Source organism: Lampris incognitus, chromosome 1 (assembly GCF_029633865.1).
Source record: "Lampris incognitus isolate fLamInc1 chromosome 1, fLamInc1.hap2, whole genome shotgun sequence".
In the NCBI taxonomy this organism is placed as follows: Eukaryota; Metazoa; Chordata; class Actinopteri; order Lampriformes; family Lampridae; genus Lampris; species Lampris incognitus.
The window spans coordinates 31774699-31846048 of NC_079211.1; the positions used below are offsets into that span (position 1 = coordinate 31774699).

A 71350-nucleotide genomic window follows, 5' to 3' on the forward strand; every position below is an offset into this window, starting at 1 on the left:
AAGTGCGATCCCTATACAACTCAAGATGATGGTCTCACAGTGTCTTATTTACTCCTCTGTCAGCCCCACACTTCGCCCCTTAATGATTGAAAACTTAAAATTTGTCGATAGAACCTGCAATAATCTCTTTATCAGAAACTCGGTGTTGAAGATATGTTATCCTAACCCTTTAAGAAGGAATTATATTTTAGACATGTACTCAAATTTGAATGACTATAAAATTAGAAAAGGATACATTTAATTCCCCATCCCCCCCAAAGCCAAAGAGGTTCACTTCAAGATAATTAATATTTACCCCTCCAGTGAATTTATAAGATTAAAATTAAATGTAGACTGTAATTTCTGTCAATTTTGCAAGACAGACATAAAAACAACAGATCATTTATTATTCCACTGTAACATTACTTATAAGTTTTGGTATAATTTGTATGAATGGATCAAGTCTAGCATTGGTGCTTTACCGCCATTTCTACTACCAAGTGTCAAATTTGGAATGTTTTTGGAAGGTAGAAATATAGAATTCTTGTTGAATAATGTAATTATTTTGGCAAAATATTTTCTACATAAATGTAAATATTGTAAAACGCATCCCTGTTTAGCAGCCTTTAAAACCGAATTAGTAACTTTTTCCAAATCTCTAAAATGTAAGAAAAACAGAAATGCCCAAAAATTATTCTTTGTATTTGAACAACTTAATGTAATTTAACCCCTGGAATATTGTATTGTCCTATTTTATTTTATTTTATTTCATTTTATCTCTTAATTTTCTATTTCTGTTTCCTTGTTTTGTTCTCATTGTCTTTGACATGTTTGATGTACTGTTCTTAGCCTACTCTGTTGTTTTAGAGTATACTGGCTTTGTTTGATGTGTTTGTATATTTGAAGTCTTGAATAAAAAAAAACCCTCTGAACTCGGAAGTGAACTCTGAACTTAATGCTGAACTGCCCTCTAGTGGATGTATTGCTTAACAATCATGCCAACGTAAAACACGGATGGGGAAGTATGTGGGCAGTGACGTTTAGAAAATTTGAAACGGACGTATCTATTTACGTACGTAAAGGGAGCATAAATGAGCCTTAACCAAGTGACCAGTTGAAAACGGGGTCTCCTCCCAATTGGACGTGCCCGGGAAACCTCCAAAGGAAGGCGCCCAGGAGGCATCCTAATTAGATACCCAAACCACCTCAAGTGGCTCCTTACAACGTGAAGGAGCAGTGGTCCTACTCCAAGCTCCCTCCGAATGTCCGAGCTTCTCACCCTATCTCTAAGGCTGAGCCCAGACACCCTACGGAGGAAACTAATTTCAGCCACTTGTATCTGCGATCTCACCCTTTCGATCACTGCCCAAAGCTCATGACCATAGGAGAGGGTTGGACTGAAGATTGACTGGTAAGTTGAGAGCTTTGCCTTCTGGCTCAGCTCCCTCTTCACTAAAACGGTCCGGTACAATGTCCGCATTACTGCTGATGCTGCACCAATCCGCCTCTCAATCTCCCACTCCATCCTACCCTCACTTGTGAACAAGACCCTGAGATACTTGAACTCGTTCACTTGAGGCAACAACTCATCCCCAACCTGGAGGAAGCAATCCACCATTTTCTGGTCGAAAACCATGGCCTCAGACTTGGAGGCGCTGACTCTCATCCCAGACATTTAACACTCGGCTGCAAACTGCTCCAGTGCGTGCTGCAGGTCGCAGTCTGATGAAGCCAACAAAACCACACCATCTGCGACGAGCAGAGATGCAATTCTGAGATTCCCAAAATGGGCACACTCCTCACCTTGGCTGCACCTTGTTGTAGGGGGCAATAGCTCCTGGTAGGGTCTCCCAAGGCAAATTGGTCCCATGGGAGGGGTCAGACCAACAAGCAATTCCCAAGAAACCCGATAAATTTACAACAGCAGAGCCACAGCACCCTGTCCGGAAAAGGGAAACCGGGGCCCCCTCCTGGAGCCAGACCTGGAAAGGGAGCTTGCTGGTGAGCGTCTGGTGGCCGGGCCTTGGCCCATGGGGTCCGGTCGGGCCCAGCCCGAAAAAACAACATGAAGCCACCACCCTGTGGACCCACCACTCACGGGGATGAGCATTGTGGTAGGGTGCAATGCAGGCCGGGCAGCAGGCAAAGGCAGGGTCTGGGGCGTGCGGACTCCCGGCATCGCAGACTGGTTCTCGGGACATGGAATGTCACCCCTCTGGCAGGGAAGGAGCCTGAGCTGATGCAGGAGGTAGAGCAGTATAGTTGGTACTGCTCTGGTACCAGATCCTGGAGAGGGGCTGGAATCTACTTTTCCGGAGTTGGCCAAGGTGACAGGCACTGAGCAGGTGTGGGGATACTCACAAGTCCCCGGTTGAGCACCGCCATGTTTGAGTTCTCCCCGGGGAATGAGAATGTCGCTTCTATACAACTGTGAGTCACACTCGGGTGAAGAGAGGAGCAGAGCTGTCAACTGATCACCACCTGATGGTGCATTGGATCAGATGATGAGGAAAGGCTGCCAGACAGACCTAGCAAATCCAAACGTGTAGTGAGGGTGAACTGGGAATGTCTGTCAGAGGCCCGTGTCCATGAGGTCTTCAACTCCCACCTCTGGAAGAAGTTCTTGTATATCCCGAGGGAGGCTGGGGACATGGGCTCTTGAGTGGGCCATGTTCAAAGCCTCTATTACAGATGCAGCAGGTAGGAGCTGTGGTCATAAGGTCGAAGGTCATTGGTGCCTGTCGAGATGGCAACCTAAAACAGTGAGGGAAGCCGTCAGGCTGAAGAAGGAGGCCTTTAGGGTTTGGTTGGCCCAGGGTTCTCCTGAAGCAACAGACAGGTACCAGAAGCCAGAAGGGCTGTGGCTTCAGCAGTCACAGAAGCAAAATCTTGGGTGTGGGAGGAGTTCGGCGAGGCTATGGAGGAGGATTTTCGGTTGGCCTTAAGGAAGGAAGTTCTGGCAAACCATCTGGCGACTCAGGAAGGGGAAGTAGGGCTTGACTCAGGCTGTGTTCAGCCGGAAAGGGGAACTGCTGATCCGGACTGGGGATGTTGTTGGGCAGTGGAAAGAACACTTTGAGGAGCTCCTGAACCCGGCTAACACGTCCTCAGTGGAGGAGGTAGAGTCTGAAGACTTGGAGGAAGCTCCACCCATATCCCTGGCAGAGGTCTCTGAGATAGTTAAGAAGCTTGCTGACGTGCCTCTTCAGTGTCACCTGGAGGTTGGGGACAGTACCTGTGGATTGACAGATAAAAAAACAAGAAGCAAGAATAAAGCCATTAAAGATAAGAACATAAGAACCATAGGTAAAAGATAAACCCCAGACAATACATAAACACAATAAAATAACATAAAAGGAACAAATCAGTGTCTCATAAGAAGGCAGCTATGCCAGTGCAGTGATCCCACTGCTCGGATTGGTAGCGTGTGGCACTGAATCTTATATTAGTTAAACCCTTGATGTTATATTATCGGAGTCGTTGAGCCGGCAAATAAACTTATACATGAGATTTCTTAGAACAGCTTGAAAGGTATTGATTCCTGCAGCCACAAGCCTTTCACGTGCACTACACCCTCTAGGTCTTTTTAGTAGTATTCTCCTAGCATCATTATAAGCTACTCAAAGCCCCTGTAAGCTTGTTTTTTTTTGTAGTTTGACCACAGGTGTGCAGTATAAAGTGGTGTACAGTATGCTCTGAATAGAGACATCTTCCCACTAACTGAACACATACTAAACTTGCATGACAGAGTGTGTATACATCATTGCCTATAAATATCATCGTCTGTCATTTGTTCAGTAATATAATGTGCAAGATATTTCCCCTTATTACATACCCCAAGATTATGATCAGACAAATTAAAATCAGGAAATTTTAGATAATTGACCTCTTTGGTTTTGCAGATCATGACCGCACTTTTAAGAGCATTGTATTTGATATCATGCTTCACACCATACACAGAACATACATCAAGGAGCTGCTGGAGACCAGCGCTACAGGGACTAAGAATGACAAGATCATCTGCATACATAATATGATTCACCAAGGTATTACCAATCATGCACCCAGTGTTACAGGCTTTCCACTGCTTAGACAAATCATCAATATATAAATTGTAGAGAACTGGAGACAGAATTCCCCCTTGTCTGACATTGCTAACCCCAAATGGGGCTAAAACACTATTACCCCATTTTACTTGCATAGTCTGGTGGGCATACCAATTAGCAAGAATTCTCACAATGTATTTAGGCACCCCTCTTTGACTCAATTTAACAAAGAACTTTCTGTGATTACCACGATCAAAAGCTTTAGAAGCATCAATAAAACACACCGATGAGTTTTGGCCTCTATATTTGTTAACAATTTCCTACACAAGCCTACATCTATCTTAATATTCCGCTCGTCATTTGTTGAGCACTTTCATCAACACCATTGACGGTTTCTGAAAAAAACCCACTATATATATATATATATATATATATAAAATCATGCGATTCAAGTAAATTCGTTATGAGAAAGCTGATTGCTTATAGCATGAAACAGGCTTGTACTGTTTCGTAAAGAATTTACTTGAATCACTGGATTATTTTGCTCCTTATTTGTTGAGCACTTTTCCTACTGTTGAGTGTTTCTTTTAACAGTTATACACACACACACACACACATATATACATATACATACACAGATGCATATTCCGTCAATGGTGTTGTTATAGGTGCTCAGCTAATGAGCGGAATATCAATACAGACAGGAAAAAAATGTGTGTATATATATATATATATATATATATATATATATATATACACGCGCGCGCGCACACACACACACGCACACACACATACACACACATATAAGATGACATTGTGATCTGTAGCGAGAGTAGGGTGCATGTTGAGGAGAGCCTGGAGAGGTGGAGGTATGCACAGGAGAGAAGAGGAATGAAAGTCAGTAGGAGCAAGACGGAATACATATACGTGAATGAGAGGATGCAAGGAGTAGAGGTAATGAAACCATATGAGTTTAAATACTTGGGGTCAACTGTCCAAAGTAACGGGGAATGCAGAAGAGAGATGAAGAAGAGAGTGCAGGCAGGGTGGAGTGGGTGGAGAAGAGTGTCAGGACTGATTTGCAACAGGAGAGTACCAGCAAGAGTTAAAGGGAAGGTGTACAAGATGGTTGTGAGACCAGCTATGCTATATGGTTTGGAGACAGTGGCACTGACAAAAAGACAGGAGGCGGAGCTGGAGGTGGCAGAGTTGAAGATGCTACGATTTTCATTGTTAGTGATGAAGGAGGACAGGGTTAGGAACGATATATTAGAGGAACAGCTCAGGTTGGACGGTTTGGAGACAAAGCAAGAGAGGCAAGATTGAGATGGGTTGGACATGTGTGGGGGAGAGATGCTGGGTATATTGGGAAAAGGATGCTGAATATGGATCTGCCAGGAAAGAGGAAAAAAGGAAGGCCAAAGAGGAGGTTTACGGATGTGGTGAGAGAGGACATGCAGGTGGCTGGTGTGACAGAGGAAGATGCAGAGGACAGAAGAGAGGGAAACAGATGATCTGCTATGGCGACCCCTAACGGGAGCAGCTGAAAGTAGTAGTAGTATATATACATAAGTCAGTGGCATGTTTAGCTTTAAAACCAAACTGGTTATCCGTAGAGTTGATAAACTCATGCATACTATCAAGCAGGATTCTTTCTAGGACTTTTGACAGTATGGTGGCTAAAGCTATAGCCTGTAGTTATCTAGGCTGCATACTTTGCTACGTTTGTCCTTAATGACTGGCGCCAACAGAACAGGCAACATTGACTCTGGTAAGAAGCCATGGATCATAAAGCCAGTAAAACAAATAGCAAGGAGAGGAGCTATTGTTGGACTGGCATATTTAAGGTGTTCAGTAGTAATATGACCTAAACCACTTGCTTTGTTAACAGACAGCTTGTTTGTTGCTTGGTACACCGGCTAAACCCTTCAGCTTTGATAAGGTTGAATTTGTAACGCGATGCTGTATAACAAGGAAATATACCACTTGTGTGAGATCAAATGCTGTTATTGATTATATCACACATATCCTTGTCTCCACTTCCGCCAGCTTCTGCGCCACATTATGTTAATGTGTGCATTTGTGATTTCCTTCATTGATGAGGTGCGTTTGTGTTTGAATTCAGTGAGCAAGTAGGTTTGTGTGTAGTTTCATTGACGAGTCGGATGCGGCCCATAGAGTTTATTGTTCCCCACCAGGGTTTCCTTGCCAAAGACGCCACTGCTATTGTCTATTAAGAAATAATCGATACGAATGAAAGTACGGTGCGTTGGTGAAAAGAAAGAGAATTCTTTACTGTTAGGCTTCCTAAAGCACCAGACAGTGGTATGGGGTATCTTTTTATTGATTTTTATTATAATGTATGAGATTGTATTATGACTGGGTGTTCAAAATACATATTTTCAAGCCCTTTATGGTCGCAACCATTTGTTTTAAAACAAGAGTGGATTATTATTATTATAATTATTATTATTATTATCATCATCATCATCGAGCCTTTTTAAATTAATTAATTTTTATTTAATTGTTTTTTTTGTCTTTAACAATTTTTGAGAAACGATTCATCAGTATAGAACTTTATTTCTAAGTCTGTTTTTGACCAAGTTGGTGGTTTCCCTGTCTTACTGATGTGTAACTATAAGATGGACAAAACTCCAATTAAATTATCAGAATATCACAAACAAGCTTTATTGTCATGGAAAATGATCTACAAGCACAACCCCTCCCCCCCTTAATTTTATTATATTTGGAACAATGGTGACATTTTATACAAAAACAGATTTATCTTTTTAAAGAATTGGTTTGAAAGAAACATTGTTTTGGTGGGTCAGCTGCTCAACTCACAAGTTCATCACATGACTTGGAGTGAATTTATCTCCCATTTTAATTTTCCTATATCAATTAAAAAATATAACCTTGTAATGACAGCAGTGTTATTAGTTCTGTGGCTCTATTTAAAGATGTTTCTCATCTACTAAAATCTCATTACATCACCCTTTTGACACTCTGTGGTAAAATCTGATTTGCACCATCTACAAATAACCTGTACATTCCTTATTTCAGCAAGAGTGTATTTCTATTCCTTATGTCACTTCCTACTGGAATAATTTTGCAAGTGATATTCCATGGCAGAAGGTTTTCCTGTTGCCTCACAAATATCTCATCACCAAGAAGATAAAGGAGGTGTCATTTAAGCTTAAGCCCAGGCCGTCCCAGGATCTTTCTGTGTGGAGTTTGCGTGTTCTCCCCGTTTCTGCTAGGTGCTCTGGTTTCCTCCCACCATCAAAGACAAGCATGTTAGGGTTAATTCTCCTGCCTGTGCCTCTGACCAAGGCAATGGAAAGAAGAACTGGAGTTGATCCCCGGGCGCTGCACAGTGGCTGCCCACTGCTCCTATTGACCCTTTGCATGTGACGTCATGTCCCACTCGCGGGGAATATGAATGCCATGACGGATGGCAGGAAATGATAGACCGGGAAATTCAAAAGCGAGCAACAAAAACAAACAAAATATTGCGACGGATGAGTAGCTATTATAGTTTAAATTTAAGTGATGGCTACCAATAGTCAGAGTAATGTTGTGGAGTTGTCCTGTGAAGTGAGTCACCTTGTAGGACGGCACAAAGAGCAATATGTGGAGAAGCTAGTGATAGCAGGGTTAGCTACCGACCCGTACCTTCTTCCTACCGATGTGTTCACGGATCTAGCAAAATCGTCCAGTCTGCCTGAGTTCAATCCACACGATCTGTACCACTATGTTACCAATGGAGTGTCCCCATACACAGGTGCTGAGCTAAAAGCATACAAAAGTCTGGATGCTTACCAGTTCTTTGTAGCTGGTTGGGTTACAGAATCGCGGTGCTACGCTCACAGCAGGGGGATGTACCTCATAATGGCAAAGGTAAGACATAGCTAGCCAGCTGTGTATGTTTTTAATCTGTTTCCCCTAGGATGCCATCAAAACTCAAATCGACTGTAACCAAAAGCAGCTCATACTTTCCTTGCCATTTCGTAGTAGGTTACACAGTCTTGCCATCTAGCTAGCATTTGGGTCACTCCATAGAAAGTGTTACGTTTGAGTCCACAACATTCAAAGGGGACAAGGAGGCATAATAAAACTGTCAGTAATGTTTTCAGTGTCTGAAGCCACTGATTCAATTTTACTGGTTAGCATGAAGCAAAATACAATTAAATAATAAATATACAATTTGTATATTTTTAGCTGTTTTTGTTAAATTACAATTATTTTCTCATGTCCACTCTGACCATTTCTCACATTCATGTAAGGTAACACTTAAAAAATATCACATAAATCTCAGACTTTTATTGTTCTTATGAGCAAAAATACTTCCCTCTTCATATGAAATGTGTTAATTAAATTAAAAATGCATAATTTTTGGTTAAAATATATATAAATATATATATATATATAATATATATGTATATGCTCATAAGAACAATAAAAGTCTGAGATTTATGTGATATTTTTTAAATGTTACCTTATGAACACATCACTCCCATTCTTGTAATGCTTCACTGCTACCTGTTAGATATAGGATGGATCATAAACTTTTACTAATTACTTTTAAGGCCCTACATGGCCTCGCTCATATATCACTGATTTACTCACACTCCGTCGTTGACTGTGCTCCTCAGGCAGATCCTTTTTAACTGTTCCCTCAGCCAGCCTCAAGGCGACCGGGTGTTTTCTGTAAGAGCCCCACAGATGTGGACCTCCCTACCTGAGAAAATTAGGCTAGCAAACTCACTGCCTTCTTTTAAATCATGTACTTTTACAAGAAGGCTTTTTTTTAAAATAGTAAATCCGTTGTTGCCCAATTTTAATGTATTGTTTTATTTTTGATATTGTTTATATCTTATATTTTCATAATTTTACATGTTTAATTCTTTATATTGGTGGGGCAGTGGTTAGCGCGGTCCCCCACACAGGAAGAAGGTCCTGGGTTCGAGCCCCGGGGTAGTCCAACCTTGGAGGTCGTGTCCTGGGTCGTCCTTTGTGGAGTTTGCATGTTCTCCCCGTGTCTGCGTGGGTTTCCTCCGGGGGCTCCGGTTTCCTCCCACAGCCCAAAGACATGTAGGTCAGGTGAATCGGCCATACTAAATTGTCCCTAGGTATGAATGTGTGTGTGTGTGTGTGTGTGTGTGTGTGTGTGTGTGTGTGTGTGTGTGTGTGTGTGTGTGTGTGTGTGTGTGTGTGTGTGTGTGTGTGTGTGTGTGTGTGTGTGTGTGTGTGTGTGTGTGTCGGCCCTGTGTGATAGTCTGGTGGACTGTCCTGGGTGTCTCCCCGCCTGCCGCCCAGTGACTGCTGAAATAGGCTCCAGCAACCCCGCGACCCTGAGAGCAGGATAAGCGGTTCGGAAAATGGATGGATGGAATTCTTTATATTTTTATATTTTGTTTCATCGCCTTATTTTAATTGGTTTTATCATAATCCTTGTTTTATCGGCTCTAATTCTCTTCGTTTTAATTATCCTCTTGTGACTTTATCCTGACTGTGTTTTACCTTGTTCTGTGGAGCATATCTGGCATTATGTCCTATATTTTTATTGTATGTTGTTGTTTTATCTTGAGTATGCACATAATTTTATCCTGTTGTGTAAGGTACCTTGTACCGTTGTTCAGAAGATATAAACAAAGTTTTTTATTATTGTTATTATCATTATTATTCTGACACCAATGTAGCGAATTCGGGGGGCAGCCTGGAAACCGCCGCAGCCGGGGCGCGAACCCAGGTCTCCTGCACCACGGGCGACAACACTAACCAGTTGACTAAAGGGTCCGACCTTTTATTGACCTATTAATGGGCGGCATGGTGGCGCAGTTAGCGCGGTCGCCTCACAGTAAGAAGGTCCTGGGTTCGAGCCCCGGGGTAGTACCCCTTTGGGGGTCGTCCCGGTTCGTCCTCTGTGTGGAGTTTGCATGTTCTCCCTGTGTTTGCGTGGGTTTCCTCCCACAGTCCAAAGACATGTAGTTCAGGTGAATCGGCCATACTAAATTGTCGCTAGGTGTGTGTGTGTGCGTGCGTGTGTGTGTGTGTGTGTGCGTGTGTGTGTGTGTGTCGGCCTATCCAGGGTGTCTCCCTGCCTGCTGCCCAATGACTGCTGGGATAGGCTCCAGCATCCCAGAGAGCAGGATAAGTGGTCCGGATAATGGATGGAATTGATATTATTTTATTATTAATTAACATATAGGCCTAGGAAATTTGACTGTAATTTTGAGTAAAATGCTCACAGTTGAATAAGGTTCATTGAATCGTGTTTTAGAAAGATGAGGACTTTCTGATTTGTAAGTACCAGTCTTCTGTTGGGTAAAGCTATTTTTTTCCTGAAATTCCTAGGAAATTTAGCTTCCCCATACTTAATGCCCTAGCGCCACCTGTGCATATATTCATTAATATTTTCCATCTGCTGTATAGCAAACGTAGTGAACATCAATGTCCTCATTATGTAACAAAAATAAAAGGAAATCAGTTTTGACAAAAGTTGTAATTTAACTGATCCTGTTCTGTATTACAGTGTCCGATAACAGACGAGGGGGGACAACAGGATGGAGAGACCCCCGACTGTAACACAGGAAGTGAGGAGATGGAGAGCGCAGGGGCATCGAAGTAAGGAGATACCCCCCACTGCATTGCAAGAGGAGAGGAGGAGGAAGATCGTCGATAGTTGGAAGATCTCTTGCAAGCATGCCTGGACAAGACTGCATACCTCCAGAGATGTCTCCAGGAGAGATCTATTTATGAAGAGGAACTCTTTTGTCAGAATAAGATCCTCAAGAGCAACTGTCTCCCGAAATCCAAAGACGCAAAGGCCGCTGTTTCTGCCAAGGAGGCCATGGAGTAAAAAAAAGAAGTTGACTGTATTGCAAGAGCAATTATGAAAAACATAGAAATTTGGTGTGGTTTTCATGAATCTATTTTTATGTATACATTTTTTTCCAAGAATGATGATTGTGTTGATTGCCAGGTCATGCGTCGAGATCTTTTACAGGTATACCAAACAAAACTTTTTTTTTTCTTGTTAGATTAGAGAAATGAACAAATTTAGGCCATAACCAATCATGCAAATGATCAATTGTATGTTTCATTAAGAATTTTAAAGTTAACTTCCTTCACTTTTGGTGCAATAGGAAACTTTAAGAATTTTGATCGCAAATTCTCAGCTTCATTTTCAGAGAAAATTTGTAGAATTGAGTTTTTGTTTGACGAGAATGGATAGAATTATTTGATAAAGGTTTGCCAGATTGTGATATTAGGTAATTTTAGATTAGTGATATTGTGACCACCAAAACGCCCTGTGATGGCCTGGCGGCCTGTCCAGGGTGTCCCCTCCTCTCCCCCCGCCGCCGCCCAATGACTGCTGGAATAGGTTCCAGCATCCCTGCGACCCTGAGAACAGGATAAGCGGTTAAGATAAGGGACGGATGGTGACCACCAAAAGCGAAGGAAGATTCGGGTTTACATTGCTTTGAAAGACGTTATAAGACGTCACAATTATAGATTGGGGGATTGCTTTGATAACATTATTGTACTGTCTTGTGTCATTCAGGATACATTTTGAACAAAAACCCTCAAAGGGTAGAATATTTCCGGTATTATCCAACAGATGCATCACAGAACTTATTCCTTTCATTAGCCAATTTTTGCAAAATATGGATTTATTTCTAATTGAAATATACCTGTAATTCCGTAATGGGGTGTTATGGGGACTGAACTTATGCTTGTAGATTATTTTCCAATATTGTATCTGTTGATGGAAGGCAGATAATTTGATGGGTATGTTATTTAGGTCATAGTCACATCTAAGGAGGAGATTTAATGCCTCCTAACGTCCTAAAAATGTTGTTTGGGATGTGGAACCACCGGATGTTTTCATTTCTCAAAAAGGATCTTAGCCAATTAATTGTAACAGTGCCATTAATACAATCTGTATCATGGGCTTTAAGACCTCCTTCCTCGTATCCTTTAACCATAATTCCTTTCCTGATGTAGTGTGTTTTCGTATTCCAAATATAATTAAATTTAGCCTGGTTTATAGACTTCATTGCATTTTTGGAGAGTGACAATGAATAGGCTGGGTAAATGAAACTTCAAAAGCATTCAATTTTTGTGAGGAAAATTCGGCCAATAATAGAGATGTCCCTTTGAGACCAGAGATTTAAATATGATTTACATTTATCTAAAGTATTCCAAATGTTGAGATTATCTAGAGTGTTATTATCCTTAGTAATGTGTAAGCCTAAGTATTTATCAAGTCAAGTCAAGTCAATTTTATTTGCATAGCCCAATATCCGTTGATTTAATGGGGATATTGTGAATTGTAGCCAGCGGGGAATAATAAATTGGCAACAATTCACATTTTTTAAGGTTTCATTTTAAGCCAGATGCCTTAGAAAAAAAATCAATTGTTTTGAGGACTTTTGGAATTTGGTAACTATTTTCCATGAATATGGGCGTGTCGTCTGCCAGTTGGCTAATTGCCAGCTGCTTGCCTAACACTATCAACATCCCAAAATCTATTTTTTATAAGAATAGAGAGCATTTCCGCTGCTGCGATAAACACCAAGAGAGAAATGGGCAACCCTGTTTAATTCCTTTATTAATTGAGAACCTTGTCCTGTGTACATGTCCTAAGATGTACTATTAGTATCCTTATCAAGTAGTTTAATCACATTAATGAAGTTTTCGCCAAACCAACTAGTTCAAAGGTACTAAAAATACATTTTTGTTCAATTGTGTTGAACTGTTTAAAAAAATCTATGAATAAAATAAAATCTCCTTCAATTAAATGGTTATATTCCAGTAAATCAAGCACAAGCTGGATAATGTTATGACTCGATCATCATTTAAAAAAATGTATCTGAGATAATTTGTGTATACCAGATTTCAGCCTGTTTGCATAAATACGAGTTAAAATTTTCTAATCGTTACTGAGGAAGGTTATAGATCTTAAGATTGTCAATTAATTTTGGATCTTTACCAAGCTTAGTGATGAGTGTTATTATCCCCTTCATAGTAGTTGGAAGAGTGTGGGATTCAGATACTTCTTTCAACATATGGAAAATAAGGTCTTCAAGATATTTCCAGAAATGTCTATAGAAATTGCTATTTGGACCATCTGAACCTGGAGATTTGTCTAATGCCAAGGATTTTATGGATTTTTTTCACCTCATCCATACTGATGTCTGCCTCGTATATGCTTTTGAAACATTCACCCCCTTTGGGGATCCATTCCTTAATATTGTAGCGAATTCGGGGGGGGGGGCAACCACAGGAACTGCCGCGGCTGGGTCGCGAACCCGTATCGCCAGCACCGCGGGAGACATCGCTAACCGCTCGACTATAGGGTCTGACCCTTTAGTCGACTGGTTAACGTTGTCGCTTGCGGAGTGGGAGACACGGGTTCGCGCCCCGGCTGTGGCGACATTCTCCTAGACTGCCCCCTGAATTCGCTACATTGGTGTCAGAAGTGGGATGGTGAGATCGTGAGGTCATTGGAAGCGCGTGCGCCCAGAGGCGTGAGGGAGCTGATATGCTGAAGCGCGGGGACGTGCTTCCGGAAGGGAAGGGAAGGGAAGGGAAGGGAAGGGAAGGGAAGGGAAGGGAAGGGAAGGGAAGGGAAGGGAAGGGAAGGGAAGGGAAGGGGAGGGGCAGTGTAACGTGCATGGATAAGTAGACACTTTGGCTGCTGGCCAACGGTCGGACCCTTTAGTCGAGCGGTTAGCCATGTCTCCTGCGCTGCTGGCGATACGGGTTCGCGCCGCGGCAGTTCCTGTCGTTGCACCCCCCGAATTCGCTACAGTGTGCTCCTTTAGCTTGAGAAATGTAAATGTTATCTAATGATGTTAGAAGACTAGACTAATACTTTATGTCTATGTCTGCGCAGATGAAGTGGATTATTAAACCGTTATAAAGAATCGTATTGACTACCGAACTTCTGCTGGAGGGAAAAATGCAGCCTCCGTTTATTCGGTAGTTATGGGAGAAGAAGAAAATGAACAGCGTCTCAGTGACGTAATCAATCCACGCATGCAAGCGCAACACCGCCCACTTGTGGACAAACAAAGTCGTAAACAAAATAATAGTACACAGTAACACATAGTCATACAAATACACTGGTGTTATATCTCAACACTCCCACTTATGAATCATGAGCTTACTGTATACCTTTTCATATTTATAGAACAAAATAAAAAAAAACTTGGTATAACCCATACCACTCACATTTCACACACCAAACATTGCCTTAGCAAATGTCTTCAGTTTTACCTTGGATGCGGGCTTCGTCATTACATCCGCAACCATTTCGTCTGTAGGGCAATACACCAATGACATCCTCTCCTCTTTATGGTAGACCTTATAAAGTGTTATTTGATATCCACATGTTTGCAGCGTTGCCTACACACCGGGTTCTTCGCTAAAGCTATTGTCCCCTGGTTGTCCCCATAAACCACAGTTCTCTTGTATTCATATGAATCAATACCTCCCAGTAACTGTTCAACATAAATACATTTCTGGATGGCTAAAGCCAGAGCCATATACTCCGCCTCGCACGTAGAAAGTGCCACAGTAGCTTGTTTCTTGGCTTTCCAAGAGATAAGTGCACTTCCCCTGCTCATGCTCACACAGTAACCTGATGTGCTGCGTCTATCCGCAGTATCTGAAGCCCAGTCGGCATCACTATATGCCTGTAAGCCAAGCTTCTCGTCGCTCTTCCTGTAACAGAGCTGTTTGTCTGTGGTGCCCTTAAGGTAACGAAACACATGTTTTACTGTCACCCATTGCTCTTCAGTAGGCTCTGCAAAATGCTGAGATAGCTTGCTCACAACAAAACATAAATCGGGACGTGTACATGTAGCTAAGTATATTAGACTCCCGACCACCTCCCTGTACTTTTTCACATCTAACATTTTTGGTGCATCTTCTGAGTAGTCTCATTTCTGCTCACATGGGGTTTCTCTTACCCTGCACTCCTGCATATCAAAACGCTCCAATATTTTCTCAGAGTACCTTTGTTGTGAAACTGTTACACAGTTGGCGGACTGAGTGAAGTCCATCCCAAGAAAGCACTTTAACCTGCCCAGATCTTTCATCCTGAATTTTGTGGACAGCATCTTTTTCACTTTACTCAGCATCTCTGTGCTGCTTGATGCTATGATAAGATCATCTACCCAGGTTATAATGATCGTTTTCCCTTCCTTTGACTCCTTGGAGTACACACAATGGTCTGATTGGTTTTGTGTAAAACCATCACCTGTCAAACACTCGTGTAACAGTAAATTCCAATTGCGGCCAGACTGCTTGAGGCTGTAGATTGACTTCTCTAGTTTACACACTAGTTTTTCTCCCTTCTCAATATAACCCTCAGGTTGTTCCATGTATATGTCAGTCTATGGGGGCATGAAGATAGGCCGTCTTTACATCCATCTGGTGTAAAATCAAGTCATATTGAGCCGCCTTCTGTAGAAGCACTCGAACACTTGTTAGGTTGGCTGTCGGCGAAAATGTCTCCCCATAATCCATCCCGGCTCTCTGGCTATATCCCTTTGCTACAAATCTAGCCTTGTACTTGTCGTGTCCGTCTATATCTGTCTTTATCGCATACACCCACCTTCCTCCCACTGTTTTCTTGCCCTCTGGCAATTTCGTAAGGGTGAATGTTTTGTTGTCTCTTAGAGACTCCATTTCCTCGTCCATTGCCCTGGACCACTTTTCTGATTCTGGCGATTCCATGGCCTCTTTAAAGGTCAGAGGGACACCGCACACTGCCCTGTATGCATAATCTATAGTAGTGAGTGAGCTGTCATCACTGTCGCCCTGACTATAGTCAATCAGGTATCTCGGAGGGTTGCGTTCCCTTTCGGGGTACCTCCCACTGGCTGAGGCTTGTGACGTCACCCTTGGGTGCTTCTCGTCTAGGGCCTGCTCTGTCAAAGGTCCCACGGGCATTCGCTCTTCCCACAGATCATACTCATCGGCCTGTCCGTTGAATGTGGGCCACCTGCTCTTCTTTCGCTCCATCTCCCTAGGTAGCGTTAGCTTAGCTTAGCATTCCGTTAGCTTCCCGATAGCCTCTCTCGATGCTAACTAGCTTCACACTTGCTAACTTGCTACTCCGTGCTAACCTGCGCGCATCCCGCCATCCGAGGTTATCACACTTCGTGTACTTCTTTTATCAAACTACTAAATAATCCAACGTTATCTGGGCCCATAACCTGTTCGAAGACTAGACTAATACTTTATGTCTATCTCTGCGCAGATGAAGTGGATTATTAAACCGTTATAAAGAATCGTACTGACTACCGAACTTCTGCTGGAGGGAAAAATGCAGCCTCCGTTTATTCGGTAGTTTTGGGAGAAGAAGAAAATGAACAGCGTCTCAGTGACGTAATCAATCCACGCATGCAAGCGCAACACCGCCCACTTGTGGACAAACAAAGTCGTAAACAAAATAATAGTACACAGTAACACATAGTCATACAAATACACTGGTGTTATATCTCAACAAATGAAGATTACAAGGGTATACGTTTTTGTTGGCTATTCTCACTTAGAGAGGGGTTATTACAGATACAGTTAATTTCTTTAATCGTTTCCAGCTCTTTTTCTTATTATCCCTGCTTAAATTGTTGCTATATGAAACAGAAATCTGGGGCGTGCTTTATATTTCAGATGCTCCCATTTATCTCTCTTAGATGTAAAGTTTGAATCTGTAGTTATAGCATTGATCGTTGAAATAATGTCTTGGCAATTGAGTTCACTTTTCAAGGGGTTTGAATTAAATTTCCAATAAACTTTTAAGTCATGTGTTTGTGGACATAAAATTAAGTTTACTCATACAGCGATCAGTTTGAGGTGCAGCAGAAATTGTAGAAGTTGACTCCAGTCCAGTCCTCTTAACTGACACGAACCATAAGTCAATTCTGTATTTGATTGAGCCACCAGGTTTGAACCAGGTGTAGATTTGCTTGCATTGATGCGTGACCGTACCCAAGGTTTTGGTGGGGGTTAGGGTTAGCCAATCAGAGGCAGAGTAGGGGAGGGTCTTTGCGGAATATGACCGGAACGAAACCACGGTGGAGTCACATGTCACCCGGAGCCGGAAGTCACCCGTGTTTACCAAGCGAGCCGTTTGCTAGCTAACGTCAAGTCTTGAAAGTGACGCTCCTTATCTCGCCCGACTGGAAAAGTGAGGTCTGATTAGCAGACAGGCTGGCCAGAGAGAAGGGAAGAAGTGGCGTGTCGTTGACACCGCCATTTAATCACAACGACTTAGGTATGTACTCTTCGTTTTCTCCTATCGCTCATCAGCCTGCGCGTATTTGTAGTTCTGGTTAATGTTCGTCCGTTCGTAACTCGGTAATGTCAACGCTGATGTTAGCAGTTCAGCAGAGCTAACACCTCTTTGGTCTGAAGGTTTAGGGGCAGGGCAGTTACATTGCTCTGGATTCATATAGCTAGCTGTATGCCTTCTTTTTAAAACGTACTAGTGCGCGCGCGCGTGTTAATTGCAGCCAGTCGCTCTATTTTTTTTGTCTTTATGCTTGATTGTAGTCAGTCATTGTACCATGCTTCTTGAAATCAAACAATCATTTGAGAAGCAGCATCCATCCTGTCTCTAAAACAGTTTTTTTGTCTTTATCGTTTAGTGTCTGTAAGCAAACATGTTGTCAGAGGGGAGCTCCTTCATGAAGGGGATGATTATGGGAGGCCTCTTCTGCTTGGTGTTGTCACTTCTTGGCAGCTTCACCCCTGGAACGGAGTCCAACTCTGAGGACCACCACCACCATCATGTCAAGGCCCCCAGTAAAGACGAGCTGAAGCGCTTCACTGATTCCGAAATGGAGGAGATAAGACAACAAGTGCAGGTTTATTGCATCATTATGGTCCAGCCTAAGTTCCTGGTCTACTGGGCCACTGCTAAAGACACATGGAGCAAACATTGTGATCGGGCGGTGTTCTACACTTCCGAGTCATCTAAGGCCCTTGAGGCAGTAGACTTAAATGAAAAAGATGAATGGGCTAGGTTACGCAAAGCTCTCAAACATGCTTATGATAATGCCGGTGACCTGCGCTGGTTCTTCTTGGCGCAACCTACCACATTCGCCATTATTGAAAATCTCAAATACCTTGTTCTGGCTAAGGATCCCAGTGAGCCATTCTACATTGGCCACACCTTGAAGTCAGGGGAACTGGAGTTTGTGGAGTATGAAAGTGGCATAGTTTTAAGCTATGAAGCGCTGAAAAGGCTAGTGCACGTGTTCCGGGATGAGGAGAAGTGTCCAGAACGAGGGCGTTCCTTGTGGAAGCTGAGTGAGGAAAAACAGCTGGCCATATGTCTCAAGTATACCGGAGTGTTTGCAGAGAATGGAGAAGATGCACAAGGAAAGGGCCTGTTCAGCAGCAAGGGTGTGGACAGCCTCATATCCGACAGCATGAAAAACAACCCCACAAATGTAGTGGAAGGTTGCTGCTCTGACGTTGCAGTCACATTCAGTGGGATGTCCCCCAGTCAAATGCAGGTTATGATGTTTGGAGTTTACAGGCTTCGCCCTTATGGGCACAATTTCCATGACTCATTAGTATTTAAACCTCCACAGGATTCAGATAATGACTAGCCACAATCCTTTGGCACATGGACACTTACATGGCATTTTAGAGACTGTTTCAGTGATGGCAAACCTGACTATTGGGTGATGGTTTTCTTAACTCTATAAAAATTGATGAGGTGTGAGGATATTTTATGTATTTTGTAACTTTTGCACTTTTGCATATTCAACATCTCACACTTTTGTGGTGTGGATAAATTAAACAGAGTGCAATGGTTCGATTGAATTGCATTTTGTGCAATGCTTTACTGTTTCTGTGCTTGTCAGTTTGGGTAAATCCCTTTTAAAAATAGGCCTAAACAACTTAATGTGATCATATCTCATAGGGCTAATGGTGGAAGTAAATTGCTAATATCGTATAAATTTCAAGTGAGGTGATTTAACTTTTAAGGTTTACAATTTCTTTTTGGAGTCTAAAAGCCCACTTAATCTAGTCTTTTTCACAAATCTCTAAACAAGTGGCTGTTGACCACAAAAGTGGCTGGTTTTCTCAGTTCCTCAGAGCTTTATTTTTATTCTTACTTGTAATGGGTTTACCCTGCAGCAGCAAATTATTCAAATGATACATACCATTGCAACAAAACCTTGTTATGTTATTGGCTCTGGGAAAAAAATGGTATGTGATAGGAGCCTCTGTAAGTTACTGAAATTGTTATCAGCGTGTCCGCTTTTCTTACCTCTATTTGTTAATGGTTTTGGGAACAAACATGAAAGTGCACCAGGCAAAAGGAGTGATGGTAAAAACAATGCTCAGCCAGATTTGTGAGCTTTTAGTTGAAATGGATGCATAATCTGAGTGGTATTAAAGGTAAAAGTTTTGTACATTTAAGGAAATCATTTTTGTCGAACAATTTTTTAAAGCATCTTGAATGTATAATATTCCAGATTTAATCATGGTATTACTATTATGTGGTATTCTGTCTTGATTACTGGTTGCAATTTTGACCAATGTCATGTCTTCACACATTTAGACTAACATTGAAATATCTGGGACTTGGCTGCCTCAACTGAGGTATAGTACCTATGTTTTCGCTGTCGACAACGAAAATTTCCTCAAAAATTAAGAATTCTTATTCAGTCGTTACAATCCCACAAACCCTTGTAAACCACACATACGGTTTCATAAGCCCCAGAGCCATAAATCCCATCTGTTAAATAAGGACCTTGCAAACATAACTTCAAGAAAGACTAAAGTTTTTTTTAACCTGATCACATTGTTATAAATGAAACTTATAGAGCAATTTTCTAACACTCAAATTCACTTAACTTAGTTCATATTATACATGATAATGTATAATATGAACTGTACATGATAATGTATAATATGAACACACAAATTGGTTTAACAGTTCTAACATTTAGACTGAATACCGTGAAACATGTACGACCACTACCTCTCCCTCAGCCAGTATTGCAATTTCCCTCTACTATGCTGCAAGGCTTGGTGGGCCATTCAAATGTTTCGAGCTACACACAATGAGAATACCTGAAAATCTGATATTGAATTATGGCCTTACCATAAATAAATATCTACAATCCTGTCATGTCTAACTGGATCTTCATCTACCTAATTATCTTAACTGTAGCAATGCAGTTCTTACATAGTGGTGGGAATTCACTTTTGATATTGGGTCTAATCAAATTACGTTGCCCACAAAACAATGTTTTGTATTTCATAAAATCACAGGAAGTGCCAACTGATGTGAAACTGGATCTTCAGGTGAGTACTCATTTTCCAAGCCTGTGTTATGTTAAGGGTTCATCTTTAATCAAACACCAACTGAGAATGGGAATTATGAATTTTTTTTTTATTTGTGCATCATGGTGATTGATTCATAGCCTCCAGCAAGTTACACAGCTAAGTCCTTTGGTGTAAACAATTGACTGGCAGCTCATGCCTCGGTGTCAAGAGCTCCATGCTTTCCACTGGGGTTCTGTGGTTGTTGACATTACTTATACGTCTTCATGTGCCACAATCCATCATTAAGATAGTGAACGTTCTCAATTCCGATTCCCTTGTTGACCTTTTCTCTGTTAACAACATGGAAAAACAGATGAACATTAGATGTCAGAATTTTGCTGGCAGTAACAATAGCTATGGTTCTATGAACTAAACTTACATGCTTTCTGCAGACATCTTCATAACTCCAACACAAAGTGCATGCTGTTTTCCCTCTGCCATTATGGCCTGCCGCAAGTCATTAAAGATTAACTCACAAATTAGCTGTAAACTTATACACAGACATACAACAGTCAGTGCATGTATTTACAACATCAAAGTACTGGCTTTATCTTAAACAGTTGTCTTCTAAAAACATTGTGTGTGTGTGTGTGTTGTGTATGTGCGCGCGCGCATTGGACAGTCAATTAAAATTATCCATGACTCTTAACAATAATACATATATTTTACATCCAAGAAATCGCCATGTACACAGCTCATGTCAACGGCAGACTTAACATTTTAGGTGAAAGGATACAACTACTGTGTCTGTAGCAGCTGGGTAGAGTTTAGCCCCTGGTGATGTCAGCCCAGGGCACATGATATTGGCTCCACTTAAGACAAATTTAATGGCCCCTTTGTCTACTTGCTGGTGTGGAAGTATGAAAGGATCTGCAACATAAAACCAAATGAAGAGAGTTTCACATTAGGTGGCAGAAGAAATGTGTGTATTGATGCAAGCACCAATTCCTCAGCTTTAAGAAAACTTACATTTATGGAGAAGTCTCAAAGTTGGGTAAAATGGTCCTTCTCTCTGCCTAAAGAATAGCAGTTCTCCATTCACCGTCAAGATTTCAATGTGTTCATGGCTGAAGGGACAATAATAGCAAAATAAAGCAAAAGAAGAGAGGCAACCAACTGTATAAAGTGACAATCAATGATCAATCAATGATGGAAAAGTAAATTACTGAATTATACCATCTCACTATTTTCACAGGGTCCTTTTTTGGCATAATGTGGTTTAGCCATGATTCAATGTCAGGAAACTGGTCCAACAGCTGGTTTTTGATTCCTTTGATCACTGATGTCTTCAGCTGAATACAGTTGGAAACGTTTTCCTTCTCATCAAATCTGAAAAAGGACAAGTAGGACCATGCATATGAAGTATAAATCGGCACATTGTGTATGTGCAGACAAAGATGAGGGTACAGTCTTGCATATGTATGACCAAAAGCTAATAAAACCTTTATCAAATGGCTACATGCCACATTGTGGCCTTTAAGGGGACAGATTTCACATTTTGCTTCCTTCCAATTTGGAAAATTCAGCCAAGATTTGTAAAACAGTGACACTGTAAACACCAGAACATTCTTATTAGTGGTGTCAAGAACTTGATACTTTGATAGTGCATGGCAGAAAAGTACTGGCACAATAACATCAAGTCTCAGTTGGCTATAGGATTAGGTTGACTACAACAAGACCATGATGTCTTTATGCATGCTCAATAATCCAGGTAAGAAAATCAAAGAAAGTTGAATCAGTTCATCTGGACACAACATTTATTGAGAGAAACGTTTCATCACTCATCTAAGTGATCTATTCAGTCTAAACTGACTGCAGGTATCCCCACCCTAAAAACGAGGATGTGCACATCCTTGATCAGGAGGAACGCTGGTTTAAATGGGGAGTCAAAGAGACCATAGATCTATGTGAAGAGGGAACGACCATCCCTGAACCGAGGGGTCTAAGAGTATATCTGTCGCCATCTTACAAACATTCCCAAATCCTCCGTGAATAGTACACATAGCTATTGAAACGCTAGTTAATGGTCACGCTTATCTGTGAATGATACTTGATCCTTGGTTTTGGTCGTTATGCCACCGTATTGTTAATAAGGGTGGGGATACCTGCAGTCAGTCGAGACTGAAGAAGTCACTTAGATGAGTGATGAAACGTTTCTCTTCATAAACGTTGTGTCCAGATGAACTGATTCGACGTTCTTTGACCAAGACTAAGAATTCAGTCATTTTCACATTTAGTAAGAACTGGCGTTAATTCTTGAAGACATGACAGTTTGGGTGTTTCTGTGGTTTGTATCATAAAGAGAACGCTGCTCTACGTCACAAATAATGACTGAATTTGCGTAAACACAATATCACATGAGTAACATGTGAATAACAATTTTTAAGAGTTAGCATGACCCTAATTTCGTTGTGCATTTGACGAGTCGAATAAATCCCAGATCTGACAATCTTGCTAAAAAAGAAACAGCCCGAACACGAACATTATAACGCATTATTTTCTATAATCCTAGCTAGCTTGTTTCCATAAACTAATAAAGGATATCCGCAACCAGAAAGACCTTCAGTTAAGGTGTCTTTAGCTAGCCAGCTAATGAAATATGATGTTATGTATGATGTTAACCTGTTAGCTACCGAGCTAATGTGAGGTGCTAGGGAAATACTTTTAATGTTACATACTTTTTAAACATCCTCGTTGGTCGCCTTTGCCGCGTTCTCTCAGTTATGCCAAGGCTTTCCCGCACGTATGATGACCGACAGACTACGGCAAACAGAAATCAATAACAAAATGCGATTCATCTATCATACAATTCACTTGCACTTCCACGCTTGTTTCGCAGTGCTGGAAGGCCACGCTAACGTCACTTTACGACACTTTTATCCGTGACACGGCGAGGGCAAATCCTTACTATCCCATCATCTAACCAGCCAGTTTTTGGTCCCAGCCTAACTAATTTTCATGAAAATGGCAAGGATTATTAAAAGAGGTGAATGATTTTATCTTTCACATGGGCGATTTATCAAATTATTAGTTGTGTAACATTCGTAGGATGTAGTCACTTACTTGGTGGAGTTCAGATCAACTGCATGGTAAACAGCAGAGTGGTGTGCATGATATATCACAATTTCGTTATTTATCAGTGTTATGCTAAGTGGGAATAAAGAATAATAAATTTAGTTGTGAATAAACTGTCTTGCGTGATGTTCGCGCGGCGCCATCTCGTGGCCAAACTGGTGAAGGCAACTGAGGAAAAGGCTCGTGTAAAAAGTACTTTGTACAAAGTACTTCCGGTGGGGTCAACGAATTTCTTTTAAGAGCATTTTATCCCGACTTTACAAGCCGACTTTTAGATAGCACCTAAACTCAGCCTGTATCAAGAGTTCATGTGAAAAGCCTCAGCTTTATCGGTTGCTCTAGTTAAGTAGTAACAGCCTTACAACGTGGTTAGGCAAGCAAGGCCAAAAGAGGAAGCAGTAGCCAACCATCTTTCTTCTGCCAGCAATAACAAGAAGGAGAGAGGGATTCAAGTGAGGCTGTATAGTTTTGCCATTTATTGTCTGTTTTATACTTGGAAAAAGACTGGACAAACACACTGAAATTACACTTGTCAAACGCTTTCGGACACGGATCTCATCCCCGGCATACCTGAAGGTTTGGGATTAGAAGACTGGCTGTAAGAATTTGTATTCCATTTTTTCATGTTTCCAACAGGTTTACCTTCCCCTAATCCCCCACCGCCAACCCAGGAGGCTAGACCAGCAGCTTCTGATGTCAAAAACGAAAGCGGTATCACGTCTTCGAAGAAGAGGAAAATAAACAGTTCTGAGAGGGAAGATATTGACACAATTTCTTCGTCTCCTAAAACCCTAAATTCCTCTCCTTCGTCCTGCTCCTCCACTTCGCAACACATCCAGAAGAAGTTGAGGTTCGAAGATTCCCTGGATTTCATTGGACTGGATGTGAAGATGGCTGAGGAATCTGCCTCCTGCTCTAATAAGAGCAAAAATGTGTTCCTGCCTGGTGGCGTTGGCCACCATGCAAACGGACTGACTAAAACCGCAGGATCCAACACATTTTCCAACAGTAAACCCGGTGCTGCAAAGAAACTAGTCATCAAGAACTTCAAAGGTAGCCCACATGATGGTCACTGCTGATGTGTTGATAGGTGTTGTTGTGATCATTTGTCTAGCCAAATTGATTTTTTTTCTAAATATTGATAAACGGGTCGTTTCTGATCTCAAAGTACTGTAGTGAGTGTATAGAAATGAGTAAAAACAAACGGCAGTGTTTTGTTTTAATTGCTGTACCAGTGGGATGCATATCGGTGCAGTAAGATCCAGTGCTGCACTGACTTCATTCAAGACGTTTTTTTTTTAAAGATTGAATTTGCACTTATGTTTTTCCGCATAGAAAAGCCCAAATTGCCCGAGAATTACACACACGAGACCTGGCAAAAGCTGAAGGAGGCCGTAGAGGCCATTCAGAACAGCACTTCAATCAAGTACAATCTAGAGGAACTTTATCAGGTATGAACTTTATCAGCTTCTCAGAGCAAGCGTGCGGTCTGTTGATGCTTATCTCTCACCATTTTGATGATCCCATTTTTAATTGTTGTTTTTCTTCCGTTTCCTAGGCTGTTGAGAACCTATGCTCCCATAAGATATCTGCCAAGCTCTATAAACAGCTGAGGGCAGTATGTGAGGACCACATAAAGGCTCAAATTGATCAATTCAGGGAATATCCTTTCTATGTTCTGTAGCTCTCTCCTTATGTATCTGAAGTTAGTGATTCATTATTTTTTATAAAGCATAGTATTGTGGCTCACAGAATTGGCTAATAATACTAAGGCTATTTCATGTAAGCCTTCTATTACCTTAACATATTCTACGGATGCCCTGGACAGTGTGCTCTTCCTGAAGAAAATAGACAAATGTTGGCAAGATCACTGTAGACAAATGGTATGTTGTAGAGTTATATTGCCATGTAGTGGCCATGGTGGCCACCTATGATTGCAGCATAATTTAAAATTCCACACAAAGCTATTGATATATTCATGGTATTATATGATTAATTCAAACATGAATCCATCTAAGAAAAATTAATTCTTATATAATTTCTGTTCTTTATCTATTCCAGATCATGATTAGGAGTATATTTCTGTTCTTGGACCGCACCTATGTTTTACAAAATTCAATGCTGCCGTCAATCTGGTGAGTAATTCTGTTTGGGTGCCAGCACAAAAACACAGGTTGGATTTTTTTCTTTGAAAATCAGCATTGAAAGTAGAGTCCATCTTGTCTGCAGGGACATGGGCCTGGACCTCTTTAGGTTCTACATCATCAGTGATCTGAAGGTCCAGAGTAAGACCATTGACGGAATCCTGCTTCTCATCGAGAGGGAGCGCAGCGGGGAAGCAATTGACCGGAGTCTGCTGAGGAGCCTCCTTAGCATGCTCTCTGACCTACAGGTACTGTGATTGGTTTTTCCCTCTAAAACGTTTTTTAATCATACAATAATAACTAAAGGCACTATGATGAAGTAAGACATGTTCATGTGCTATCAACAAAGAATGAAGGAATGTAGAAGGTGGCATGGTGGCCCGGTGGTTAGCACTGTTATCTCATAGCAAGAAGGTCCTGGGTTCGAACCCCAGGCTGTCCCAGGTCCTTTCTTTGTGGAGTTTGCATGTTCTCCCCGTGTCTGCATGGGTTTCCTCCAGGTGCTCGGTTTCCTCCCACCATCAAAAAGACGTGCATGTTAGGGTTAATACTCCTGTCTATGCCCCTGACCAAGGCAGTGGAAAGAAGAACTGGAGTTGGTCCCTGGGCGCTGCAGCTGCCCACTGCTGCTATACAATAGGATGGGTTAAATGCAGAGAACAAATTCATTGTAAAAAATACAATTCACAATTAATACTCCTGTCTGTGCCCCTGACCAAGGCAATGGAAAGAAGAACAGGAGTTGGCCCCGGGCGCTGCAGCTGCCTACTGCTCCTATACAATAGGATGGGTTAAATGCAGAGAACAAATTCATTGTAAAAAACACAATTCGCAATTAATACTCCTGTCTGTGCCCCTGACCAAGGCAATGGAAAGAAGAACTGGAGTTGGTCCCCGGGCGCTGCAGCTGCCCACTGCTCCTATACAATAGGATGGGTTAAATGCAGAGAACAAATTCATTGTAAAAAATACAATTCGTTTTAAGCATACAATGTCGAATAAAGTGGTTTTCATTTCATGTACCATTGGCATTTAAGAGATTTAAGTGGAGAAATATCTCTGGACACTGCTACAGGAATTTCAATGTCCCTGTGGCAATGGAACACACATTTCTGTGGTCCTTTGGTATATTGTATGGTACTTACATGGTACTCTGTTTTGTGTATCTAGTAATGGCTGCACTGCATTAATGTGCCTGTAGTACATTACAACAGAATTCAGTTCCCAGGGATAACTATAGAAGAAGAAGAAAGCCACTTTATTTTGTCATTGTATTGTTAAAACCCCCTCCGAGAATCATCACCTTAATGTGGTGGAGTTCCCAAAAAAAATCATTGAATTTACACCAGCAGAGTCACAGCACCTCAACCGGAAAAGGGAAACCAGGGCCCCCTCCTGGAGCCGGACCTGGGAAGGGAGCTCGCCAGCGAGCATCTGGTGGCCGTGCCTTGGCCATAGGGCCCGGTTGGGCCCAGCCCAAAAAAATAACATGGAGCCATCACCCCATGGACCCACCACACGCAGGGATGAGCATTGGGGTAGGGTGTAATGCAGGCCGGGTGGCAGGCAAAGGCAGGGACCGGCGGGTGCCAACTTCTGGCCTCGCAGATTGGTCCTCGGGTCGTGGAATGTCACCTCTCTGGCAGGGAAGGAGCCTGAGCTGGTGTGGGTGGTGGAGCAGTACCAACTAGATGTAGTTGGGCTCACCGCCACACATAGCATGGGCTCTGGTACCAAGCTCCTGGAGAGGGGCTGGACTCATTACTTCTCTGGAGTTGGCCAAGGTGACAGGCGCCGAGCAGTTTTGGGGATACTCACAAGTCCCTGGTTGAGCACCGCCATGTTGGAGTTTTCCCCAGGGAACGAGAGGGTCGCCTCTATACAACTGCGAGTCACTGGGGGGAAGGCTCTGACTGTTGTGTGTGCTTATGCACCGAATAGCAGTTTGGAGTATTCAGCCTTCTCGGAGTCTCTGGGTGGTGTCCTGGATAGGGCTCCGTCTCGGGACTCTATAGTTCTGCTGAGGGATTTCAACGGTCACAGTGGCAATGATGAGGAAACCTGGAGGGGTGTTATTGGGAGGAAGGGCCTCCCCGATTTGAACCCGAGTGGTGCCTTGTTTATTGGACTTCTATGCGAGTCATGGATTGGCCATAACAAACACCATGTTCAAACATAAGGTAATTCATAAGTGTACTTGGTACCAGAACACCTTAGGCCAAAGATCGATGATAGACTTTGTGGTCGTATCATCAGATCTGCGGCCATATGTTTTGGACACCTGGGTGAAGAGAGGAGCAGAGCTGTCAACCGATCACCACCTGGTGGTGAGTTGGATCACATGGCAGGAAAGGCTGCTGAACAGACCTGGCAAACCCAAACGTGTAGTGAGGGTGAACTGGGATTGTCTGGCAGAGACCCCTGTCCGTGAGGTCTTCAACTCCCACCTCCAGAAGAAGTTCTCATGTATCCCGAGGGAGGCTAGGGACATGGAGTCCGAGTGGGTAGGATGGAGCGGGAGATTAACAGGCGGATTGGTGCAGCATCAGCAGTAATGCAGACATTGTACCGGACCATTGTGGTGAAGAGGGAGCTGAGCCAGAAGGCAACGCTCTCAATTTCCCGTCAATCTTCGTTCCAACCCTCACCTATGGTCATGAGCTTTGGGCTGTGATCGAAAGGGTGAGATTGCGGATACAAGTGGCTGAAATGAGTTTCCTCCGTAGGGTGTCTGGGCTCAGCCTTAGAGATCGGGTGAGGAGATCGGACATTCGGAGGGAGCTCGCAGTAGAGCCGCTGCTCCTTCACGTCGAAAGGAGCCAGTTGAGGTGGTTCGGGCATCTGATTAGGATGCCTCCTGGGCGCCTTCCTTTGGAGGTTTACCAGGCATGGCCATCTGAGCGGAGACCCCGGGGTAGACCCAGAACTCGCTGGAGGGACTACATGTCCAATCTGGCCTGGGAACGCCTTGGGAACCTCCAGGAGGAGCTTGAGGGCGTTGCTAGGGAGAGGGACGTCTGGAGTGCCCTACTTAGCTTGCTGCCACCGTGACCCAACCCCAGAGAAGCGACTGATGATGAATGAAAGAATATTTTTACAACGAATTGTATTTTTACAATGAATTTGTATTCTGCATTTAACCCATCCTATTGTATTCGAGCAGTGGGCAGCTACAGCGCCTGGAGACCAACACCAGTTCTTTTTTCCATTGCCTTAGTCAGGGGCACAGGCAGGAGTATTAAACCTAACATGCATGTCTTTTGATTGTGGGAGGAAACCGGAGCACCCAGAGGAAACCCATGCAGACACAGGGAGAACATACAAACTTCCATACAGAAAGGACCTGGAACGGCCTGAGATTCGAACCCAGGACCTTCTTGCTGTGAGGCAACAGTGCTAACCACTGGGCTACCGTGCCGCATAGTATCATACACACCACAAGAATTTTTCGAAATACAGCAAGAATTTTTGAGGATTGTATCCATTCATCCTAAATGTGTTGCTGATTGAAACTCAGGTGTCACTTTGGGTAATCTTTAGTGATAACAAGCTGTGATGCTGATTTTGGATTTGAAACTGAATTTGCACTTGTTCAAAAAAAAAAAGAAGGCATAATTCCAGTAAGGCTTAAAGCTCAACTCAAAGGTAGTGCCATTTTTGTTTGTATGAATATATGTATTTATCTGTTTTGTTCATCCTGTACCCTTATTCTACTGTCCAGTTGACCATGTTATGTCCTCCATTTGGTATTCTGTATACAGTAGTGTAAAACAAAGTCGGAGCTAATTACTTGGGTGTACGTCACCACTTTCGTTCAGTTCTGAGACTGTTAGAAGCCAAACATTGGTTTTGCAACTGTATTATTTGCAACTATTATCAACTCCTAGGTTTGATTTACTTTCATGACCCACTTGAAAAATGGCTTTAATGACACCAGTGTTCTCTCCAACTGACAGATTTATCAAGACTCTTTTGAGCAACGCTTTTTGGAGGAAACCAATCGGCTGTACGCTGCAGAGGGACAGAGACTCATGCAGGAGAGAGAGGTGATTTATGTTTCTCTTCTCTGTAGCTGCTGCCTAGGACTGCCTGAAATGCCCAGTCCCTGATTCCAGTACTCCCAGTCCCTGATTCCCCCTATTGAGAAACAGTACTTCAATGAGCAGTTTATATTCAGTCAGAATAAGAATCAGAATACTTTATTCATCCCCAAGGGGAAATTGGGTAAATATTGCCAGTTGAATCATGAAAGAAAGGCAAATCAGTTCATCTGGATACAACGTTTAGTGGGAGAAACGTTTCATCACTCATCCAAGTGACCTCGCCAGTCTCAACTGACTGCAGGTATCCTCCAACCTTATAAACAGCGCAGTTGCATAACGACTGAAACGCAACGATTGGTTTCTTATATGCAAATAGGCGTGACCACCAATTAGAGTTTCAATGGCCATGTGTACTATTCACAGAGGATTGGCGAATAGTTGCAATCACAGCATTGGGACAACAGCTGCCTAAGCGTAAACCAGTGGTGATTCCGTATGTGGCGGGAATGTCAGAACAGTTGGGATGCGTATTTTCTCAGTTGCTTTCAAACCCCAAAACATGCTGCACCAGAAATTGGTGCACCCCAAGGATCGGGTCTTCCGGCACAAACAGCAATATAGTGTATGCTGGTAAGTGCCAGGAGGATTGCCATGACTTGTACATCGGGGAAACCAAACAGAGGATGGCACAACACAGAAGAGCTAACATGTCAGCCCAGGGCTCCTCAGTCTACACCTATCTACAGGCCACTGGCCACTCTCAGGGATGAGGATGTGCACATCCTTGATAGGGAGGAATGCTGGTTTGAACGGGGAGTCAAAAGAGGCCATCTATGTGACGAGGGAATGACCATCTGTGAATCGAGGAGGGGGCCTAAGAGTACATCTGTCACCTTCTTACAATGCTGTGATTGTAACTATTCCCCAATCCTCCGTTGGTTTCGGTCATCATGCAACGGCATTGTTTGTAAGGGTGGGGATACCTGCAGTCGGTTGAGACTAACGAGGTCATTTGGATGAGTAATGAAACTTTCCTCCCACTAAACATTGTGTCCAGATGAAGTGATTCACCTTTCTGTGATTTTCTTACCTGGATTATTGCACATGCATAAAAGCAGTTGAATCGTAATTTACTGAATGGGAGACCTTTTTGTTTTATTTGTTTTACACTGAAAGGACTGACAGTTGAACCAGTTTAACAAGGTTTATATGTAGGTTGAAATGTCCAGCAAAGCTGTACTCACAACCATTACTGGGTTTGAGACGCTCTTGATGTGTGTTGTTCTTATTGAAATGGAAAAAGTACTGATTGAAATTTGGTATTAGTCTAGGTAATACTGTTTATATTTTGATAGGTACCGGAATACCTCCATCATGTGAACAAACGTTTGGAGGAGGAAGCGGACAGGGTCATCACATATCTAGACCAGAGTACACAGTGAGTTTTTAGCTTGGGCCCTCAGTTTGGGAATGAATACCAAGAAGCATAGGCATACCAAAACTAGGCATTCTCTTACACTTTTCTTTTGCCTTCAGGAAACCCCTCATTGCTACCGTGGAGAAGCAGTTGCTGGGTGAACATCTCACTGCTACTCTGCAAAAAGGTACTGTCGTTTTACTTTGGCAATAGAAAGAAAAAGTTAAGAGTGTATTTGTGATGTGGAGAAATCTCATTCTTAATTTCCTTAAAATTCTTGTGATCTTTCTCAAATAGCAAAGACCACACCCTCAGTTTTGGTAATACTTAATCACTGCCTGGAGATTTGGCAGTATGCACATGCACAAACCTCTAATAGCACACTGTTTGAAACTCCCAGGGTTGACTCACCTGCTAGATGAGAACAGAATCCAGGATCTGTCTCTTCTTTATCAGCTCTTTAGTCGAGTGCGAGGTGGTGTTCAGGTCCTTCTACAGCACTGGATAGAGTATATCAAGGTAAGCTAGCATGTGAGCGTTGAAACAGTTAAAGGATACCACTGCATGTTAAAGGTGGCTGGCTTATAACAGTTATCCATTAATCAAACAAGGACAATTTATTGCCTTTTTTTTTGGAGGGGGAGACTGTCGGTAAACCAGGACTCTAATAATCTTATCTTGTTTGTTTGTTTTTGTTTTTTTCAGTAAAAGCCTTGGTTTGCCCTCATTCTGCTAAATCTTACAATTTTTTTTACTGAGCATTAGAGTGCTCAAAAATGTCATTTTATCTTTTGGCTCAGCCATAGCGTGCTCGTTTATTTCTTTTCTGAGGTTTTTTTTTCTTCCTTTCCTTTAGTCACATGAATAACATCAGCACACTCCTAATGATTACCTACTTTTTAATTTGGTGGTCTGAGGGTTCAAACATTCTACTTTTCTACTTGGTAGCAGCTCTGATTAAGGGCGTTGACTCAAATAAAAAATGTTTTGCCAGGGGGCGTCCGGGTGGCGTGGCAATCTATTCTGTTGCCCACCAACACAGGGATCGGCGGTTCGAATCCCTGTGTTACCTCCGGCTTGATTGGGAATCCCTACAGACACAATTGACCATGTCTGCGGGTGGGAAGCCGGATGGGGTATGTGTCCTGGTCACTGCACTAGCGCCTCCTCTGGTCAGTTGGGGTGCCTGTTCGCGGGGGAGGGGGAACTGGGGGGAATAGCGTGATTCTCCCACACGCCACGTCCGCCTGGCGAAACTCCTCACTGTCAGGTGAAAAGAAGCGGCTGGCAACTCCACATGTATCGGAGGAGGCATGTGGTAGTTTGCAGCCCTCCCCGGATCGGCAGAAGGGGGGGAGCAGAGAACGGGATGGCTCAAAAGAGTCAGGTAATTGGCCGGATACAATTGGGGAGAAAAGGGGGGGGGGATTTGCCTTTTTTGTTTTGACTTGTAATTAATTACTCTCCAACATATTGATGCTCAACCTCAGGCCTTTGGAAGTACAATTGTCATCAACCCAGAAAAAGACAAGACGATGGTGCAAGAGTTACTGGACTTCAAAGACAAGGTGGATCACATCATTGATGTCTGCTTTATGAGAAATGAGAAGTTTGTCAATGCTATGAAAGAAGCCTTTGAAACATTCATCAACAAAAGGCCAAATAAACCTGCAGAGCTCATAGGTTTGTAACTTAACATTTATTTTCAACTCAGAATTTCTATTTTACAAATAAATCTTGATACAGTCTTAATGTCCATAAAAATAAGATGGACTCTAAGCCTAAATGTGCTCCCTTTTTTTTCTTTACAGCAAAACATGTGGACTCAAAGCTACGAGCAGGAAACAAGGAAGCAACAGATGAAGAACTGGAAAAGATGCTGGATAAGATCATGATCATCTTCAGATTCATCTATGGTATGGTTGTTCATATAGGTGTTTTCTTTTTTTTATCTGTATGTTAAAATATGAGGTGTACTTAAGTCCTTTTATATCTTTATAGGTAAAGATGTATTTGAGGCCTTTTACAAGAAGGATCTGGCCAAGAGGTTACTGGTGGGAAAAAGCGCCTCCGTCGATGCTGAAAAATCAATGTTGTCAAAGCTGAAACATGGTTGGTGTAATCCATCCCTTTGTGACGTGTACACACTCACATGTACAGGCAGCATGAGCAATACCAAAGCTGACATTGAGTGCCTTCATGTTGTTCTCTGACCTTTGCTCTTTTTTTTAGAATGCGGTGCAGCATTCACCAGCAAGCTGGAGGGCATGTTCAAAGACATGGAGCTTTCTAAAGACATAATGGTGCAGTTCAAACAGGTGAAGGCTCTACTTGATTCTTTTGATAGTGAGGTTAGGTATGACAGTACCTGTGTCATTGTAATAACCTATAAAAGGAACTTTGGATTTTAAGATTTGTGTCAGGTGCCAGGTAAGTGGACATGACATGCTTTTCATCTGTTTATCCATTAGTACATGCAGTGCCAAAACATCCCAGGCAACATTGAGCTGACAGTGAATATCCTCACCATGGGGTACTGGCCAACATATATCCCCATGGAAGTGCACCTACCTCCTGAGGTTTGTGCTCAGTAAATGTTGAAATTTTCATACCCTGCCATTTTATATGCTGTGGATTTACAGACTATTAATTTTTAACGTGTGTTATCTATACACAGATGGTACGGTTGCAGGAGATCTTCAAGACTTTCTACCTGGGCAAACACAGCGGCAGAAAGCTCCAGTGGCAATCAACGCTTGGCCATTGTGTCTTAAAAGCAGAATTCAAAGAGGTACACAATAGATTTTTCCTATAAAGCTTTAATGGTTTGTATTCTCTCTGTCATTGAATGTTTAAGTTAAATGTTTGGTTGCCGTCTTTCTTTTTTCATATAACAGGGCAAGAAGGAGCTCCAAGTGTCCCTTTTCCAGACACTAGTGCTACTAATGTTTAACGAAGGAGAGGAATTTACTCTTGAGGAAATCAAGCTGGCTACAGGAATAGGTTTGTATAATCCCACCAAAGGTTTGTGATCAGTAGCACCCCCCCCCCCCACACACACACACAAGAAACAAGTTCTTTCACTTTTAATGTACTGTACATTGGGCCTCATTTATCAACATACTGATAAACAAACATTTTTACGTAATTCCTTTCTATCACTGTTTACATGAAAATCTGGATTCATCAAAGTTTTCAGGAATCCACCTTGTTCAGACGTTTATCTGAAATGTATGAAAACTTGAGAGACCACATGCAAGATGTGTGGAAAATCCACAGTTCTACTTTTATGTTTTTTTTGTGTTTTTTTTTTTTGAGCTGGTGTTACATTCCTTAGAGCCTGACTACTAAGGCTATTACTAAGACTACTATTGAGGCTGTATAGCATCTTAGAAGTGGACTTAACATGCGCCGGCAGCCATACCAACATGTACCCTGGCTCTGCTGAATAACGGAAGTTAAGCAGGTGTGGGCTTGGCTAGTACTTGGATGGGAGACCTCCTGGGAAAACTAAGTTGCTGCTGGAAGTTTGCTGGTGGGCCAGTAGGGAGCAGTCTTCCCTCTGGTCCTAATTTAAAAAAAAAAAAAGCCGAGCGCCCCAGTGTAGTGACAGGGACACTGTGCTGTAGGAGATGCCGTCCTTTGGATGAGATGTTAAACCGAGGTCCTGACTCACTGTGGTCATTAAAGATCCTATAGCACGTATCACAAAGAGTAGGGGTTCCCCCGATGTCCTGGCAAAATTCCCATCCTGGCTCTCTCCATCTGGCCACCTAATCCTCTGCCTGTGTAATTCACTCAATGATTACTCCCTCTCCGCTTCAAGCTGAGGTGTTGTGAGCATTCTGGCACAAAATGGCTGCCGTGCATCACCCAGGTGGGTGTTACACATTGGTGGTGGTTGAGGTGAGTTTCCCCTCTTGAATGTGAAGCACTTTGGGTGTCAAGATAAAGCGCTATATAAATGTAATCCATTATTATTCACAAGGCCTGGACTTCACAAGGCAATATATGCTATCTGTGCATAGATTTTGTGACTGGCACTTCCCAAAGGGAGATCAAGTGACCGCTCAGGAATATCCCAACTCTATACAGGTCACATAGCTTCTGCCCATTGCATTAGATTCTATTGTAGAATAATTAAAATTAATTTTGAATGCTGTAAAAGTATATTAATTTGCCCTATAGTGCCAACTATCTAGCTAGCTTCCCTAATGCAGTCAATGCTTTAAGGAGCACTTATTCACATTAAATCAGCTCTCTCTGCCAACACTTCTGATTCAGAGAAATTGTTTTTTTTTCTTTCTCTCTCTCGCTACTTGATTAACATCATTTATGAAAAATGTCTTTGTTGGTGTTCTGCTGTGTCTGAGGTGAGGCAGTTGGGTGGCATGGTGGCCCAGTGGTTAGCACTGTTGCCTCACAGGTCGTCCCAGGTCCTTTATGTGTGGAGTTGCATGTTCTCCCCGTGTCTGCGTAGGTTTCCTCCGGGTGCTCCGGTTTCCCCCCACCATCAAAAAGACATGCATGTTAGGGTTAATACTCCTATCTGTGCCCCTGAGCAAGGCAATGGAAAGAAGAACTGGAGTTGGTCCCCAGGTGCTGCAGCTGCCCACTGTTCCTATATAATAGGATGGGTTAAATGCAGAGAACAAATTCATTGTAACCAAAACAACTGTACAATAACAAAAATAAAGTGGCTTTCTTTTCTTTCTTATGCTAATTCACAATAAATAAGGTCGTGTGAAAGCGCTTCCAGTTTATGAATGATTGGTATTAATCAAGGTACCCACATAAGTACGATGGAAACCTCAAGCCTCTGAACATTTGATAAATACGGCAGTAGTTCATAAGATTATAAAAGGAAACTTACATATTTATGAACATATGGATTTAATGAGGCCCAATGATCTTAAAGCTGTTACGAGGAATTTGGGATTTTTTTCTACTTTGCGCAACCCTGTGGACAAAAGCAGTAGTGTTTTGTGGAACGGCTTCATTTTGCATAAGGATTGCCTTTTATCACAAAGATCTTCAGTCACTTTCTGGTAGCTCATGCATTTGTTTTGAAGAGAAGGGTAAAAAGAGAAGTAGTGGTATTTTGGAGAAAAAAACGGGTTTCAAGATATACAATGATGAGGTAAAGAATCTCTAGATGTGGTTATGTAACCTGTTTGGGTGTCTAGCCTGGAGGGTTTTTGTGTGTGTGTGCGTGCGTGCGTGCGTGCGTGCGTGCGTGCGTCCCCGTGGCTAATCTCGCAAACTACAGGACCTATCAGCCTATTTTTTTTTTTTGTGCACAGTTATGTGTGTATGGTGAAGAATCTGTCTGTTTTGTGGTGATTCAAAATCTTAGAAAAACGTTTGTTCCCGCTGTAACCGTGCCCTCTCTTCATTCACTCTGGCACAGTCAACGAACGCTGCTCTCTGATGCTGCCTGAGCTAAGTCAGCCATGCGACTCACATCTATGGTTGACTCAGATCTAGGTGTGACATGATCAAAAGTTAGTAAAAGAATTTTTATAATCTAAAAATGTTTAAAGTGATTAAGGAACAACGTCCTCCACATTGCGGTTAAAACAGTAAATGTTGCATATTGTTGTCACTGCCCAATCTGAGTCAACCATTAATGTGAGTCACACTTTGGCAACCGTAAAGGGTTTACCTAGCTTTATTATATTATGAAAATAAAGACAGGGTTAGGGTCAGACCTAAATGGTCATATAGCAAACAATTTCCTTTTGATAAGTACAAGTTCATATTGGTCGCATTCGTGCAAGGGTCCACCTAGGAGGCTACGCATCCACTGACTGACAGGCAAAAACATTTTTATTAGGTAGATTTTTTTTAGCTTGAGCGCTGCATATGAACCCCCCCCCCCATATTTCCCTTCAACTGACGTGGGCACTGCATAAATGTGGTATAATGGCAGGAAAAACACAAGTTTTTCTGTCTGTATTTGTGTGTGTACCTGTCTACTGATAATCTCACATAATTCTGGGTCAGTCAGCCTAATATTTTTTGTGCACAGTTATGACTGTATGATCAAGGACCTCTCGTGGTTGCAGTGACTCCAAACCTTTGTAAAACCTGTTTTGTTTTTCTTACTGCATTTGATTGCCAACTCCTCAGCTGGGTTTTTTTTTTTTTGCCTAATTCTGAGCACTGGAGAAGGGGAGACGTGCAGGCAGTGCCTGCGTATTTTCCCTTCCTCCAGTCGGTGAAAAAAGGGGTGGTTTGTTGCCAAGTCCAAGCACTGGAGAAGGGGAGACATGTCTGGCAGGATTTGCACTCATCTAGTTCCATCAGATTTTGAGGGGAATTTAATCTGGAGCCAAGCATTTGGAATCATTATATGACAATAGCGAATCTTCTCACCAATGGTGTCATTTGCTTATGTCTATCATATGGAGGTGTCAAAATTGAAATTGATGAAGTCAGTGAAATACGTGTTATAGCAGCTTAATAATAATAAAAAAAATCCTATTTTCCAATGTGCTTGCATGCTTACAGAGGACAGTGAGCTGCGGCGGACTCTGCAGTCACTGGCATGCGGGAAGGCCCGTGTTCTCACCAAACTCCCAAAAAGCAAAGATGTTGAGGATGGAGACAAGTTTTCCTGCAATGACGACTTCAAACACAAGCTCTTCAGGATCAAGATAAACCAGATCCAGATGAAAGAAACGGTATTGCTCTTGCCCACATATTAGTCTCCGGTATCTAAGGCATTCATTGTGTTGGTGCTTAAAGTCATTGTTTGCGTTGTTTTTTCCTAGGTGGAAGAGCAAGCCAGCACTACAGAACGGGTCTTTCAGGATCGCCAATATCAGATTGATGCTGCCATTGTCCGGATCATGAAGATGAGGAAAACTCTTAGCCATAACCTATTGGTGTCTGAAGTGTACAACCAGCTCAAGTTTCCTGTCAAGGTGAATATCTAGACTCCTTCCCATTCTTTAAGATTTATGTACATGAAAAAAAATATTGGATTAATGTATGTATATGGAAGAGCTAGGAGCAACGCTATATAATGTAAAATTAAATGTTTGACCAAAGGGATGTTAAAAAAAATTGCTGGTACAGACTTATTTTTTTTGCCCAGTAGCCTTACTGTGGCTAACCTAAGAGTCAGCCATAAGAGTCGTAACCATGTAAATTGTTCCCAATGTAGGGTGTCTGTAAACTTTGGTTTTTGTTTTGCTTTTTCTGTTAAACTCTCTCTGTCCTCCCCTTCAGCCTGCTGACTTGAAGAAGAGAATAGAGTCTCTCATTGACAGAGACTATATGGAGCGTGACAAAGAGAACCCCAACCAGTACAACTATGTGGCTTAGAAAAAGAAAAGGAGTGTTAGTCAGAGAGAGAGAGGCGGGTGGTTGAGTCAAGGCTAAAGGCTTCTGAGTGTTCGGTCTCCGATCCTTTGCTACAGTGGATGTTACCGTTATCCTCTTCAACCCAGTGACCGACAAGTGAATGGAAACTGCTCCACGGGATTTTTGTCAGGGGTCTTGTGATCCTGTGGACTGCATGCCCATTAAAAAGAGAATATCGTCCATGTTTCTCAGTCCCTCTGAGAATCGGACTACCTTGGACAAAAAAAGAAAAAGACAAGCCAATGTTGTTGTTCCATTTGCTCTTTTTTTGTATGGATAGGAGAGAGAAATATTTATTTTCAAACTTCGATTCTACTTTGTCCATCGTTTCTTTGAGGCATTCTGCTCTTGTTACATTACCTTTTTTCCTTTTCCATCCTGTATCCCAAGTAAATTCTCACACACCTAAAAACACACTAACTGTATCACACATTGCAGAGGAGGGAAAAAAATAAAATAAAATGATGCTTGTTGTTTTTTTGTTTTTGTTTTTTGAGACCAGTGAATTGGCATTCACCTGAGATTTGATGTTTGAGTGGTTTCAGTGTCATATGTGCACCTGCAGCACAAGTTTTACAATTTTCAGGGTAATGTAGCTGTCATAACTGTGTGTATGGTCATGAACAAGCAATCTGTGGGATATACTATTAGGTAAATCGCGCCAGACTGACAGTATGTGCCAAAAAGGATCACTTCTTTTGTTATAGGTTTTTTTTTCACGCTGCTAAAAATTTCAGTTTCTCCCTTGCTATAATCACACTTTTTGTACATATTTCACAGTGACATTTTAAAATCTCATTTGACAGGCATCTGCTTTTTAGGTTTCTAACCCTTATAGTATCGACTAAAGCACAACTTCACTCCTTTTTCCCCTCCTCAATTGTTTTAACTACAGTATCACACCCATTATATTCTTTGTAAGTCTCCTTTGTGGAGCTTGCAGGCCTTGCTTTGAGATGGGGTGAATGGGAGTTGGTAGTCTGTCTGACCTGATGGCTGTCAATTGAGAAATCGCGCTTGACTAGACTTAATGCCCTGTGTCTGTATGAGTCCATTACATTCATTGCTTCAGATTAAAACTCTCTAAACCTATTTTCTCTCATTTCTTTGTCTCTTACAGGATATTGTTTTCCTTCCTGATACTATTTAACTTTCTTTTTCTTTTTTTTGGGGGGGGGGCACTTTCCTTGTAGCCAAGACCACAAGAACAAGTCTCAACCAAGTCTTTAGGGGAGAGTCCAACTCAAGATCAGTGGTTCTTAATCCAGTCCTCAAGTACCAGCAATACTAGTGGTTTTCTATCCTGCCAGGTTATTCTCCCATTACATTTATCTGTTGTTCTATGTGAATGTTGGCCGAATAGGAAAAAAAGCAGTACAGCTGGTACCTGAGGACCAGATTGAGAATCACTTCTCAAGAACAGTGGAGCCAAAATTTATGTAAAGGGCTGACACCAGAACAGTCACTGCAGCGGTCTACTGTGGAAATTGCAGGAAAGAAGAGACGGACAATTTCTCTCACTGACTACACGAACGCGTGTGTTTTTTATTTCTCGCTCAAAAACCACAGCCCCAGCATGCCGCTGCCCCGACCAATCATCGTCGTAGCTCACCCTGTTTGCCCGGAAACACTTTCTTAACGCGACCAGAATCGATTATGAGGAATTATGTCCATAGAGTCCGCTACACTACCACCAAAAAATGTTTCAGATTGCAATGTTTCAGACACATACATTCATAATGAAAAGGGCAGATTAGATTACACTTTATTGATCTCTTACTTTAAAAATAAAGTAAAAATATAAGTATTGACCGGACTCGGAATATTATCACGAATCCGTACCATCCCGAGACGGAGTCCGTAATCGGGTACTACTACTACTTTCGGCTGCTCCCGTTAGGGGTCGCCACAGCGGATCATCCGCTTCCATCGCTTCCTGTCCTCTGCATCTTTTAATGGGATCAGTCAATCAGTCAAGTTACATTTTGTATATTTTTAACATTACAAGCTGAGGGAGCTGGGAGCCACGCGTTTCAAAGCTCCCGGGAACCGTATTGTAGTTGCTCAGATTATTATTATTATTATTATTATTATTATTCCATCGGTAAATGTGGTACTGCACCACTATAAAACGTAGTACGTCAAATTTTCAGGGGCGGTATAGATTGGCGCACATACGTCAGACACAAAAAATTACATGTCAACCAACAGGTAGCGCTATAATCAAGATAAGCGCGTTTTAGCCAGGGACCGCGACATTATATGTACATTCAAAAACTTTTACATTCTCGCGTTCCCTGAGCCGAATCTCGAGATATAGGCCAGCCTGTTTCTGCCCATACATTTTTTTTTCAAAAAATTGCGACATATATGCGAAACCTGCTATTTCGAACTCCTAAGTCTGATCTGCACGAAATTTTGTACCTATGGACAATCATGATCAAAATATCCACACACAAAAATGCGAAAGGTATAAAGGAACAACTTCCTCTAGGTTGCAGTCAAAACAGTAAGTGTTGCGTAATCGGCAACAATCAGTCCTATTAACACGAAACTCAGCTCAGTAGTTTCCCATGGCCCACTGGGACTGCACAATTTGGCACCGACCAGCCCCTAGGGTGGCGCTCTAAATTGCAAAATATGCAAAGCCGACCTTTTCAAACTCGATTTACGCTGTAGATCCAATCTACATAAAACCGACCCTTAAAAATCAGCGACAGCTTCACTTTCAAACACCTTGGCCTTATTACTGAAACTTGTACTACACATACATTGTGTGACACTGCAATTCACCCTATCCTTGTACCAATATAAACAATATAGGACAGTCGTACAGGCTTGGACCCCGTTGATACATGCCTGCAGGTTTTTGTTGTTGTTGTTTGGGAGGGGGTCCGCAACCATTATCATAATGTGATATTTCAACAATACGAGTGTGCTGCCACATTGTATAGAAGGGGGAAAACAGCCGTTTTGGCTGTAGTTTGCAGCCCACGCCTCTCGCTGGATGGACACTGGTCGGCCGCTGTCATATGACTTTCCATTTCCTGGCGCTGTCTGTCTGCAGTTCGGCCCGGGGCTTGCTGCTTGTTGACGTCTCTGAATTAGGACGCTTCAGACTACTCCCGGCCATCATGTCCCGCGGTGCACTTTTCCTTTGGTTTTTGGCGCTCGGACTCGGTATGTAACGTTTAACGCGTTTAAGCCGGCGTGGACTCAGTCATGGATCTGTTTGATTTCGAGGTAGCTTTGTTTGATATACGTGATGAAACTTCTGCACACTATGGGCCTGGTGTCGGGCTCAGGCTATGTGCTGTGACAGAGTCGCGGCGGAGATGTGACGTTATCATGGAGCCAGCTGGGGTTGCAGGATATCTCAATTTTGTTTAAATTACCATTGCTGTCGGCTGATGTTGCGTGTTTATACCTCCCGCAGTACAAACGGAGGCTCCAGAAAACGGGTTATATAACGTCAACTATCCGAGCTGTAGTCGTGATGTTTTGCTAGGTGGCTACCTGTTAGCACGGTAACTAGGCCAGCAGCGGTAAGCAGGGTTGAGCCGCATCAACTGTTCAAAACAGCGGCGTCCATTTAAATCGCTTTTAAATCGTCAGCACAAATATTTATCGACGACACGGTTTGATCCAAAGCGTCACCGACCCGACTTTAGGATGTGCGTTACCAGTTGGCGAACATTTGATTTTTTTATTGTTCCAGTCAATCAAACAAACTGTACTTATATATATATATATATAGTTTACACATTATGTGCTTCTAAACTCAATGCTCTTTACACGAAATGAAGTGCACACAAGAAGGAAGGTAGCGTAAATGACAAAAGGCAAATACATTTGTCCAAGTAGATGTTCTCAGTAGCTAGATGTCTCTCATTCGGGATTTGTGACCCTGATCCTATTCTGGCACTAAAACCTAGTTGTTTTCGTTGGGAATCAAACCACCGGTTTTGTGTATTCGGCATTCAAACGCCCCCCTAACACATGGGCTGTGGTGGGCCTTGAACCCGTGGTGGTTTTACTGTTTTCGACTCGATTACAGGACACGGTAACAAAACGCTCTAGCCTGGATAGACAGCTGACCTTCGCCCTTGTTAGCGTTAGCGTTAATTGTGTAATCTATCTCTTCCAGTTGGAAGAGATGAGCTTAGACACTTGCATTATAGAGATATGAATTTCAAAACCGTGGCGGATCTTTATTGATGTCCTTAGTGGTGCCTTATTTTCTTCATAGACTTCCACTAAGAAAATGGTAATTTTCATTGGAGCTGAATCTTCTACCCTATTTTTGTTGCAGAAATCCAGCCGTCCCTTGGTACTGAGGTGTCAGTCAACAACACAGATAAGTTATGCCTTTATGCCAATCTGACAGTCAGCTTCTCGGTCACATATGAAGCTGCTGGAAATAAGGTGCGTGTGTGTGCTCACTGCCATAATAAACTTGTCTCCTCTTATGGCTAAACAGCAGGTTAGAAAGTGGCATTGTAAACGTTGTTGATATGGTAAAGCAGCCACTGTGTTTTATATATCTAAGTGGCTTGATCATTAAGCCTCAGTCTCCCATTGAAAGGCTATGTGATCACAGGAAGAAGAAAAATAAGATAACAGCAAAGATTCTAGCTATTCAGCATTTTACTCCCAGTGAGTTTTCCTTTGGCATATCCTGTAATTGTTCTGTCTCTGTCACCAGTCTTCAGACAAAATGCAGAAAGCTGTTAATCAGAAATTTGTTAAAGCTGCATGAGGGCTTTCTGTTCAATGGTGGATGAAGTGGTGTGCTGTTTTGGCTGACTGCGGTTCCCCAAATTCCGTTTCATGTTGCTTGAATGATGTAAGAAAACAATCATGGATCTCTGACTTATAATTTTTTAATATGTGTATAACCAGCAAAATTAAAGTAATCAATTTCAATTTAAATAGCGTAAATATAACAATACTAGTCTATAAATTTGTAATAAATGTCACTTCGTGCGCGCAGTAAAGATTTCATGGAAAACCACAGGACATTCTCAGGAATTGCAAATTAAGCAAATCTGTTTAACAAAGTTTTTTCTTTTAAATTCGTGCTTAGAGGGATATTTTCAGCACTAATGGCAATTAAAAGGTAATATTTTACCCTTTACAAAAATTCCCTCATGAAGCTTTAACTTTAAAAAAATTACTGCTTGTATTCATTAAATTTCCCAGTCTGTCACTCAGACATTAGCATTGCTCCATGTATTGGCCATTGTAACAAATTTAAGCTTAGAACTTCTCAGCACATGATGAAATTAAGTGAAATCTAAAAAGTCTAGTTAAGTTTACATTGTCCCTCATTTTCTTATGGTGCTGGATGTGTTTGGACAGATCTGTGAACTTAAGTTATGCAGCTCTGTGCTTCTCTGGTACAAAATCATAGCTGGTTGCAAGTAAACTTGTTTACCTATGGCCTGCACAGTTTTATGTGTGTTATCTCAAGTCACATCATACTATGCTTTTACAAAACGGTACATCTTAGCTTTAGTTCTTGGAATCCTACCAGTAATATCACTGGTGATTAATTCTTATTTTGCACCACTGTTAAATTTTCCTTTCAATCTTCAGCAATCATGTTAAAATAAAGCCATGTGTTTGACTCTTCCTCAGAATGAAACGGTTATGTTTGAACTGCCTGAGAAAGTTGAAACAGATGGGAGTATCTGTGATAACACAAGTTCAACACTGAAGCTTAGTTTTGGAAAAGGACACTCCTGGACCGTGTCATTCTCAAAGAATGACAAAACATACCAAGCAGATTCTATCGTCTTTAACTACAGTCTCAATGATTCTACCATCTTTCCTAACGCTACATCAAATGGTGACTACAGTACCACACACTGCAATTTTTATATACAAGTAGCCAATGGGAAATGTTCTATAAATTAAGTAATGGCATCAATTTGTTTTTGTTTTTAGAAACCATGTCTGTGTCTGTGAAGCCTGCGATTACAAATGTAGGAGTGGATACCTGCTACTCTTGTAAGAGTAAAGAGGAATTCACAGATGAAGCAGTTAATCAGACGCTATCAGATGTGCTTATACAGGCATTTGTGAATGGCAGTAAAAGTGACAAACGTAAGTACCAGATTAAGCATCTTACCAGTCCATGCTATAATATATTTCATGTATAAATATTGAGGATCTCTTCTCCTCATTTTTCCCCACAGTTACCTTGTGCACTGCTGATTTACCTGTAACCACTGTTGCACCCACCACCCATGTCATCACTACTACCACTGTAACAAATGTCACCACCACTACTACCACTATACCTACTACCACGATACCTACCACCACCCCAACCCCTGCTCTTCCCACTCCTGCCACTGGGAAGTACATCATCAAGCCAGACGAGAACAGCACAGCCTGCCTGTTGGCCAGCGTTGGCCTGCGGATTGGCTTCAGGCAAGGAGAGGTATGGATGCAAACATAGACTTGTAACAATAGAAGCCTATCGACCTCTTTGTTTTTGATTACATAAGGAATTTCATAAAGGAAAATGTTTATCTCTGCTCTAGAGAAGATGGGGCATGCTTCACACCAATTAAGTTGTCACCCATTTTTTCCCAATAACTTAGAAATATCAGGAGATTAACCTGGAGCCCAATGGGACAACAGTCTCCGGGACTTGTGGCACCAACAGTAGTGAACTTGTGTTGCGCTCCAACACAGTTACCTTCATGTTCACGTTCACTAGTGTAAGTCTCAACAAAACAATAATAACATTTTTCAATACAAATTAAACTGATATGTGTATCTAGTGATGTAATTCCTTTTTAAGTCTTCAGCACTATTATCGTGTATTTACCAGCTTGTATTAACTCAGATGATTAGCTAGTGCATACTTGCTTAGGCCATATTTTAGAGTATTTTCCACTGCAGGAACCTTTTTCCGAAACTCTGAACTTTTCCAGAGACCCTGAATTTTTCCACGTTTTCCCACAGCAGGAACTAGGGCCTATTTTAGATCTTGGAACCATTGTTCCAGAGTCCTTTTTCGTATCTGCTCCGTGGCAGGTACTGTTCTACAGGAACTATTGGGGAGAAGTTTATGCACTGAACAGCGCTGATTGTCCAAACACAAGCATCAGTATGCCACAAGATTGAGTAAGAATGAACAACTGCCATGGCACGGCATGGTGGCCCAGTAGTTAGCACTGTTGCCTCACAGCAAGAAGGTCCTGGGTCTGAACCCCAGGCCATCTCAAGTCCTTCCTGTGTAGTTTGTATGTTCATGGCGTGTCTGCGTGGGTTTCCTCTGGGTGCTCGATTTCCTCCCACCATCAAAAGACATGCATGTTAGGGTTAATACTCCGGAACAAAAATTGATAAATACATATATTCATACAAACAAAAACGGCACTACCTTTTGAGTTGAGCTTTAAGCCTTACTGGAATTATGCCACTTTTTTTTAAGCAAGTGCAAATGTTCTTCTCAATACAGTTTCAAATCCAAAATCAGCATCACAGCTTGTCATCACTTAAGATTACCCAAAGTGATGCCTGAATTTCAATCAGCAGCACATGTAGGATGAATGGATATAGTCCTCAAAAATTCTTGCTGTATTTCAAAAAGCTCTTGTGTGTATGACACTGTGCGGCACGGTGGCCCAGTGGTTGGCATTGTTGCCTCACAGCAAGAAAGTCCTGGGTTCAAACCCCAGGTCGTCCCAGGTCCTTTCTGTGTGGGGTTTGTATGTTCTCCCCGTATCAAAAAGACATGCATGAAGGGTTAATACTCCTACTTGTCCCCCTGACCAGGGCAATGGTAAGAAGAACTGGAGTTGGTCCCCGGGCACTGCAGCTGCCCATGGCTCCTATACGATAGGATGGTTTTAAATGCAAAAGACAAATTTCATTGTAACCAAACAACTACAATGACAAAAATAAAATGGCTTTAAAAACAGGTAGTTTACCAGCAAGTAAACAAGCTGTGGCAGTAAACACTGGCATCTGGCTGTGGAAAATCAGACAAGCACAAATAGACCAACCAGGAGTTGCAATCCTCACTGAGCATTTATTCAGACGTCAACCTCGAACTCCTCTGTGTTACACATGTTGATTGTAATTTTGTGGCATGCCAAAATGATATCTACAAAATGTAGACCTTGCACTTTTTGTGTCATGAACTCGTAATTAACAAAATTTTAACAGTTCTTGCAGTTCCCCTTGTGGATAGTTCCAAACACCTTAATTCTTCAAAAGGTTCCCAAGCCTTGGTGGAAAACCGCTGCTGAAGAAAATCTGAAGAAGAATTTTCAAAGCAGTAACTTAAGTGTTTAAGTGGTTTGTTCAAAATGTGTAGGGAAAGCGGTTAGTGTCTCAGGGTAACTGTTTCCCCGAAGTGAAGGCAGAGGAGAAGTACTTGTAGGCAAAACTAGATGACATGCTGATAAAGGCTTACAGAATGGCAAGATTTTGAGTTGTAAGAATGCTTCCGACATGTAACTCCAGGTGTCGGGCCTGTGGCACCAGCGCACTAGGGACGGAGTACACTAGGCTGTACACACAGCCCTGAAATATTTTCTTCAATACTGCCCAAGGCAGTGCCCTGTTTTTCTTTGTACTTGGTCAGTTCATCATCTTAACCTGTTATGACTTTGTGTATCTATTATAGAGCAATACAATCTGATATTTACCTAAGTACATTAACACAAGGATAGGTTAATAGTATCTGGTATCTGCCAAAGTAATATTGATAATTTGAGAGGTTTATACTGGTGTAAGAGTGATTGGTGTTCAAATGACATTGATTTCAATATAATTTTGCCTTTAACCTCTCTTAACAGGATGCAAAGACAAAGAAATTCCACCTACATGCTCTGAATGTCACTGCAAGTCCAAGTTCAGGTAAACTGATGGATTGTGTCCTCCCCTATGCGCAGGGCCCTACAGTTAGAGCTCCTTACATGGATGTATGCCTTCACCTTTACATCTTCCTTACAGGGGTGGTTTTCACTGAGACAAACAACAACCTGACTCTGTGGGAAGCCACCGTTGGCAGTTCCTACTTGTGTAATAAGGAACAGAACTACAACATCACCAGCTTGCTCACTCTCTACACTTATGAGCTACAAGTACAGCCCTTTGCCATTAACAAGGGTGTTTTCAGCACAGGTAGGCTTGTTTTTAACATGTCCAGAACCCTTGCCCTTCTCCTCTAGGTATAACTCAACTTATTGACAACAAAGGAGTCTCTAAATCTACTTTTGATATGGTGAGTTGTAATGAAAAAAAAGTTAAATGTGTTCTGTTTTGGACTACCAACCTGGAAGAAGCAGTTACCACCTGTGTCACTATTCAATTTAGCCAGTAAGACATGGAATCAGACTAAACTGCTACCGGTTAAATTCAAATATTTTGCCAACTATCAAGTTCTACCTTTCCAATTTAAGACTTGGACAGACCACATGACTTCGAGTATTTAGCCTTGAGTTTGCCACTATCAGTCTTATTTTTCAGGATTTGGCTATTTTCATGTGTGAACTCATTAGATTTTTGGGTGATTAGTCAGCATGTACAATCATGTAGTGGAAAATTGGTTGAGGAATCGATGTCTTGCCTTCTGATTTTAGCTGCAGATAAATTGGTGCTATTGAGAATAATTTAAGCATGATTTATTTTGAAGAATGAATTTGGAAAAAATTGGGCTGGATATGATTTTGTATGAGATGGGCATCAATCTAAACCGCATCAATCCAACTGCAGCTAACTTTGAGGAGGAAAATGCATGAAAAATTAGTGATTGATTAAAAAGTACTGATTCTGCTTTTTATGATTTCTTTTTTCCATGTCAGTCTTGATTTTTATTTTTCAAAAATGGGTATATCACCTCAAAACTCAAATCTGTCATAGATGACTAAGGGTTAGGTTTAAATTCACTAATCGTGACTTTACTTGTTTTTGCAGCTAAGTAAGCTAACTGACTTTTGGCTGTTGTGACCCCTTTAGCCCTCATAAACCTCTTGTGTGTCTCGGGGTTTAGTGGGTTTTATTTGTCCCATCCTTAGCTCATTCTCTTGCCTTCACAATTCTCCAGTAGTATGACAGGAAATTTAAAAGACTGATTGGTTGGGGTTAAATGCCTTCATTTGCTGCAGTTTTTCAATCCTTAAAGTCTTGTAGTCTGTCCCAAGCTCTTGAGTGATATTGAAAATTACTGATATAAAAATCTCTTCCTTAATGTTCTTTCCTCTAGGGGGATCTAATTGTTGTAAAGGAAACCTAAAGTGCTTAGGCTAACACCCTCCTATACACTGCAAAAATTATTCAGAGGTTTCTCAGGGATTTCCCCAAGTGTATTGCCAAGATGCAGAGCGACATGCGTTTTAGCAGGATTGTAGTACAAGTGAATATATTGCTTGTTGATGCTTCACATTGAATTAGTACTGCTGTGGCCTGCACAGTTGATGAACCTCCCAGCTTTTTAGAAGATGGACAAGAGTCTATGAGGCTGTTTAGACCTGATATTAACATGCATCTTGGGTGATCCGATCACAAGTGGACAGCTCTAAGTACATCAGTTCACACATGGCATTAGAATACATCGCCACATGGGACTCGAGTGACCACTTTTTATTTGACCTCACTTCCCCGCTCAATATGCAAATAAATACATACATCATTGTGGTAGGGGGGTGTGGTTTAGTCTCGGCTGCAAGTGGAGAGAGGGGGCGTGGCTTGCGGGAGAGCAGCGCACTAGCGCGTGCGAGTGAATGAATGACATTATTTAAAAAAGCCTGTGTTGATCGCCTTAAACCGTGTCCGCCTTCATCTCAAACCCTCGCCATTGCACGTGGCACAATCGCGTAAATAAACACGTACAGAAACGCAGGGAGAGCAGTCGAAGCAACAGGCATTTAAAAAAATTTGGACATTTTTGCCTCTTTTTTTGGGGGGGCTTTTTCCTCCCCAATTGTATCCAGCCAATTACCCCACTCTTCCGAGCCATCCGGTCGCTACTCCACCCCCTCTGCTGTTCCAGGTTGGGCTGCAGACTACCACATGTCTCCTCTGTTACATGTGGCGTCGCCAGCTGTTTCTTTTCACCTGACAGTGAGAAGTTTCATCAGGGGGACGTAGCACATGGGAGGATCACGCTACCCCCCCCCCCAGTTCCCCCTACCCCCTGAACAGGCGCCCTGACCGACCAGAGGAGGCGCTAGTGCAGCAACCAGGACACATACCCACATCCGGCTTCCCTCCCGCAGACACGGCCAATTGTGTCTGTAGAGGCGCCCGATCAAGCCGGAGGTAACACGGGGATTCAAACCGGAGATCCTTGTGTTGGTAGGCAATGGAATAGACCGCTACGCTATCCGGACGCCCACTCGAGCCTCATTTTAATGTGCTGTCAATTAGTATGACGTATTTCACATCTATAAGTTATTACTGTCAAATTATGTTGTGATACAAAATTTGAAGTACTCTTAAAGAAATAAAATAAATCATCCCACATCCCAAATGCTCTCCTTTTATTTCCATTCTAATTTGTTGTGAAGCACAACAGGTTTTTAAAAAGTGCTGTGTAAATGAACATTATTATTCTGATGATGATGTAGAGCTGTATGAAAGCCTTCTGACCCCTGGCCTTATATATTGTATTTAAGAAATAGTCTATTGTGGGTAAATAGTTTCACATTATTACAATAGCATGGATGCAGCAAATGCATGTTGCACCAGGTAGAGACAAATAATCTGATGAGGAAAATTAAAATGCGTGAATTAGGAGTGTCAGGCTCCGATTGTTTGCTTTCTTTCATTTTGTGCTCAAAATACACAGTAAAAGTTGAAACTCATTCTTAAAACTCATGTGGGAAAATCTAAATGTCTGAACACTAGAGTTTGTAATTCTTGACCCGATCACACTGGTTCAGGCTCAGATTATTTAATTATTCCAGCGGATTTGAGGTTCGGATTCTTGCGCTGCGGTGGATAAATGAACTTGAACCTGAAGTCGAACTTGAATGTGCAAGCAGGCGGGGGCTCTTTCACAGTTGTGGGTGTGATGTGTGTCAGAAATTAGAGATGAGGTAAACAAAAACAAAAAAAACCTAGAGGAGGCTTTGGTGATTGCCCAGATCCTTCGGTGCGGCCTGGTACACATATGCATTTACACTTAAGATGCAATGTGAACAAATGCGTCCCAGGCCACCTCCAAATGTGGCATGAGCGATCGGATCTGAAGATGCCTTGGGTGCATTCACATCTGTACGTCGAGCTGTCCACTTGTGATTGGATCACTCAGGACGCTTGTTAATGCCAGGTGTAAACGACTATATGATTTTAACATTCTGCTTCATTGTTGCTTTCTCAATGTATTGCTAATCAGTAAACTGCTGTTCCACATGTTGATTAATTCTCTCTCTATCTCCAGCCCATGAATGCTCAATGGATGACACCAGCATCTTAATCCCTATCATTGTTGGCGCTGCTCTGGCTGGCTTGATTCTCATTGTAGTGATTGCTTATGTGATCGGTCGCAGAAAAACCTATGTTGGATATCAGACCCTTTAAATCCAGTTCAAAATTGATCCCTAAATGTTACGGGGTTCCCAAGCCTGGTCCTTGGGATTTTGGTGAAATGGTTTAATCGGCCCCTGAGGTAGAATTTTACAATTTTTATTTCACAAATAGGTGGCCACCATTTGGGGGAAATCAGATGTGTACATGTCCTCCTTCGCAAGTAATTGCAGCCACAAAAGGAAATTGTGTCATTATGTTCCTCTTAAACACGAGCAAGCAGCGTAAGATCTTTGCTCAGAAATTGGTTTTGCCTGTGATGCTACAATAATTTGGGGGTTTGATTAACCAGTAACGTTAAGGTAGCAAAGAAAAAAAAATCAAAATCGATCAAGTGTTTAGGAATGAAAACCCTCACTTGCGACCTGATTTCCTCTTATGTAGATTTATTTGCTCTCAGTATTCTCAAGGACCAAACTTGACTGCCCCTATTGTTGTTTTTCTTTTTTCATTGTTTTCTTGACATTTTAATCTTTTTTTTTTCTTTTTACAAGCAAGTGCAAGATCCTTTGAGCTCCTTTTGTTTTGTTTTTGTTTTTGTTTTTTTTGGTGGTGGTTAAATTCTAAATGATTAAATTGAGATTAGACACATAAGACGTCAGACTACTGAGTGTAATTACACCAATAGTATTCCAGTCTTTGCAGACTTGTTTTTATCTTAATGATCTTGGAATATATGCTCCTTGCATAACCAAGATTACATGCATTTTCATCTCAAAGTCCCATACTTGAATTTGTGAGTCAGCATTAAACGTGACAGTTTGGGCTGTGCCTGAGTCACTGCAACATATCCTGCACTTGCTCCACCCCTCACATTCCTTTTAATGTTTTCTTTTTCCCCCCGTTGTTTAACCTTTGTGCTTTTTGTATTTTTATTTCCATCCTTACAATTAGTCAAACCAACATAAGCAAACGAAAAGCATTTCCCTCTCAAATCAAAGAGTCAGTAGATTAGCTTTTCTCCTTTGGTTCTAGAAAAAGTGATGAGGATAAAGGTCTACTATGCACTCCGTTTGTAAATGTGCAATGTTTCAAAGGAAATGATTTGGTCTCTCACACACACACACACACACACACACACACACACACACACACACACACACACACACACACACACACTCATACACACCCCCTACCTGTAGAGCTAATGAAACACAGACTATCTTCTCTGTGGAAGTGGCCTGTTGATGCTCAAATGTCAGCGATTCATCTTGTATGATCATTGGCCTAATTCCATCTTCACAAAGTCGTATTAAAAGATGTTAACTACAAATCCAGAAGGAGAGGTCAATTTGATGTCCTTTGTGAATACATTTTGGCATTAGCTATAGAAAAGGGATAGTTGTCTTGTGTTGTTGCCTTTTTAGTTTAAGTACTGTGCAAATGGGGGAGTTGTATAAATGCACTAAGTCACTCTTGGAAGTCTGGCATATATTGAAATTGTGTTGCATTGTCACACCTGTGTGTGTGAGGGCTTGGCCTTTGCTGCTGCAGCCTGTCCTGAAGGTCTGGCAGTCAGATCAGGGGAGGTTATGGGAACCTGTGCAGGTTGCACTAATATTGTTTTGGGGGGGGCTGTCCACAGAATGAGTATGTATTTTTGTTATGTTAGAAAGTTAGTGAGACACATGGTAGTTGCTGTTTCCTGAACGATCCTCGAAGCCTGCTCCTATAGCCTTGCTCCAAACTAAAGCATTTAGGCTCAAGCGCTGGAGCAAGGCTACTCAGCACTCAACATTGGAAATGAAACTGATTTGCTTTTTTTTAAAGTTACTTATGATCAAATCATTCAATCCATCTCACAAGATGTGTGTGTGTGTGTATGAGTAGTTGCTCAGTATTGAATATGATGTTTGATTTTGTTTGTGATTATGTTGTTTTCTTTATGTAATTGTCGGTAGTTGTGTGGCCTTAATTATTCTCAAGATGGCTTTGCAGCACTAGCATACATGGCTCTCTAAACATATTACTTGTTTAGCCAGTCCTGTTTTCAGTTAAAATAGCAAAAAAAATTGGATCACAACTTTGTGCCTTGCTCTCAGTGTTGCTTTTCTGTTTTGTAGATTCTTTAATCTTTACATGCTGTTACAATTATCTCTGATTAAATGGGTGTGACTTGACACAACGTTTGATTTTCCACTTAGTGGTTTAGCATGTCGCTTACTCTTTTTTTTCTTCGTTTTTTTTTTTTAGCAAAGGGAATTAGTGCTGCAAGTCCATCTTTTAAGATTGACTGTTTTGTGTTGTGTGGCAACAAATGAATCCTGATTTGATTTTCCTTCTCTTAGACTTTTAGCCGTATTAAATGGGATTGAAAACCATGTCAGACTAAAGTGGACCGTTTTAATATTTTAAGATTGTGGAAATAAAAGTATGTTTTTGGTCCCGGATACTGGAGTAAATGTTTCTCATTTTTCAGTTTTTTTTTGTTTTGTTTTTTCCCAGACATCAATCAATACCCAACACATTTGTTGAATGCATTAACCACTAAGAGTTCTTCTCTGTTCAACCCATAAGACATTCTCTTATCTGTTCTCTTCACTCTCGTCTAGCTGAGGAATGCCTGGCTGACGTGGAAAGCTACCTTGTTCCCATAGCTGTTGGAGTTGCCCTGATTGTTCTCATTCTTATTGTTATGCTGGCCTATTTCATTGGAAGAAAGAGAAACATGGCTACCGGCTATGAGTCTTTCTAACTGATTCTGCCATACTCCGATACTCGTGATACTAAGTGTTGTCATTCTGTCGATTAATCACAGTTCAATGTGCTGCCTTTACCTAATTGCGAAAGTCACCTAACGCTCAAATCTGTCCATTGTTCACCCTTGTAGTATTATTATTATTCCAAGTCATATTCCTGTGTCAAATATTTCTGTCAGCTACTCACTGGCTCGCTCTGCCAGAATATAACACTAATAGGTGATTATATCATAAATGCTTGATTGAATGGTTGCACACACGTCTCAGAAATCAACAGCCTTTCGTCACACATTATACTGAGTACTTTACTATTAATTCTTTCCTTACAGCATGGCCTGTTATCCCTTTTTAAAAATCTAGTTATAGATGTGTAGAATCTGATCTGACAATTTGCTGCGTTCCCTCACTAACTCTTTGTGGACTTTGAATCTCATTGCCCCCCCCCCCCACACACACACATACACACACACTGTCTCACTTGCTAACCTGCTCTCTCTCTCTTTCTCTCGTTCTCTTTCTCACCCCCCCCCTTTATTTTTTTCTGTCAGCCGAGGAATGCTTCCTGGACTCTGATTTGAGCTTTTTGGTGCCCATTGCAGTGGGTGTGGCGCTCAGCTTCCTAATCATCCTTGTGCTTATCTCTTACCTGATTGGCCGGAGGAAGAGTCGCACTGGCTACCAGTCTGTATAATCCCACTCAGCTGCTTCTGCCTCCCACCTTCGCATCCCTCACAATGCTTCCAAAATCTGCTTCCTGTAACCCACTCCCACTCCAATCCTCTCTATCCAGCAGCTGCCTGCCCTCTATGTATCAAGGGCATCCCGAATTTCTGCTTTTTTTATTTTTTATTTTTTGCCACAAGGCAATTGCTACCCTGAGGATTTTTGTTGCTGCCTCCGTTTTGACACCAATGACTGAATCAAGTACCAAAACGAGTATTGATTGATATTAGTTTCTTTTCTAGATTGCATGTTATAGATTAATTGCCTCAGTAGCCATCCATTTTCTCCCTAACCAGGTTACCAAGAGGTTGTTTATTTTTCCTGTTTCTCAGTTAATGTGCTGTACAATATCTGTGTAAATTACTATATTGTATAGAATGAATGATGTAACTTTTTGATGATGTGATTTCATAAAGGTAATGCCATGAATGTACAAGCAAGCTAATAGAAATTCAGAACCCCCTATTATCATTATTACCCATTGTTCATAGCACTAAAGCCATTGTTTCCTAATTCACCATTATTCCCGTTATTAATTTGCACATTAAGTGTTTATGTCTGAGTAAAGTACTTTTTGCACATATATCCATTTATTTGTAGCTCACAAATAAAAGGGACACTAACTTAACAAGACACCCACCAATACTTGGAGCAGCTGTGTGTAAATGTGATTTTTAGGTGATTGTTTCTTTCACTAATGCGAAGTCCCCTCTCAGGGAAAGGAGGATGGAGGTGTTTTCTTGGTCCTAGTTCCTTTATCATTCTGTTATGTGAATTTTTCTCAACCAACTTAAGCAAATATTTGAAATTCATTATGTTATGCTCTTCCATATTTAATTCCCATCATAGCCTTTCAATTGTATAAATTATGCACACACTGGCCAAAAGGAAGTTAATTGGGCTATGGTAAATGGGTAGTGGATTTGGCCTTGCATAGATTTACATTGGATACACTTATCACTGCTGGCCTGATGTGCGCTGTAGGAATCCATCTGTTATTACTGATTCAATGATTAAACCCCGGTAAGTTCTCGTCACACTTTACGATTACGTCAATTGCATGTGCTTTTAATGCTATTTCTTGTCCGTCATAGGCCACAATCATGATCTCGTTTTTTTTTTTAAGCCATGCTCTTAGTCCAGTTTGATTATCAGTTCTGCACCACCACATCACCACCTCCCCCTGACAATTGTGTGCCTTTTCGTTGCACTAATATCCTGCTTGCCTGAAGCTTGTGTCCATCTGAAGAAGAATGTCATGTGATAAGATCGTTGATCTGAAGTGGGGAACAAATTAAATAAAGTTGCATTCTTGTTTTGTACTACTTTTCTGTTTGTTTTTTTACGGCTTTGTCCTCCATTTTTATTGTGGAGTTGCAAAACTCAAGGTCAAGAGTCTTGTGACAGCAAGATTGCAACATTTCAGAGTAAGCAGTTGTAAAGCAAGCGTTTTCACTGACAAGTTTATTCGGTGTCCAGACTTACCCATGTGCTGAACAATACGATACATTCTTTTTTAAACCCAGTCGCCAGAATAAAATGTTGGCATTTTACATTTTTGCAGACATGGATATGTTAAAATCTGAGAAGTATCTGTCTGGACTGCAAGACAGGGGCATAACATATTGGGGCTTAACTTGTAGCAGGACTACCATCACTTATGTTTCAGCTGCAGTAAATATGTGATATATTCTGTAAATATTTATATATATATATATATATATATATATATATATATATATGAGACCCTGTTTACAAAGCTATTTTGCAAACCGTAAAAACGACAACTATGGTGTTTATTTGTATTAAGCTGTGTGGCATGGCTCAAGGGAATTGTAGTTTTTAAAAATGGTGCGTTTCCTAAAACTGGACGCTGTAAATACTGAATTGAGAGTACACTGAGGGGTTAAAGGGGATGGGAAAAACATTTGTGTGATCAGATTTTACATATCTAATTGTTAAATGGGTGAAATTAATGTTGAATGTAGGAGTAAGGTCTATGTGCAGACGTCTTGACACATGCTCAATATATCACTCGAGTGATGAAACGCATCTGTCAATAAACGTATCCAGATGAATTGGTTCAACCTTCTTTGATTAGTGTACAGACCTTACTCCTTCATTATGGTTTTGCAATTTTTGTCTTGCACCTTAATAATATTTTCTGGATGTGCGCATGCTTTGTTCCCCTTCTGAAAATTAATTTCGACCATATTTGATATCTAGCCCCTTCTGTCCTGAATGACAGCCTTCCAGCATGCACTGAGGTCAAGGTTCAGAGGTCAATATTTCAGAGCAGGAGACAGACTGACATGTTGAGTTTACGTGCTGAGTGCAGGCAGGGTGGAGTGGGTGGAGAAGAGTGTCAGGAGTGATTTGCGACAGAAGGGTACCAGCAAGACTTAAAGGGAAGGTTTACAAGATGATTGTGAGACCAGCTATGTTATATGGTTTGGAGACAGTGGCACTGACGAAAAGACAGGAGGCGGAGCTGGAGATGGCAGAGCTGAAGATGCTAAGATTTTCACTGGGAGTGACAAAGAAGGACAGGATTAGGAACGAGTATATAAGAGGGACCGCTCAAGTTGGACGGTTTGGAGACAAAGTCAGAGAGGCAAGATTGAGATGGCTTGGACATGTGTGGAGAAGAGATGCTGGGTATATTGGGAGAAGGATGCTGAATATGGAGCTGCCAGGGAAGAGGAAAGGAGAAAGGCCAAAGAGGAGGTTTATGGATGTGGTGAAAGAGGACATGCAGGTGGCTGGTGTGACAGAGGAAGATGCAGAGGACAGGAAGAGATGGAAACGGATGATCCACTGTGGCGACCCTTAACGGGAGCAGCCGAAAGTAGTAGTAGTAGTGTGGACAGACTGACATGTTACTCTACTGGTCGAGACCTTTCCAGCCGAAACATAAATTACACTGCATTCAGATGGTTTATTTGAAAGAAAAGAAAAAAGCATACAAATGTTATTTAGGATATTTTAGCAAGTATTGTAGAAAGGTCCCTAGGTGTCCCTTGGTGTGACTGTGTCGGCCCTGTGATGGCCTGGCGGCCTGTCCAGGGTGTCTCTCCTCCTGCCGCCCAGTGACAGCTGGGACAGGCTCCAGCATCCCGCGACCCGACTTCGGATAAACGGCTTGGATAATGGATGGATGTAGAAAGGCGTTTTGGGGTTGTGTTCAATGTCGGAAACGTTGCGTTCCGACAATTTTCTCGCGAAACCTGAAAAGCTAACCATCATATACGTTCACTGAACGAATATTATGAGAATAAAATGCACATTTCACGCTGGAAATGTCATCAAAACGCATTTCAATGCCGAAACTATCCTAAAATATTGCATTTTCCACCGATAATAAAATGAACCTCAGCCTCTTCGCGGACAGAAACTTGACAGTCACGTGACGTGGACGCAAGCGCCAACATTATTGATATAAATATTAATATTATATATAGTAAACTTATATAGCGCTTTTCTAACACTCAAGGTCGCTATACAATAAACGGGGTGAAACAAGACAACAGATAAACATAACACAGACATACAGGGGTGGATGGGAAGGGGGGGGGGCTACGAGAGGGAGAAGCGTCAGCCACACACGACGTCAGCAGTACTCTCCCGCTTAGACACAACAGGGTAAGGAAAACAACAAACCACAGCGCTGTGAACGTTGGTTTTCTGTAGGGGTTTACTCCCGTAGCCTGTTCCTCTCCCGAGGTATCCACCAGGCAGTGGCACTATTTAACCCATAGCTGGGGGCTGGTTCGTGGGAATCAGGGAATATCCACACACCGGTGGGCCTGCGTACCGCACGTCTAGGGGCCAGACCTCCTCGGAGTCCCTTGTACTTCAGCCAGGGTCCAAGGTGTACCCAGTTACCGTGTGTCGCCACGAGGAGGCACTACATAGTGTTTGCTGTTGGAGAGGCTATACGCCCATTTCACGCCGCGGCCATCTTGGATTTTAAAAAAACCAAGCGGTGGGAACTTAGCCACGCCCCCTTCTTACTTCATTGAAAACACTGCGGGGAAGCAACATGTCGTACTGCTGTGTACCATCCTGCAACTCCTATCAAAGAAGGGAAAGAGATAAATCTGTATATATACACTACCGTTCAAAAGTTTGGGATCACCCAAACAATTTCGTGTTTTCCATGAAAAGTCACACTTATTCACCACCATATGTTGTGAAATGAATAGAAAATAGAGTCAAGACATTGACAAGGTTAGAAATAATGATTTTTATTTGAAATAAGATTTTTTTTACATCAAACTTTGCTTTCGTTAAAGAATCCTCCATTTGCAGCTATTACAGCATTGCAGACCTTTGGCATTCTAGCTGTTAATTTGTTGAGGTAATCTGGAGAAATTGCACCCCACGCTTCCAGAAGCAGCTCCCACAAGTTGGATTGGTTGGATGGGCACTTCTTTGAGCAGATTGAGTTTCTGGAGCATCACATTTGTGGGGTCAATTAAACGCTCAAAATGGCCAGAAAAAGAGAACTTTCATCTGAAACTCGACAGTCTATTCTTGTTCTTAGAAATGAAGGCTATTCCATGCGAGAAATTTCTAAGAAATTGAAGATTTCCTACACCGGTGTGTACTACTCCCTTCAGAGGACAGCACAAACAGGCTCTAACAGGTACTATTTAATGAAGATGCCAGTTGGGGACCTGTGAGGCGTCTGTTTCTCAAACTAGAGACTCTAATGTACTTATCTTCTTGCTCAGTTGTGCAATGCGGCCTCCCACTTCTTTTTCTACTCTGGTTAGAGCCTGTTTGTGCTGTCCTCTGAGGGGAGTAGTACACACCGGTGTAGGAAATCTTCAATTTCTTAGCAATTTCTCGCATGGAATAGCCTTCATTTCTAAGAACAAGAATAGACTGTCGAGTTTCAGATGAAAGTTCTCTTTTTCTGGCCATTTTGAGCGTTTAATTGACCCCACAAATGTGATGCTCCAGAAACTCAATCTGCTCAAAGAAGTGCCCATCCAACCAATCCAACTTGTGGGAGCTGCTTCTGGAAGCGTGGGGTGCAATTTCTCCAGATTACCTCAACAAATTAACAGCTAGAATGCCAAAGGTCTGCAATGCTGTAATTGCTGCAAATGGAGGATTCTTTGACGAAAGCAAAGTTTGATGTAAAAAAAATCTTATTTCAAATACAAATCATTATTTCTAACCTTGTCAATGTCTTGACTCTATTTTCTATTCATTTCACAACATATGGTGGTGAATAAGTGTGACTTTTCATGGAAAACACAAAATTGTTTGGGTGATCCCAAACTTTTGAACGGTAGTGTATGTATATATATTCACTAATCTTTCAATAGTGGATAGCTCTGTTCTGACACATCATCTTGATAACAGGAAAATGTGTGGATTTATATTGCTTCCCACATGTATGACATATCCTCATGTGTCCAGTGAGGTTTGGGCGACTCTACCTGATCATGACTACGACGTGAAGCCCCTTTCTGTGGAAGACCAGCTTGACGCAGTAAAGAAACGCATCGCTTTCTTGGAGGACGAAAATAAAAGCTGAAAAGTGAGCGTTTTGGTCTAGAACGCTTCCAGTGTGCGCCCAATCTGATCAGGTTTTACACTGGTTTTAAGGATTACCACACCCTCAAAGCACTCTTCCTAGCTTTACAGCCGACTGCAGAGTCCATGGTGCGATGGACTCAAATGCAAAGGAACAGCCATAACCTAGAACACATTTCTGTGTCTGGCTTCCATGCAGAGCATTTATCGCTGATTGATCAGTTTTTCCTGTTCTTGTGCCGTGTGAGACAGGGCTTTTTTGCTCTGGATTTATCTGTACGATTCAATATGTCGCCGGCCACAGTCAGCAGGAACTGTACGACGTGGGCCAACTATTTGCTCTTTATGTTAGGGACCCTCCCAATATGGCCTAGTAGAGCAGCAGTAGACGAGCTAATGCCACCAGTATTCAGGGAATTCTACCTAAACACAAGAGTGATACTAGACTGCACAGAGATCCGCATCGAGACAGCTAGTTCGAAGGTTTTGAACACCATGACATACTCCCATTATAAAAGTAACACTACACTGAAATCCCTAATTGGGATCACTCCCTCAGGGTCAGTTAGCCTGGTAAGTAATCTATACACAGGATGTATTTCTGATAAGGAGATAACTAAGAGGTCAGGTGTTCTGGACCTCTTAGAGTCAGGTGATGAGGTCATGGCCGATAAGGGCTTCCTTATCAAAGACCTGCTCGATGAAATAGATGTAACACTTGTCATCCCTGCATTTTTTAGGCACAAGTGGACAGTTTAGCTGTGATGAGCTCACAGACACACAGAGTATTGCTGGCTTGAGAATACACGTCGAACGGTCAATAAGACGCATAAAGGAGTACCACATTTTTGATGGAGTCATACCCCTTTCACTAAGTGGAACAGTCAACCAACTGTGGACTGTGTGTGCTCTCCTAACACATTTTTCAGGGACCACTGTTTTAAACCTTTGTTAAATTCAGCTGACAAGAAAATAGTGCACACAAAGCTTAGATAGATTGAAACATATTTAACTTCATTTCAGTACAGTCCCATTTTTTAGCCCACACCTTGAGATGAGCAATCACTGTCTTAGTTTAGTAAACAATTGATGATTTGAGTTGGTAGTGAGTTCCAATTTATTGCTACAACAGAATGACAGTTGACCGAACATATTTTAGTTTAAAATGAACCAACAGTTTTGTTAAAGTTAAAGGACAAAGAATGAAAATATTGTCGATGGGACAATCTAATGTATAAATATTGAATGTACAGTATAAAAATGAAATGTATCTTATTTTTTATTTTATTGTGATTAAACAGCTTCTTTGAATACAGCCCTGTGTGTGTGTGTCTCCTCACTGGCACAGGAGAGGCAGAAAGTACTCGAAAAAGAAAAGATCCAGCTTGGTTTTCATATTGTGGTAAATGACGGTAGGTGCTCGAGGTTGGTAGTCCAAACCATGTTTGCTGCTGGCCCCGGCTGCATTGATTTCCGATTGCACACGGCAGTCTCACGCTAGCAGCTAATGCTAACATATACTGAACGTTGCTTAGGAACACTAACCGCTCTCCCGCTCCTAGAAACTTTTCCGCACCAAACTTCAAACCGAGTCGTCCGCCGCTGCCACCATGTTAAAGTGTGTTGTTACCTTCTACTAATGAGACGTTACAACTCGTTTCAACCCCACGGGGCTATAAACTTTAATAATAACTTCGGCACGTAAGGTTATGCATCATGCTCGGTCCGTTATTCCAGGTGCAACAACCTAAACGACCCCTGTGTAAACAAGGAACTAAACAATGGTTCCTAACAATAGTTCCTATTGTTACAGGGACGAGCGGGCGGTCTGTGTATTATTGATATAATGTGAATTCTTACTTAATGTCGTAAACTGTTTATTTATTTAATTTGCCTCGGCGAACTTAACATAGCAGCCATGTATGTGGCAACACAGGTTGAATTGCAGGTAGCCCACATTTTACATAGTAGTTAAAAGGTACCGTATAGACTTGTGTGCGCGCATCTACTGCATTCTAGAACGGCAACACAAAACGTGCACTTTAATAATAATAATAATAATAATAATAATAATAATAATAATAAGCAGTATCTTTAGGAAGGGATCGAGTGACCAAGGGAACAACGAAGGAAGGACACGCTGTTATTGGAACTACACCTTCGCGCGCCAATCTCAATGTCCCACGCGAACAACGGCGCTGCGCTCATTGCGAGGTCGACCTTTTCTCTGGTAAGTTGAAGACGTGTCCATCAGGCTTTATCTTATGCATATAGTAGCATGTGCAGTTCTGTTTGAGGGCGTTTTGGCTACAATACACACGTTTCTGCCATGTTACTCATTTGTTTGTCAAAGTATGGCCTAGACGTTTGGTCCAAATAGTTAATGAGAGTGGAATTAGATCGCTAATAATGTCAGCTAGCTAGCATGCTAGCAAGCATGTTAGCTAGCTAGCATAGTCCGCAGAGCTAATGCGTTGCAAAGTGGGGAAGGGGGTTGCTATTTTTTGGAGAATGGAGAGCCTCACAAATTACTTTTTCTGGCTAACACAACAATTTCGTGTAACTGACTTGCTAACCTAGTTGACTAACAGTCCTTATAGCTTGTACATAGCATGTTTCGCCACGAGTTGCTAGCTCATAGCTGCATTAGCCAACTCGGATCACCGGTATACTGTAGCTCGACCGGTCGGAGAAGATGAGGGTTTCTCTAACCTCCAAAAAAAGACAACATTGGATGAGTATTACTGTATGTGGCAATATAGTATTCAGCCCTCTTTTCCTTGTCATTGCAGCTCCAATCATTATTTTTGCCCCACCCTTGGATCACTCAATATTATTAAACCCAAAGGCTCTTTTAAGAGCTAACCTCTGTCTGTCATTCTGTCTGTCTGTCCACCCGCCCACCCATCCATCCATCCATCCGTCTCTCAGTCTTTTGTCTATCCGTCCCTCTCTCACACTCTTGTATTTCCAACATCTGTCCGTCTGTTCGTCTCTACCCTGTCTGTCTGTCTGTGTCAGTCTATCCATCTGTCTGTTTGTCTGTCTGCCTCCCTCTCTCGTTCTCTCACTCTTAGTTGGTCTGTCAAAAATGAGTGTTCCCACAAAAAAAGGTTCCAACAAAAAGACTTGCACTTTCTGCAAGGGTGTCTTGTTTTGTGCAGCAAAAGTGTGTTGCCACTGCAAGAGGGACCAGCCTAAATAGCAGTGGCTGCAGAAAAAGCTACAGAATTTTGATGCCAAGCGGGAGGACTGGCTAAGTCGCCTACAGAAAAATCACAATACCGCATCCTTAAAGGATGAAGCCATGTTGTTGGTATGTAGGTTATTTGGAAAAATATTTCATTGAGTTGAACTTAATCTGACAAAGGATGGACACTGCATCATTCTCATAATTTTCCAAATCTGCACAGCCCTTTAGAACCTTTGTATGAGCTATTGCAGTATAAATGACTTGCAACCTAAACATACACAGCCTCAGCGTTGTGGCTGTCAATGAGAGAGACAAATATTATTGAAAGAAGGGCTGATAGTCATTGATTATTTTGGATGATCATATTTTAGATGTAGTTCTGCTACTACATGTCCTGCAACCTTGACAGTAGAAGTAGCCTAAAAGGCCTTCTGGTATTCAATTAATTCAATCATACAATTTACATTTCCCTCTGTCCAGCTACATTTTTGTTTTGTTTTGACTATTGTGCCTATGATCGCGGCACAGCCATTCTGATATTCATCTTATTATAGAATGGCTTCGAGTGTGCTATTGCATATTGTATTGACTATATTAACCTTCATACTGGATCCTTAATGTCATTCCAGCTTGAGAAACTCCAGGCTGTGGGGTACAGACCCACTCTTCTCCTCGGCAAGCCAAGCAAAAAGAAGCTTTTTGACTGTGAGATCCTACTTCCCCGTTCCAGGCTCACAATCAATGCTCAAGCAATGGTCAAAAAAATTGAGGGGATGTATGACATGGTCTGTGAAGGTAAGATCAATTTATTTTGAAGTCATAATTCAAAAATAATGTATCATTTTTCTGTGACTAATACGAATACTTGTTCACCTTCTTTTTGCACAGGCTGGGTCCCTGGTTGCAGTGATGAACATAGCTTAATTGAGGAGGTTTGTTTGGATATTCTGTTTGCATTGTACATATAGCCTTAGGGGTGGCTGTGGCTCAGGAGGTAGAGCAGGTTGTCCAATGATTGGAGGGTTGGGTTTGAATAAAAGTGCTATATAAGCGCTATTTATCATATATATTGAATTCCAAACATCACTGTACATACATTTGCACTGTATCGCTGTAATTTGCACTGTTATGACACGTCAATGTATTGTTTTCTGAATGCACTAATTGACCAAGTAAATTCCTCTTAGGTGAAAGCCTACGTGGCAACAATAAAACTCATTCTGATTTTCACAGACATCAGACCTTGTGACCCTGAATCTGACAGCTGTAGACCCGGAGGAACCCATGGTCCACGCCACACCCATGGAGGCACTTGAGGATCCCATGGTCCACGCCACACCCACGGAGGCACTTGAGGATCCCATGGTCCACGCCACACCCACGGAGGTACTTGAGGATCCCATGGTCCACGCCACACCAACGGATACACTAAAACCTGTTGAATCGGGAGAAGAAGGTACCAGAGAGTGTTGACATTTCTATAATGCCTATGAATACCTACAGGATGTTTTTGTTTACAGCCTCATCATCTCTTTTTTTTATTCAGTCGTCACAAACTCACTGGGAGACCTCACTGATCACTACAGTAATTATTTGTCTCACTTTGCCTTCATTTTATCTGGAATCTAGAGAGGCCAGGCTGAGGCCAGGCTGATTAGGAGTGAAGCATGTGAGCTTCCAAGAGTATGCTGGTTTAATGGGGTACACAGCTAAACTTCACAGGAACCGTCCAGCTGTGATGACCAGTTTAATATGATAAATGAAATATTAAGAGCACTTTATCTTTCTCAAACCCACAGCTATCTCCACCAGATCCTCCTCAGCCTCAAGGAGGGGGGAGAAAAGGACAGGTATGTACAGAATGTTAAGACTGTGAGTAGATATTTCTCTGTGAAATCTGAGAAAATGTGTACATTCTCTAGTCAAGGCCAATCCCCAGGGCACCTGGAGTGACATAAGAACTGATCTCAGTGTACCATAGAAGAATTATGAGTTTCCTAGGACACCGAAGTGAGAAATTAAGTCTTGGAAATCTGTGTCCGTATGCCTTATAGAGCCTGTAGTTTCAGAGTGAAGAGGTTGCCATCTGATAATTGCAAATCTGATTGAAATTTGAATGCTTGTGCCATTTTAAAAATATTGAAGCATCTCCTGTAAATACAAAATCTCACCCACAGTTGTCTGTAGGCCAAGGGAGGCTAAAAAGCCAACAAATGTTAGGTTTTCACTATGTCTACTGCATAATCATCGCTCAAGGTATTACCAGATTTTTCAGCCTTTGATCATAACTCTTACGTTTTTCGTTGACCTCTCACCTACTGTATAGTCTGTTTGCCTAGTTGCAATCAACATGAGTTTATTCTGCTGATTCCTATAGACCCTTTTCCTAGTATCCATTTAAACATGTCATACCAGGGTAAACACGAATGGCCCTGTTCTATTTAGGGTAATTCATACAATCATTCTGAATCCTAAGACTTGAGAGTGTCACCTTTCAAATGAGCCCAACATCATGACTGTAGCCTAAAAGTATGAGGTATTATGGGTATGTCATTTCAGGAAAAAACATTAGAAAGGGGTGATTGTTAATCAGTTACACCTACCCTACTATCACACGTCAAAATGGCTGCTGGGGAAAGGGGTCATTGTCGTTCAATAGGGTTGGTTGTCTTAATTAGCATCCACAATAATCTGAGTAAAAATAAACATTCAGAACTATTAGAAAACCCAGTTCAAAAACGTCTCATTTTGCTGTTCAGACAATTTCTCAAGACTAGGTGGGCGTGGGCGTGGCCGATTACATTTTGATTGACAGCTCCCTGTTCCAATGGTTACGTACAACAATGGCAGCAGCTACTTTTCATGTTGTCCAGCCCTATAGAGACAGAGCGCATTGAAGTCCTGCTCCCACCGTAGGGTAAAACAGTATTATCGTTCCATTGATTCTGTATTGCGTGAGGTGCCTCCCTTCGCTTCCATCTGCTAGAAAGCAACATCACATTGTCTAAAAGTTTATGTGTATATAAACTAGCCTACACCAAGAGGGTAACGAACCCGCCACTAAGTTTGTATAATCCGCCAAACCGAAAAACTGCCTTTCAAAAAGACAAAAGTGGATCCACCACCAGGCACAGTGCAACGCTGAGGAACAACGGCTTTGCCAATCGTGTAGCCTTAATGTGTTGTCAAAACGCGTAGCCTAAATGTGTTGTCAAAACGTGTAGCGTAAATGTGTTGTCAAAACGTGTAGCCTAAATGTGTTGTTGAAATGTGCGCTGCATATGCGGCTGCTGTTCCTGACAACACCACCGCGGCTCACCAGACACGTGGTCCACTGTTTCCACCAGTTGGGGAATAAAAGAATGACACGTTGTCACCGATAGATGTGCACCCGGGGACAGCACAGAGAGGCATGACGGGGAGCGGGAGATAGATAGAAAAGGTTAGAAAGATTCAGACTCATCACTGTTTTTCAAGCAACAAGCAAGACAGTGTTGGGGGTGGGACAACTGTCGTGAATTTGTTCATGATTGGTTTGATTTATGACGCCATAAACTGTGACCATAACCCCGCCCATTTCAACCCTACTGAAACAAACATTACAAAATCAAAAATGACAATATTACGGATTCGGATTTAAACGAATTTCTAATACTTCGAGATGCTTATTATTATGTACATAGGACCCTCACTTACGTAATTAGAAGGACATTGTGGATCTGGGTTGCCAGGGGCTTTACGTGTGAGACTCTGTTGGTAATGGCAGGGAGAGATTTACGCGCTCGGCTCTCCTGTTTGTAATGTCCACAAATACACGGGACAACTGTGTGAACGAATAACTGGGGCTTTATTTTATCGCTCTCGTTCTGTCGTTCATACATCCATGCTGTGTGTCCTGCATACATGCGTGTTCCTCCTCCTACTTCCGTACTCGCCCCATAACCCCTTGCTTCTCTTAAAGAGGTATTCTCTATTAAAAGTCTGAACAACACATCCCTCCAACATTCCCAAACAAAATTACAAAATATACTTGGCAAAAGGGGAAAATATCAAAATAAACAAAAAAAATTTCTTTGACAACAAATAGTGCTTCTTCTTTGTTTCTTTTAGTACACAACAGCAGAAACAAACGGTTTTCTGTGACTACAAATAGTGTTGTTTTGGTTTTTTTTACTTAGTATAAAGTCTTCAAGGTACTCTGGCTGCTTCAGAACTACCCTCCGTGGGTAGCGATGGATGCCAGGGATCTCCGGGCCCGATGGTGCCATTGGGGGTGCCCTGTCCATGTCGGTGTGGGCAAATCCGCTAGGACCACCTATGGGTTCAGTCTGTTGAGGCACGATGCTGTCGTGTTCTGTAGCGGCAGGCGTGTGTTCCTTGTCACCACTCGCTGCTCACGCTGTGCAGTGACCATTGTTCCTTTCACTGCAATGACTTGGAACGGATCAGGATTGAAAGGGGACTGGAACTTGTTGTCTGGTCGCAGTGTTTTGACCAACACATGGTCTCCCACTTTCAGAGCAGAGGAGGGACGACAGAAGCGTTTGTCGTGGTGCCCTTTCATCTTCTCTTTTGCTTGTGTGTCTTTGGCTCTCATGAGCTCACCCGGGACTGTGGACTGGACACTGGGCAGTGTTGTGCACACTTGCCTACTGAACACTGCTGTGGCGGGGGGCGTCCCAGTGGAGCAGTGCAGTGTTGTTCTGTGTGCTTGCAGGAAGCGATTCAGTTCTTGTTGAGTGTTTTTGTGCCCCAGTGTTGCAATCCTGAGTGTTTTTTTCAGGGTCTTCATGAATCTTTCCACTTTGCCATTTGCTTGGGGCCAGTATGGAGTTATCTTTCTGTGGTGGAATCCCAGGTACGTAGCAAACCTGGAGAACTCTTCAAAGTTGAACGGTGGACCATTGTCGCTCTTGACGACTTCTGGAATGCCATATGCTGAGAAGATTTTGTCTAGCTTTGGTATTACAGCTTTAGCAGATGTGGTGGATACTGTCTCCACCTCAGGGAACCTTGAGTAATCATCCATCACTACAAGTAGGTACTCTCCATTTGGCAAGGAGCAAAAGTCAATACTCACTTCAGTCCAAGGTGCAGCTGGCAGAGGAGTCCCCTGAAGTGGTGCGTGAGACTGTGTCGTGTTTGTTACTACCTGGCAGGCAAGACAGGTTTTGATGCAGTCCTCTGCCTTTTGGTCGATTCCTGGGAACCACACTTTCTCCCGGAGTAGTTCCTTTGTTTTCACCACCCCCTGGTGGCCTTCATGGGCGATGTCTATCACCCGGTTGTGCAGTGAGGAAGGTATAACAAGTTTATTCCCTCTCAGCAGGAGATCAGATGCAGACACCATTAGCTCTGATTTATTTGCGTGAAAACACCGGAGAACCGATTGCTGGGCTGGAGACATGTCTGCTGTCTGTTCCAGAAGAGTGTGCCACTGTCCAGTCCTGACAGCAGTCATAACCCTTTGGAGGCATGGGTCAGATTGTGTGGCAGCATGAATCTCCTGTAGTGTCATGGCACGGGGCACATTGTGGTTGATGATGAAGCGCACATGGGCTTCAGCCAGCTCAGTGGCATGTGTGTCCTTGGACTCAGGTGTGGAAACAGGGTGCCTGGAGAAATAGTCTGCGGGGTTACCGGCACCTGCCCTATAGACCACAGAGAAGCTGAAGTTTTGCAGTTTCAGCAACCAGCGTTTGATTCTGGGAGGAGGGGAGGACGATGGCTTGTTGAACATGGGCACGAGCGGCTTGTGGTCTGTAACAACTGTGAAAGTGCATCCAAGTAGATAGAGTTGGAAGTGAAGGCAACCCCAAATCACAGCTAGGGCCTCCCTCTCAGTCTGTGAGTATCTCTGTTCCACAGGTGACAAAGTTTTGCTGGCGTAAGCGAGTGTGTGTAGTCTACCATCAGAGTCAGTTTGGGTTAGAATAACCCCAAGGCCTACAGGGCTTGCGTCCACGACAACCTCTGTGTGTTTTGATTGGTTAAAGTAGGCCAAGACTGTGTTGCTGCTCAGGGTACTTTTGAGTGTGTCGAATGCGGCCTGGTGTGCGGGGGACCAGTTCCAAAGTTGGTCCTTCTTTGTGAGCTCTCTGAGGGGCTGCGTCAGGGTAGCTAGATCTGGAATGAAGCGGCCACAGTATGTGACAAGGCCCAGGAAACTACTGACCTCTCCAGGATTTTGTGGGGCTGTGGTCTCTTTGACTGCTGCAGCTTTCTTGGGGTCCACTGAAATGCCTTGGTCTGAGAACACATAGCCAAAGAACTCCAGCTTGGTTTTGTTGAATTCATACTTGTCAACATTTAGTGTCAGGTTGCAGTCTCTGAGGCATGTGAGGACCTTCTCCAGGTTCTCATCATGCTCCTGTTGGTTGGCACCGTACACCAGCATGTCGTCACTGACATTCAAAACACTTTGGATGCCAGATAGTGCCTCTCTGATGGCGTTTTGGAAAATCTCTGCAGCTGAGGATATCCCGAAGTTGAGACGCTTGTAGCGTCGCAGGCCCACGTGTGTAGTGAAGGACATTATGTAGCGGGAGTCAGGGTGGAGTTCAAGTTGGTGGTAGCCAGCCTTTAGATCGAGTTTGGAGAACACTTTTGCACCATTTAGGTCTGCTAGGATATCATCCACAGTGGGAGTGAAGTGTCTTTCACGCTTGATGGCCTCGTTCGGGCGTCTCATCTCGACACACAGTCTGATTTTTCCTGGTTGTTTAGGCTTAGGGGCTACTACCACAGGTGAGACCCAGGGTGTCGGGCCCTCAACATGTTCAATGATGTCCATCGCCTCTAGTTTCTCCAACTCTAGTTCGATTAGCTTCCTCATGTGGAATGGGATGCATCTGTGTGGCTGAGCTACTGGTTGTACAGTTGTGTCGATGTGGATCTTTACCTGGTGGTTCTTGAGTTTCCCAATACCTTGGAAAACATCAGAGTACCTCTCCTGAGGCTTTAGTGGCATGTCTACACTGTTGACCAGGCGGACTAGGCCGAGGACAATCGCAATCTGACAACTCAAAACAGGAATCGCTGACTTGTCAACCTCATAGAATGTCTCTGAGATCACCCTGTCTCGGAAGCTGAGCTGTGAGCGGAATTGCCCACGCATTGGCAAAGGCGTGTATGAGTCGTATGCAAAACTCCCGACTGACGTGCTCTGCAATACGGGAGGGTTTGGTAGTGACTGAAAAGTGCTAAAATCCATTACATTGACAGAGGCTCCAGTATCCACTAGCACTTCGAGTGAGGACCCATTTACCTGAATGGTCCGTTTTGGCGCTGCGACGGCTGGGTCCCCCAGTGTGAAGAGGTACACGGAGGAGGAGTCTACCCCGTCTTTATTGGGATGAGGTGAGTACGCAGAGTTTGAGGGGCCATCCGACGAGAGCGAGTTCACATTTTGTCTCGGTTGTGACCGGCACACTTTCGAAAAGTGCTTTCTTTTACCACAGTTGCGACATGCGTGTCCATATGCTGGGCACTCGCCTTGGTGAGGGAATGGTCCACCGTAATTGAAACACTCGCGTGCGCGTGCATTTCGGGCTGTTGATGCCGGTTGCCGGGCTCGCTGATGGCTCTTTCGCTCTTGATGGCGCAATGCTAAAACACGATCTAAACCAGTGTCCGTTTGTTTTTCCATTTCAAGTGCTTGCTGTTCAGATGCTTCATTCAGCCTGGCTATTTCAAGGAATTTTGTCAGCGTCATTGTGGGATAGGTGAAAGCTTGCCTTCTCAGCTTGTGTGATCTGCAGCTTTGTACGATGTGACGTCTGGTTTCTGCATCAACAGCAGGGAACTGACAGGATGCAGCCTGTGTGCACAGGCGAACGTAGTATTCCCCAACTGTTTCATTTTCGGATTGAGTAGATTGTCTGAATTTGTAAACTTCGAAGTCCACATTTTTCTTCGGCGAAAAATAAGCAGCAAGGGCCTGTTTGGCTTTATTAAAGTCGTTATCCTCTCCTCTTATCAGGAAGTGTGACAAAAATGTCGTATACCTGTTCACCAGCATAGTGAAGTAACATTGCACGTTTTCGAGTGTCCTCCTTGATGTCGATGGCGCGCAGGAAATTTTCAAAACGAGCCATCCATCTTTCCCATCTTGATCCCAATGATCCAGGTGCTCCACCGTGAACGTCAAAAACGGAGAATGAATCGGCTGTAGCAGAGAGCAGTGCG

The 71350-nt window shown here is 42.4% G+C and overlaps 4 protein-coding genes across 6 annotated transcripts; 3 read left to right on the forward strand and 1 right to left on the reverse strand.

Annotated features, from left to right (window-relative positions):
* Positions 1-17153: 17153 nt before the first annotated feature.
* c1galt1c1 (C1GALT1-specific chaperone 1) lies at positions 17154-20187 on the forward strand. Its single transcript, XM_056287808.1, has 2 exons — positions 17154-17319; positions 17693-20187. Exon 2 carries the CDS (start codon positions 17708-17710, stop codon positions 18659-18661), a length of 954 nt encoding a protein of 317 aa, XP_056143783.1. The 5' UTR covers positions 17154-17319; positions 17693-17707; the 3' UTR covers positions 18662-20187.
* Positions 20188-20443: 256 nt separating this feature from the next.
* On the reverse strand, positions 20444-23258 carry mcts1 (MCTS1 re-initiation and release factor). Its single transcript, XM_056276141.1, has 6 exons — positions 23072-23258; positions 21570-21722; positions 21363-21460; positions 21130-21263; positions 20773-20840; positions 20444-20683 (listed from the first exon to the last, which is right to left on the reverse strand). The coding sequence occupies exons 1-6, from the start codon at positions 23080-23082 to the stop codon at positions 20602-20604; spliced, it is 546 nt and encodes a 181-aa protein (XP_056132116.1). The 5' UTR covers positions 23083-23258; the 3' UTR covers positions 20444-20601.
* Positions 23259-23897: 639 nt separating this feature from the next.
* Positions 23898-38676, forward strand: cul4b (cullin 4B). Its single transcript, XM_056295298.1, has 20 exons — positions 23898-24521; positions 24804-24919; positions 25027-25130; positions 25282-25351; positions 25530-25603; positions 25698-25860; positions 29569-29658; positions 31011-31093; positions 31192-31259; positions 31473-31591; positions 32563-32755; positions 32884-32988; positions 33074-33184; positions 33305-33390; positions 33544-33651; positions 33750-33863; positions 33970-34075; positions 37586-37758; positions 37849-38001; positions 38309-38676. Exons 1-20 carry the CDS (start codon positions 24092-24094, stop codon positions 38402-38404), a joined length of 2562 nt encoding a protein of 853 aa, XP_056151273.1. The 5' UTR covers positions 23898-24091; the 3' UTR covers positions 38405-38676.
* Positions 38677-41408: 2732 nt separating this feature from the next.
* On the forward strand, positions 41409-55742 carry lamp2 (lysosomal-associated membrane protein 2). 3 transcript variants are annotated; one of them, XM_056285429.1, is made up of 9 exons: positions 41409-41623; positions 42756-42868; positions 44084-44294; positions 44393-44551; positions 44644-44891; positions 45055-45174; positions 47266-47326; positions 47423-47593; positions 53551-55742. In XM_056285429.1, exons 1-9 carry the CDS (start codon positions 41476-41478, stop codon positions 53691-53693), a joined length of 1374 nt encoding a protein of 457 aa, XP_056141404.1. In that variant the 5' UTR covers positions 41409-41475; the 3' UTR covers positions 53694-55742. The 3 variants fall into 3 exon arrangements, with proteins under 3 accessions (XP_056141404.1, XP_056141413.1, XP_056141421.1); XM_056285438.1 differs by lacking the exon at positions 53551-55742 and adding an exon at positions 50853-52116; XM_056285446.1 differs by lacking the exon at positions 53551-55742 and adding an exon at positions 49512-49933.
* The last annotated feature ends 15608 nt before the right edge of the window (positions 55743-71350 follow it).

Bases quoted from the DNA above. Each gene is read 5' to 3' on its own strand.
- mcts1 (XM_056276141.1), bottom strand. The intron at 21,264-21,362 runs GTAAGTTTTCTT...TTTATGTTGCAG, and splicing joins TTTGAGACTTCTCCATAAAT to ATCCTTTCATACTTCCACAC. The intron at 20,841-21,129 runs GTATCCTTTCAC...GACTTGCGGCAG, and splicing joins CTGCTACAGACACAGTAGTT to GCCATAATGGCAGAGGGAAA.
- c1galt1c1 (XM_056287808.1), top strand. From the start codon at position 17,708: ATGTTGTCAGAGGGGAGCTCCTTCATGAAGGGGATGATTATGGGAGGC.
- lamp2 (XM_056285429.1), top strand. From the start codon at position 41,476: ATGACTTTCCATTTCCTGGCGCTGTCTGTCTGCAGTTCGGCCCGGGGC. The intron at 41,624-42,755 runs GTATGTAACGTT...TTTTTGTTGCAG, and splicing joins GTTTTTGGCGCTCGGACTCG to AAATCCAGCCGTCCCTTGGT. The intron at 45,175-47,265 runs GTAAGTCTCAAC...CTCTCTTAACAG, and splicing joins TCATGTTCACGTTCACTAGT to GATGCAAAGACAAAGAAATT.
- cul4b (XM_056295298.1), top strand. From the start codon at position 24,092: ATGTTTCCAACAGGTTTACCTTCCCCTAATCCCCCACCGCCAACCCAG. The intron at 31,260-31,472 runs GTACTGTCGTTT...TGAAACTCCCAG, and splicing joins CACTGCTACTCTGCAAAAAG to GGTTGACTCACCTGCTAGAT. The intron at 38,002-38,308 runs GTGAATATCTAG...CCTCCCCTTCAG, and splicing joins AGCTCAAGTTTCCTGTCAAG to CCTGCTGACTTGAAGAAGAG.